This window comes from Pan paniscus, chromosome 16 (assembly GCF_029289425.2).
Source record: "Pan paniscus chromosome 16, NHGRI_mPanPan1-v2.0_pri, whole genome shotgun sequence".
NCBI classification, from domain to species: Eukaryota; Metazoa; Chordata; class Mammalia; order Primates; family Hominidae; genus Pan; species Pan paniscus.
The window spans coordinates 10,903,463-10,965,822 of record NC_073265.2 but is presented as its reverse complement, the minus strand read 5'-3'; the positions used below and the strand labels follow the sequence as shown (position 1 = coordinate 10,965,822).

Genomic DNA, 62,360 nt, shown 5'->3' with positions numbered 1-62,360 from the left:
TTTTAGATAAACTTTGTGAATTTAGAGAAAGGAAATGTCACATGGGATTTTGATAGAGGTTGCATTAAATCTATAGAACCATTTGGAAAATATTGCCAGCCTAACAACAATAACCATTATAAGCAATGAATAGTCAAAGTTTTTTTTCCATTTATTTTTTATGAAAATATTTTCTATAGTTTTGTGTATATATCTTATACTTAATTTGATAAACTTATTTTTGATGTCATCTTAAATGGAACATTGAGTTTTTATTTTAGATTGTTAATTGCTAGCATATAGAAATTCAGAGAATTTTATATATTGACCTTATATACTGCAAGTGTGTTGAACTCATTTCTAAATTCTAAACATACTTGATTAGAGCCCTTTGGAAATTTTATACATAAGATCAGGTCATATGCCAACAGACATAGTTTGACTTCCTTTCCATACTGGAAGCCTTATATTTATTTTTCTAGACTAATTGCCATGTCTATATCCTCCAGTACAATGTTGAAAACAAGTGTCAAGAGTGGAAATCCTTGTCTTGTTTCTAATCTTGGAGAAGTTAGTGAACCTTTCAGATAACCTATGATGACATGTTAGTTTTTCATGGATCCTCTTTAAAAGGAAGAGAGTTCCCTTATCTGCCTCATTTGCTGCATATTTTTCTCATAGAGAATTTGAGAATTTTCAAGTGCCTATGCAACTTCTGAGATGATTATATGGTTTTTTTCTTTATTATATGAATATAGTGCATAGCACTAATTGTATTGTATGTTGAACCAAATTTTGCTTTTCTGAGGTAAATACCCTTGACAGAGTGTATAATACTTTTTACATGTTTCTGGTTTGTTTTACTAATATTTCCTTGATGATTTTTGCCCCTGTATTCATAAGGTATATTGCTCTTCATTTTCCATATTTGAAATGTCTTTGTCTAGTTGTGGTATCAGAGTAAACTAAATCAGTATACAATGGGAAATCATGCCTTCTCCACATTATGGGAATAATTTGTAATAAATTAGTATTAATTGTTTAAGTGATTCCAATAATTCACTAATGAATTCTTCTTGATGAGGTCAGAGAGGTTAATCCTAAGAACAGTTACATAAGCTTGGAAGGAGACCTTTCCCCAGCTGGGCCTTAGCCTGGGCCATCACCTACATCTGGACTGAAGAACCAGAGAAACTGTGAGTAATATGTGTGTGGTTTTGAACCACTACGATGTATAGTAATTTGTTATGCACCAAGTCTTAAGTAATATACCTGACAGTAATTGCAATGTGGTATTCTAGATTAGTCTTGGAACAGATGAATATATCATTATTAGAAATTCTGGTAAAATATGAAGGAAGTCTGTAGATCAATTAATAGTTTTGAAACATAGTGAAATTCTTAGTTTTCATGAATATACTATGGTTATAATAGTAACATTTTAGTTAGCTGAAGGGTATATGAAACTGTCTGTTCTACCTGTGTATCTTTTTGTAAATCTGCAATTATTTCAAAATAAATTTGTTTGCTAAAAGTATTATATTTTTTAAAAGAAAACAAAGACATAAAAAAACTGGCTTCCAGAGATGAATGGGCACATAGGGAGAGAATAGCAAAGTAGCACTCTTTTTATGTAGTCACCTTTCCAAACCCAGGTGCACCTGCTTCAAGAGGGCTCCATCAAGCTCCAGGGACTGTCATCCTTTTTCTCCTTCTCCGTTACCCAGTCAGCAGCTGGAGTGTCAGCAACCACTTATTCAGAAAAAGCTGCCTTTCCTTCACATATCCCAGAAAGCCCCATGTGTAGACATCATTTAGCAGTGTATATTCAGGATCCCACTGAAGCATTTTTGGGAGATATGACTCTCAGATATTAGAAGCCAGGAATAAGAAATTTCAGTGACAGGGAACAAAAATCATATTTCTGCATTCAGGATAATGTTTTCTTGGTACAGGGATTTCTTCTTCAAGTAATCAAAAGACAACTGTACCTTCAAACCATTCAGAAAAATATGTTCTAATTTAGTTCTTTTCATTCTACAGACTCCATCAGGAATCGTTTGGGACCGTGGGTTCTGTTGACACTCACATTGTGTAATTATGTTGCCCACTGCCAACCCTAAAGCCACCAAGGTAGCAGGTAAGCAGAGTACAACAAATGTTTCTAATAAATTGGTTTAGGCCAGTCTCTACTTACAGAGACCTGGATATGAATCTTTTACACAACAGAATTTTTGCAGTTGGATGCTAGTGTGTGGAGAAAGCAGCTGATGAAGTGCTGAGCAATGAGTCCTCAGACAAACTCTAACTGCATAGAAGATGTGATTTCCCCCAATATCTTAAACCAGCAGTTCCTTAGAGGCTGGCCTGGACACCACAATTCTAAAAGAGATGCCATTTAAAAGAAACCAAATTCTAGACCAGATCATGAGGCAGACACCCAACACTTTGTCTCCATACTCTAACCTGATTAGAAGTTGGAGTTCAATGGAAGAATGTCTTGGATATTTGAGAGCATGACTTTATCTTTATTTAATTTAGCCTTGCTGGAATTTAAAACTGTAGGGCAAAATTCAGTCAACCTCCTAAATTATGTGAGTTTTTGTTTTTGTATGTGAGTTTCTGCATACACATAAAGAAACTCCCATAGTTTAGGAGGTTGACTGAATTTTGGGTGTACAGAAACTCATACTTTATGTGTTTCTCCTTCAATCAGTATATTCCTGAGGGAAAACCAATACCAATCCTCAAATCCAAGTACCCAAATTAGGGTTGAGCAGAGTAGCAAGGGGGCAGATTAAAACATTTTATAAAGACCATTATGCATCTACTTCTGCAGTGACTAATTATCAAGTGATTTCTATGATCACCAACCATATGGTTAAAACAGCAAATGGGAATGAAGAAAAAAGAGTTACATAAATGTTATAGCTGAAAGCATGCAATTTATAATGAAGCTTACAAGGGTCATTGGTCAAATTCCTAAGATTGCAGTGGGAAGTTTCAAGTTACAGCTTTTTCTAGGTCTTCAGAAAGCTATCACTCGAGTGAATTTTTCAAGTAACTCTTTATAATTTCTATCTTCTTCCTCAATGGATTTCTTAAACCATAGTTCATAAAACTACATTTCCATGCATAACAGAATAATTATAGTATTCCATTAATAACTGTAATGTCTCTAATAGCTATGTAGAATGTAAATGCACTTGGTAAACTTACATGATAATATTTAAGCATGTTTCTTCAATAACAGATAAGAATACAGTTGATGAGCCACCATAATCTAACACTGAGAAATGGGCAGTCACAGACGACAGTGTATTCCATTCATCATAGAGGGCACATTTTCACTTTTATGAACCACAGATGCACCTTAAATTTGATAATGTTAAAACATTATTGACGAGAAGGCAACCATAATGTGATTGTCCTCATTTACATATACATGAGCTTGGTCTATAAACCTTCCATTGACATCTTCAGGTCATATCATCAACATCATGTCTTGCATAGGGGGTTTCAGACGGTTGGAAAGATAAACTCACAGGAGCACCATAGGAATCTCGCAAGAAGTGCAGCATCACCAAAGCGTCAGATTAGCACAGGTGATAATAATATGGGGAAAATCATGAGCAGATGAGTTGAAGAGTGATTCAGGAGAGTTACATCTCAATGAGAAAAAATTTAGGAAAACCTTTGTCAATGTATTTTTCTTGTATGTTCCATCCCATGTGGGAATGACACAAGACAAATATCCACATGTATGCACATTGAAAATATTTTTTCCAGTAATTATAATGTATTTATGTTATTACTATGTGATTTATTTATAAGTGATAAAAGTACTAGTTTATTCATTTGTTAGTGGTTTTGTTCTTCCATTCTGGTGCATGAAATAATGACATGTTACAATTGACGGAAATGATATATCTCGCAATTTATTAGAAAATTAATTTTTAGGGGTTAGTATTGGGTTGATAATATACTACAAGCTTTATATGTTACCATTTCATACAATCCACACTGACATCTCAAGAAGTAAGCACGATTTTCACGTCTGTGGTCCATTTCGGAGTCTGAGCTGACTTTCTACAGGACAGGTATAAAGGAACCTTGAGTTTGATACTGTCTGCCCCAGAGTCTTTGCTCACTTTGACTATGTAGAATGTGTCTTCTTTTACATGGTAAATAATTTTCAGGTCTAGTTAGACAGCTCAACTTACCCTCTGTCATGAAGCTATTTTCCTAAATTGTTTTCTGAATACTCTATTATTTTTATATTTAAGCCTATGAACCAACTAGAATTGATTTTGTGTGTATGTGAGGTCAAAGGTCAGATCTTGGTTGTTCCCTATGGATATTCAATTTCCTGGAACACTTTAATAAAAATTGATCTTTCCCAAATGCATCAACGTATAAATTAATTTTTATATATGTATATGTCTGCATTCTAGCTCTGTTTTTATTTTTTAAGTTACTGGTTGTTTCTTCTATCTTTGTGCAAATTCCACACTGTCTTATCATTATTATTATCTTTTTTTTTTTTTTTGATACAGAGTCACTCTGTTGCCCAGGCTGGGGTGCTATGGCACAATCCTGGCTCACTGCAACCTCCTCCTCCCAGGTTCAAGCGATTCTTGTGCCTAAGCCTCCTGAGTAATGGATTATAGGTGTTTGCCAGCACACCCGACTAATTGTTTTGTATTTTCAGTAGAGATGGAGTTTCACCACATTGAGTAGGCTGGTCTGGAACTCCTGACCTCAGGTGATCTGCCCGCCTCGGCCTCCCAACATACTGGGATTACAAGTGTGAGTCACTGCACCTAGCCCACATTGTCTTATTATTAAGAGAGTCTATTTAGCACAATAATTTTTTCTCCAGAGATTGTTTTGTATTTTTTCTTTTTTAAGAGAGAGAGAAGATTTCATCCTGTTGTCCAGCTAGGGTATAGTGGCTCAATCCTACAGCAGATTCTGTGTTCGATCTACTGGAATCAAATGATGCTCCCCTCAGCCTCCTGAATAGCTAGGACTACAGGCACAAGCCACCATGCCTGGTTAATTAATTTTTGTTTGTTTGTTTTGGTAGAGACCAGGTCTTCCTGTGTTTCCCATGCTGGTGTAGAACTCTTAGCCACAGCAGTCCTCCCTGCTTTGTCTCCCAGGGTGCTAAGATTACAGGTGTAAGCCACTGTGCCTGGCCCAGAGCCTCTTCTTTTAGCCATGGTACTTCTCTATAATGAAGTAAAAAATGTAACAACCTGCATGTCTTGCACCTACACCAATACTTTCAGCTGTACCTTGAGTAAAGCTGTAGGTTTAGAACTTTTTTAAAAAATAAATTTTAATTGTTTTTTGAGACAGGATCTCGCTCTTACACCTGGGCTGGAGTGCAGTGGCAAGATCTTGGCTCACTGGAGCCTCGACTTCTGGACTCAAGCAATCCTCCCACCTCACTTTCCCAAGTAGCTAGGATCACAGGTGCACAACTCCATGCCCAGTTAAATTTTTTTTTTTTTGTATTTTTTGTAGAGATGGGGTTTCACCTTGTTGCCCAGGCTGATCTCGAATTCCCGAGTTCAAGCAATCCACCCACCTCAGCCTCCTGAAGTGCTGGGATTACAGGTGTGAGCCACTGCACCCGGCTGGTTTAGAACTTAGAACATTGCTGTAGACTCTTAAATCCCTTAATATCCTTGTGAATCTTAGACAATCCCCCAACACCACTCCCCACTTTATGTATAAATACTTTCAGCAACAGCCAGTAGTACTGAAAACCTTGAGATGCACCCATAGTAACCTCCTGCACTGGTGTAGATGCCCCTGTGACAGGTTGTTTCTCCTCCAGACCATGCCCACCAAAGTAAAAGCCACATGGGCGCCTCTGAGCTCAGAGCCACTGTTTGGGGTCTCCATGCACAAGGGCAGCAGCTCCCTGTCCTTTCTGTTGGTGAGGTGGGGAATTCAGTTCTTTTGAATAAGGCTGAGTTTATTCAATACTGATTCTGCTGGCTGACCAGTGATACCTTAAGACTTTATTTCTTGCATTGTAATATTTATCCTGGTTTTGATATGATTTGTTGTGCAAATGTGTTTAACTCTTGGGTATATTTTTTTTCTTTTTTTGTTCTCATAAACATCATCTAAAACCAAATTTTAATTTTTGTGTTGTGTGTTTAAGGTCTTTAGTCCTCTGTTTTAAAAATGCATTCACAATTATTTTTCAATGAACACTTTTAATTATTTTAATCTTTTCTCATATTTCTCTCTCCTAAATTGAATGTGAATATCACTTTTATTAGAAAAGACAGACATTACATATTCTGTGTTTTATGTTTTTGTGCAAATTTTCTCTGAAATATCTCTGGTTGAAAAGGAGAAGGACAGAAACTGTTCTGGAAGCCACAAGGCAAAATTGGCTCAGATCCTTATGCTTAAAAAGATGTGTGAAACTTTCCTGTATATGACTTAGTTTGCTGTACAAGTGGAAGGTTAACAAGGCATTGATTTGTGTAGCAGTCCCGTCTGAATAGAAGGAGCAATCACTTCGTAACTGTGCAGGTGTGAACTTCATGATGTTGCTTTATCTTCTCCTTATACAAATATTTAAACAATGCCTGGACTCCATAATTCCTTCCACCTCACTTCCATAAATGTCTACATGACATTTCGTTGTACAGATCACCTATTCTATTAGATATTAATTTTTCTTATTTTTGATGAGTGATTATTAAATTTGGTTTTAGTTCTCAGAGATATAAAAAATACCAATTAGAAAACGTGTACATTGAGTACTGTAATCAGAAAATACTTTTGTATTTTTATTATTTTTCATTTATGTATATTTATTTATACCACTATGGCCAAGGTACTTAGAATCAAAAGTCTTATATCCAATTATATCCAATTCCAGTCTGTAGGCCAGACTGGAATGAATGCGGCAGGCAGTCATTAATCCTTAAAACCCCTTTTAAGCAATGTAAGAGTGAAAAACTAAAAGTCAAAAGGTAAGGTTGTATAACTGAATTGTCTCTGAATTTTATGCATTGAGCTGTTGTAATCTTGGCTTATAGGAACTATAGCTATACAAAACATAAGTATTTTATTTAGCTGTTTAGGCATCTGTGTTCCCATCCTTTATTTGGGGGATCTGAATTAATTTTATTCCACAAGAACCGGCCCTTACAATCTCATGCATTTGTATCTTCCATGATAGTCCCTGGGTCTGGAGAAACTGAACAGTTTTAAATTCTGGATATATTAATAAAACAAAATATTCACCATTAAGAACATTTTAAGCAAAAATGCCATAAGCCTTGTCTTGTCCTAAGAGTGACAGGACTGAGACAGGCAGATCACAAGGTCAGGAGATCGAGACCATCCTGGCCAACATGGTAAAACCCCGTCTCTACTAAAATGCAAAAAAAAATAGCTGGGTGTGATGGTGTGTGCCTGTAGTCCTAGCTACTTGGGAGGCTGAGGCAGGGGAATTGCTTGAACCCGGGAGGCAGAGATTGCAGTGAGCCAAGATCGCGCCAGTGCACTCCAGCTTGGGCAACAGAGCTAGACTCCATCTCAAAAAAAAAGAATGAGTGACAGGAAAGGAAGCCTATAGGTAGATAAACATTTCAGTTATTTAATATTAAGGCACAGAATAAATTATATTCCATATATTTCTATTTCAGATAGAAGCAAAATTATTAAATAAAGTATAATACAGGCCTGTCCCTGTGTTGCATGAAATCAGTGTACTTTGAATATTGCCTTTGCTTGAGTCTAAAGATGAGGCTTTGGTTAAGTTGAGTTTGATCTTAGATGCTGGCAGGAGTCTGTTTCTCCTTTAGGGGAGCTACATGTATCCAGGAGTCAATTCCTTGAACCTTAACACCACAAAGATTACTTAATAGCACCTGATAAGAACTTTTTCAGGGTGTTGGAGGTGGTGATACACTTCACAGTGATTAATGTTTTTTAGCTTTGAGAAGCCCCAGCAATAAGGCAGAGACTTAATTTAGGATTCAATTTGGGAGATGTCTGTGAAAGATGTGAGAAAGCTTAAAATATTTGATCAAAACTGAACCACAGGTCCTTGTAAATCAATAGTTATTCATTTAACCAAAGTGATCATTGAAAGACTTTAAAGGCAATAGAAAAAGTTACACGGGTTTAAAATCCTTACCCCTTTCAAATTTCAGGAGATTTTAAAAAGCAATTAAACACTTAATAAAGGCAGCATAGGAACTATCTTGATAAAATGTAAAATCTTGTTTCTTAAGCCAGTTACCAAAAAGTCAAAGGAAAACCTTTTTTAGTGTGACTGCCTCTCCTTAGAAGAAAGCCCATTTAGATAATCTGGAAGTACAACTTAAGATAAAAAGTGCTTGAATTTAATCAAACATGGGAAGAGTGTGTACCAGGTTTTGAATAGAACTGGGGAATACATGACTCTTAGTAGCTGCATGATAAATTTCCTGATTACAGTGAAAATTTAGACACACCAAAAACAACAACAACAAAAAAACCCAAGAGCATAGAATCAGGTTATCCTGGAGGAAAACATTTCTTTTATAGACCTCTAAGATAAAATATTTCAGCATCAGCCACAACAACATTTAGAAGTAAGGAGAAAAGTTACAGGAGCTGACAAGAAGCTGAAGGATAGAGTTATCATCCCAGGCCACATCAAAGGGAGAAAAAGCTGATACCAGCAAGACAACAATTAAACGTTTGAGATATGAATCTCAGAAGTTTTCAAAAAAAGTATATTATAGAATAGAACATTAAAATATATTGTAATTTTATTAAGAGTAAATTGATGAGCAAGACTGTTTCAACAACAACAAAAAAGCACCATTAATTTAATTATATTTTCATAAGCATAAGATATATATATAGATATGTGTATATATATATACACATATAAGTAAAATGAAAGTTAGGAAAGAGGGACAAAAGGAAAAATACAGGAAAAAGGAAGAAATAGAACTATTCTTTTATAAGATGGTTACACTACTTCTGAGGCAGTATACTTTTATGTGAAAGGAGCTTAGATTAGTTGTAAATATAAATTGCCACCTCTAGGGCAGGATACTGGACGAGGAGCCTCAGTTTTTTGCTGTCTGTGGCCAGAAGCTGCATTCAGTTATTTCCCATGTTGGCTTCTCTCCCATGGCACAATGTGTCGTCAAAGCCACCATGACAGAGAGCTTGCAGCAAGACAGGTTTCATAATCTTAGGTAACATGATGACCCAAGTGACATCCTATCACGTTGTAGTCTTCTGATGTATCATAGCAAGTTTCAGGTTCTCCCCAAAGTCACAAGGAAAGGATTAGATATTCTAATTAAGCTGTGAGGATCATTCTGCACCATCTGAGAGTTCACCTGCCAACATCAGGTCTTGCTTAATCTGGGACAGGTTCTCAGTCCTCACTTTGTGAGAAAGCAGGTAACATATTTTGTAAAATGTATCAAAATCTTGATTTCTCTGAATGTTTCTCATAATTTTACTGAGCAATATAAATAGAGACATGTAATTATCTATTTGTGAAGACAAGAAACAGCAAACAGGACATTATTTACAAATACAAATTTAGAGACCAAAACTAAGAAAGAAAAATTTGAGAGCAGACAACCAGTCTGTCCAAAATTTATTAGGCGGGAATTTCCTCATCCTAATAAGCCTAGGAGCGCTATGGGAGACTAGGGCTTATTTCATCCCTATATCTTTGACCATAAAAGATGGCTGCCCCCAAAGCGGCCATTTTAGAGGCCTACACTCAGGATCGCATTCTCTTTCTCAGGGATGTTCCTTGCTGAGAAAAAGAATTCAGTGATATTTCTCCTATTTGCTTTTGAAAGAAGAGAAATATGGCTCTGTTCCGCCCGGCTCACTGGCGGTCAGAGTTTAATGTTATCTCTCTTGTTCCCTGAACATTGCTGTTATCCTGTTCTTTTTTCAAGGTGCCCAGATTTCATATTGTTCAAACACACATGCTCTACAAACACTTTGTGCAGTTAATGCAATCATCACAGGGTCCTGAGGCGACACACATCCTCCTCAGCTTACGAAGATGATGGGATTCAGAGATTAAAGTAGAGACAGGCATAGGAAATCACAAGGGCATTGATTGGGGAAGTGATAAGTGTCCATGAAATCTTCACTATTGATGTTCAGAGATTGCAGTAAAGACAGGAGTAAGAAATTATAAAAGTCTGAATTTGGGGAACTAGTAAATGTCCATGAAATCTTCACAATCCATGTTCTTCTGCCATGGCTTCAGCCAGTCCCTCGGTTCCAGGTCTCTGACTTCCCACAACATCTCTCCTTCTCACGTAGTAGATATACACACACACGGTACATGATATGTTTTGGTACAGGCATGTAATGTGAAATAAGCACACATCATGGAGAATTGGACAACTATCTCTATGAGCATTTATCCTTTGAGTTACAAACAATTCAATTATACTTTTTAAGTTTTGTAAAAATATACAATTATTATTGACTTTCATAGTTACCCTGTTATGCTATCAAACACTTTGTTTTATTCATTCTTTCTATTTGTTTTGTAACCATTAAACATCCCTACCTTCCCCCAGCCCCCTGCTACCATTTCCAGCCTCTGTTAACCATCCTTCTACTCTCTATGTCCATGAGTTCAACTGTATTGATTTTTAGAACCCACAAATAAGTGACAACATGTGATATTTGTCTTTCTGTGCCTGGTTTATTTCACTGAAGATAGTGATCTCCAGTTTTATCCCTGTTGTTGCAAATGACTGGGTCTCTTTATTTTTTATGGCTTAATAGTACTCCACTGTTTATATGCACCATATGTTCTTTATCCAGTCATCTGTTGATGGACACTTAGATTGCTTCCAAATCTTAGCTGTTGTAAACAGTGCTGCAACAAGCATAAGAGTGCAGATATCTCATTGATATACTGATTTCCTTTCTTTGGGGTATATATCCAGCAGCCTACTGCTGGGTATATTTGGTAGCTCAATTTTAGTTTTCTGAGGAACCTCCAAACTGTTCTCCATAGTGGTTGTGCTAATTTAGATTCCCACCAACTGTGTACAAGGGTTGCTTTTCTCCACATCCTCACCAGCATTTGTTATTACCTGTCTTTTGGATAAAAGCTATTTTACCTGGGGTGAGATGATATCTCATTGTAGTTTTGATTTGCATTTCTCTGATGATTAATGATTTTGAGCACCTTTTCATATGCTTGTTTGCCATTTGTATGTCTTTTGAGAAATACTTATTCCAATATTTTGTCCTTTTTTGGTTGGATTATTTGACTTTTTTCCTATAGTGTTGTTTGAGCTGCCTATATATTCTAGTTATTAATCCATCAGATGGGTAGTTTGCAAATATTTTTTCCCATTCTGTGGATTGTCACTTCACTTTGTTGATTATATCCTATGCTGTGCGGGAGCTTTTAACTTGATATGATCTCATTTGCCCATTTTTGCATTGGTTGCGTATGCTTGTAGGATATTGCTCAAGAAATTTTCTCCTAGACCAACATACTGGAAAGTTTCCTTAATATTTTCTTGTAGTAGTTTCATAGTTGGAGGTCTTCAATTTAAGTCTTTAATCCATTTTGATTTGATTTTTTGCATACAGTGAGAGACAGAGTTCTAGTTTCATTCTTCTGCATATGGATAACCAGTTTTCCCAGCACCATTTATTTAAGAGACTGGCTTTTTCCCCAGTGTACCTTCTTGGCAACTTTGTCGAAAATGACATGACTGTAGGGTTGTGGATTTGTTCCTTGGTTTTCTATTCTGTTCCATAGGTCTATATGGGTATTTTTATTCGAATACCTTGCTGTTTCATTTACTGTAGCTCTGTAGTATAATTGGAAGTCAGGTAATGTAATTCCTCTAGTTTTGTTCTTTCTGCTTAGGATAGCTATGGCTATTCTGGGTCTTTTGTTGTTCCATATCCTTAACACAATTTTGATTACTATTGCTTTTGTGGTATGTTTTGAAATGAGAAAGTAGCATTTTACTACACAAACTTTGTTCTTTTTCAAAATTATTTTGTCTGTTCTGGAATTCTGTTGCATTATATATGACTTTTAGAGTAAAATTGTCAATTAGGGGAGAAAGTGTCAGCTAGGATTTAGCTAGGGATTGCATTAGATATGTTTGGAAAGTACCAGCAAGCTAATGATACTAAGCTTTCTAATCAGTGAAAGCTCAATGTATTTAATTTATAATAGTATTAATTTGTTTGATATGTTTTGTAGTCCTCAGTATATGTATCTTATACTTATTTTATTAAACTAATTCATAGGTATTTAACTTTTATGCCGTTTTACATGAAGTGGTTTTTGAAATTTTGTTTTTAGATTGTTAATTGCTAATAAATAAAAATACAGTTGATTTTGTATACTGACCTGTACTAAGCTGTACTACAAGCTTGCTTATCCCTTTTTTCATATTTTGTTATGTTTTATTAGAGATTTTATGATGTCTATAGGCAGGATCATGTCATTTGGAGACATAATTTGACTTTCTTCCAATCTGACTGCATTATGTTTATTTTCTACACCAATTACCTTGGCCACATCCTCCAGTACAGTGGTGACTAATACTGTGAAAGTGATATCCTTCTCTTGTTTCTAATTTTACAAGAAAGTTCTTGAGCTTCTCAGAAGATTTAGGATGTCATGTGAGGTTTTCTGTGCTTTCATGATAAGGAAACTTTTCTTATTTGCCTAACTTGTTGCATGGTTTTATAAGGAATGAAATTTCAATTTAGCAGGTGCTTATTGCTCATCTTTTAAGATGACCATGTGTATTGTGTCCCTTATCTGTTAATATAGTTTATGGCACTAATTCTTTTTGTATGTTGAACTAAATTTGCATTCGTAAGATGTATACCTTCGTCAAAATTTATAAATTTTTACATGTCTGTTATTTGCTTTGATAGTATTCCCTTCAATTTTTGTGTTTATGTTCTTAAGTCATATTGATCATAGTTTTTCTTCAGTAACTTTGTCTAGCTGTGGTATAAGGCTGATAACTCAGATTGGAAAGTGATCTATTCTTCATGTTGCTCTTACTGTTTTTTATGTGAAAGGTCTAAATTGATTTAGCACAAATAGAATTGAACACATGAAAAGGAGAAAAAATGTACATTTTTTCAAGATAATTTTCAGACTTTGCAAACAATTATATTGTATAAGTGAATAAAACCAAATCAGAGTAGTAAAAAGATGTAATTGGGCTACATAGATGGAGATTTAGAAAACACTAGAAAGGGAGAGAGAAAGGTGGGTGATAAATTACTCTTTTTAATATGATTTACATTGTTTTGCATATTTCTTTCTTTACACTACCTACAAGTATAGACAAAGATGAAAATATGGGTTGACAAACAGGTCCTCATTATTTAAAAGAAATATCAGATTTAAATTCTGGTATTTCATTAAGGTCAATTTAGTTTGTATGCTCAGGAGACCTAACATGTAGACATTTGAAGTGACACATTTTGTGAGCCTTCATAAATATCTATAAAAAATGGAATATCACAGTTTTTAGAAACTTAAAAGTTGAACAAAACAAGGATTTAAATATTATTATTAAAGTTGTTACCTATTCCCAGATGAGGACTTAGAAAAACAAACAGTTGGCAAACAAGTGCAGCAGGTGACTTCCGTGAAGCCGGAGGCACACCCTGGGGACTGCGGTGTTGCTGGAGCTGACACTGCTGTGCTGCACATGTGGCTGCCACCAGTTTCCTCCCTCTCTGGGAAGTGGAATTTGAATTGCAGGTGCTGATGGCTGATGGACGGAGGGACAAGACCACATTATCTCAAAATGCTTGGCTGGGTTGCTTGCTCCTCATTTCACTGCTAGGTGCCACAGGCTTGGGGTTTACTGTTTATTTTTTGAAAAATATATGATAAATTGGTATTAATTATTTGAAGATGTAAAATCATTCAATGGTGATGTCTTCTTGACCAAGTCAGGAAATTTTTTTTTTTTTCACAGACATGGTCTCACTCTGCATCCAGGCTGGAGCACAGTGGCATGAATGTAGCTCACTGCAGACTTGAACTCTTAGGGTCAAGCAATCCTTTTGCCTCAGCCACTTGAGTAGCTGGGGACACAGGCATATGCCACCATGTCTGGGTAATCTTTTTTCTTCTTTTCTTCCTTCCTTTTTTTTGTGTGGTAGAGACAGGTTCTAAGTATGTTGCCCAAGCTGGTCCTGAACCCCTAGCCTCAAGTAATCCTCCTGCCTCAACCTACCAAAGCATTGGGATTACAAGTTTGACCCACCGTGATCAATCCAGGGTAGGAAATGGAATCTTAGCAACTATCACATGAGCTTTGAGGGGATCCTTCTCCAGATGAGCCTTCAGTTGAGACCTCAGCCTTGGACATCATCTACATCTGGATTCCTGACCCAGAGCAACTGTAAGTAATGTGTGTGTGATTTTGAGCCATCACACTATGTGGCAATTTGTTGTGCAGCAACTGATAACTAATACAAAAGATAGCACATTTAATTTATAATACTACCCTGGATTAGATTCTGGAACAGAAAAATGGCATTACTAGAAAACCTGGTAAACTCAGAAGAAAGTCTGTAGTTCAGTTAATAGTTTTAAGCCACTGTAAGTTTATTAGTTTTCATAAATACATTATGGGTATATAAATAAGATGTAACATTCTAGTAAACTCCTGGGTATGTAAAACTAGCTATACTATGTTTGCATCTTTATGTGTATCTAAAATTATTTTTAAATGAAATCTTTGATTTTTTATTTTTAATTAAAAAATACAGGCATGCATATATTATCCCAGCTTCTGGGGAGGCTGACTTGGGAGGATTGCTTGAGCCCAGGAGTTCCAAACTGAAGTGAGCCATGATTGTGTCACTGCACTCCAGCTTGGGAAAGAGAGGGAGATCAAGACTCAAAAAAAAAATTGGCCTCAGAAGATGAATGGACATACAGAAAAAAAATAGCCAAGCAGATTTCCGCATACATTTACCCTTCCATACATACATCCATCTACTTCAGGAAGCCACTATCAAACTCAAGGAACTCTTGTCCATATTTGACCTCCCCATCACACTCTTTATTACCAAGTAACTCGTTTGCGTGTCAGTAACCTCTCTGTTTTCAGAGATATTTGCCTATGCCTCACATACCCCAGAAAGGCCCATTTTCAGATATCATTTAGGAACATATCTGCAGGATCCCACTGAACATATTTTGGCAGACAAAGTTTCTGGATGCCAAAGACCAAGATTGAGGAATGTTAGTGACAAGAAATATAAATTATATTTTCATATTTTTTTTTATTAATACAGGCTTGGTTTTCTAAAGATAATTCTGCCTTCAAGCCTTGTTGGAATTCTGTGATAATTTCTTTTCACTCCACGTTCTTCGTCAGGAATTTCATGGAACCTTGTGTTCTGTTGAATACCAGAATTATATCAGCAATCCCCAAGCCCCAAAGTCACCAAATGGGCATCATCATGACAGCAGGTGAGTGGAATACAAAGATATATATATATATATGTATATATATATATATATATATGGTGGTTGGTGGTTTTGGCAGTTTCTACTTATCTGGACCTGGACAAAAAAATCTTTTCACACCAGATTTTTGGCAGCTGAGATTCAAAATAGCTTTTGCACAGGCATGGAAAACCTGATAGACACAAAACAACAGACCAGGTGTGGTGGCTCATGCCTGTAATGCCAGCGCATTGGAAGGCCAAAGTGGGTGGATGGCTTGAGTCCAGGAGTTCAAGACCAGCCTGGGCAACATGGAAAAACTGTTTCTCTACAAAAAAATAGTAAAATTAGCTGAGTATAATGGCACACCCTGGTGGTCCCAGTTACTCAGGAGGCTGAGGCAGGTGGATGGATTGAGCCCAAGAGGTCAAGGCTGCAGTGAGCCATGATTGTGTGACTGCACTGCAGCCTGAGCAATAAAGTCAGACCCAAGAAAGAAAGAGAGAGAGAGAGAGAGAGGAAAGAGAGAAAGAAGGAAAGAGGGAAAAAAGGGTAGGAAGGATAGGAAGGAAGAAAATACAACATATCCTCAACCCTCCAGCAGTGATCTAAGAGATAGACAGAGGCTGAGTGGTGATTCTGCATATGTGCTGGTGAAACAGAGAATCCCACAGCAGGAAGGACTCTCCACTCACCCCACACACAACTTCCTGTTCAACACGCTGCTGGACAACACCAGGGTTGTTTCCAGGGACCATGCCTAAAAACCCACAAAGACATCAGACTTCATTCTGCACACCCATGGCCATATATAATTTTGACTTGTTTTTTGGTTTATAAACATGGGGTCTATTTTCTACACCATGTTAATAGTGACAGTGAGAAAATGAGCTCCTGTGACCTAGAAACTTGGAAGAGACATTCAGCTTCATGGAAGTCATTCCTCATTCTGAGATGAGGATTCTTAGTATTCCTGAAATGGCACTTCCTTGCTTAATTGTGTACCCTGTCAAGCACTGGAGGGAGAGGCCATCTCTGTTCTCTCATTATACTGAGGAGGCAGAGTAGCTCCCTCTTATTGGTCTGATGCCTCACTTGGTAGCATGAAGGCAATTTGGGCCAATGCAGAGGCCAGTGCTAAGGGCCCCGTATGGCAGTACCACAGTGGGAGCTGTTGGGGTGGAGCAGAGGCCAGGTGCGTTCTGGCTGTGGTGGTTGGAGCTGCTAAAACAGCTTGGGTGTAGGACATTTAAAAGTCCTAATTCTTCTTCATTGCTTTCTGCCTGAGTTTGGCTCTCTGGCTTGTGAAGAGCCTTTTTCCATTCTGTCCTTTGGTACAGCTGGCAGCTGGCGTCTTCCCTCATGGTATGAATCCTGATTTTCAAAAAGCATGAAGGCTTGGACATATGGTATTTTTTCTGATTTTCCAGACCTCTGACAAAATGAGTCTAACTGCATTAAAGACTAGCATTGGTTACGTCCAGTCAGAGGTCAAAATTTATAACCTAACTTGTCCACAGTCCAAACAGCACTGCAATAATAGACCGTTTTTCTCTTAGTCAAGGGCTCATAGGTATAGGATCTACACTTAGCTAGGGTATGCCCCAGGGGCTCCCAGAGGGGATAGAGACCTTGTTTCCCCTCCTGACTTGGTTTCTATATCCATACTGCTCTTCCCAGTTGAAAGAGTGATGACCACTTTTATTTGTTGTCTCTCTTCTGTTCTGCACTGCTCGTGTCCTTCAACCAGACCTCTGTGGGTTGGAAAGACTTTTCTAGCTTCATATAAGTAGTGCAGTAATACCACTCATGGTCCTAAAGGAACACTTGTGCAAATCTCACCACACAGCTGGGACGGCCAAAGAGATCAGAGAATAAACTCCTTGGGCAGCTACTGATTAGCACCAGCTAGCACAGCACTCCCCCACCACCACCCCCCCCCCGCCCCCCGCCCGGCCCCAACAGCACATCAACTTCATCCCAGGTCCATGTTCTGCTGTCCTTAGTACCCTAGTAGAGGGTAACCGAATGGCAACAAATTAAATGGTAAATTAGGCAGATAAAAAGGGCAGAGGGGTTGGAGTCAGGACTGCCTAAACACTTATCCCATATGCTGTTAAGCTTTTTTTCACATAAACAACATTAAGCACCGTAAGCATGGTGGCAAGCCCTTTAGATAACCTATGGAATAGTTCACATCCTTCCTTTCCCCATAAAAACTGGCACAGTTGTGAGAAGTACTCCGGGGCCCCAAAAAGAGTGACCCTGCTAGGGCAGTGGAGGCTGTTTCCCTCCAGGGCTGGATCCTGGATGGAGTGGGGCTTATGCAGATCACCCTGCAGAGGAAAGAAGGAGGAGGAGAGAGAGACAGAGATGAGGGCCTAAATGTAGATATTGTACCTTTTATAGTTGCAGGTTCAGACTGCACAGTCCCAGACAGATCCCCACTAAAGGGCTGGGTAAACGTCCTGAAACCTCCTCTCAATTTCAGATGCCCTCCTGCCAATCAGCTGACTCCAAGTGGAGCAAAGCCCAGGTCTTGACATAGATACAGATACCATACATGCCCAGATGATGTCACAAGCAGCTATATGTAAACAGAGCAGAGGTCAGGTGACATCACAGAACAGGCAGAGGCAGTTTAGGGGGTATTCTGGTTGCCTTACCCAGCTCTGAAGTCTGTCAGCCTCTTCAGATGTCACTTGGCCTGTGGTAAGGAAGTGTAGTCGACAGCTGGTGCAGTGGCAAGAAGAGAAAGGAAGTTCCCCAAGACAAAAACATCTCAGCAGGTAAAGAGAAATTCCCTAGAGCCCCAATCATGGGACCAGCTTGTTGGAAGCAGGTGGCATTCCTGGGTAGTTTCTTTCCCTTCCAGTGGCCAGAATGGTTAGGCCTTGGTGTGCTTGTGTGTCTGATTGCCCCATTCATCAGAATCCAGACCGATGGTTTCAGGAACTCTGAGTGTGTTGTTCCCCTCTATGTGTCCACGTGTTCTCATCATTTAGCTCCCACTGATAAAAAGAACATGGAGGTATTTGGTTTTCTGTTCCTGTGTTAGCTTGCTAAGAATAATGGACTGCAGCTCCATTCCTGTCCCTGCAAAGGACATCATCTGGTTCTTCTTTATAGCTGCGTTGTATTCCATGGTGTATATGTGCCACATTTTCTTTATACAGTCTATTGTTGATGGACAATTACTTTGTTATTAGCTTTGTCCAGGAAAGAATTTAAGGGCAAGTGGGTGATGTTAGACTGCAATATTTTATTGAATGGTACTGCTCCTAGCGGAGCAGGGCTAACTCTTAAGCGGTGTATTCAGAGTTGGCAACATATAGGCCTCTTGGCAACTGTATTTATATGCAATGAAACCCACTTTTAATTATATGCAAATTGAGGGGCAGTCAATGCAAATTGAGGCAGGAAAGGGGCAGTGACTTCTAGGTTGTCTCCATGGAAAGGGCAGTAACTTCTGAGTTGTGGCCATGGAATTTGTAAACAGTTATGTGGTTGGTAGGATTGTCTTATGTGAGTGACAAATGAAGACTGCCAGGGTGACATTTGCCACAATGTACAGGCTTCTGCCAGTTTTTTCACTTTATCCTGTCTGGAGCAGATCTTATTTTGGTCATCAAGGTTGTGAAACCAGAAAACAAGTCCTTCCAGTCTCTTACCTCATAGTGACAAAAGACATTGAGCATATTTTCATGTGATTTTGGATACGACTATGGCTTTTTGAGAATTGGCTATTTAAGATTTTGCCATTTTTGATTGGGATATTTGCCTTTTTAATTTTGAGTTGTAAGACATTGCGTATTCTGGATAATAGACCATTACCACCTATAAAATTTGCAATTTTCAAATATTTTCTGCCATTCTTTGGGTGCCTCTTTATATTTGATGGTGGACTTTAAATTGCAAAAGGTTTTAATTCTAATGAAGTTTAATATTTCTATATTTTCTACTTTTCTTTGTGATTTTTCAGTGTCATATCTTAAAACATTGTTTAACCAAAGACCACAAAGATGTATTCCTGTGTTCCGTTTTATGGGTTGTCTCTGTTTAGCTCTTATGTTTAGATGGATTCTCATTTTGAGTCAATTATGTTTCTGGTATGAGGCAAGAGTCTAACTTGCATGTGGATATCCACTTGACCCAGAAACATTTGACAAGAAAATATTGCTTCATACCTAATTTATTTGGCCACATTATAAAAGCATTTCACCATAAATGTAAGGATTCATTTTTGAGTATTATATTCTACTCCATTGATGAATACATATATCCCTATATTAGTACCACAAATCTTGATTACTATTACTTTGTAGTAAGTTTTGAAATCAGGAAGCATATGTCTACTATGCAAACCCTTTTTGTCCTTCTCAAGAGTGTTTCGGCTGCTCAGTATCTATATTATATATAATTTTAGGATAAGCTTCTGAATTTAGGGGAAGGTAATGCCACCTGGGGTTTTGAGAGAAGTTGCATTAATTCTATAGATCCATTTGGAAAATATTGCCTACCTTACAATATTAACCCTTCTAAACAATGAGCATTCAAATATTTTCTATTAATTTTGTTCAATATGCGTTCTATCGTTTTTAGTGTACATATCTCATACTTAATTTGATAAGCTTATTCCTAAGTATTTTTGATGCGATCTCAATTGCAACGGTTTTCTGAGTTTTGTTTTTAGATTGTTAATTGCTAGTATAGAGAAATTTAAAATATTTTATATATTTTATATACTGCAAACTTCTTTGAACTCATCTTTAAATTCTAAACATGTTTGATTAGAGTCCTTTGGACTTTTTATACATTAGATCATGTCATTTGCAAACAGTGAGAGTTTGACTTCCTTTCCTTATTAGAAACATTATATTTTTCTAAATGAATTGCCCTGTCTACATTCTCCAGTACAATGTTGCAAACAAGTGTGAACAGTGGAAATAGATGACTTGTTTCTAATATCAGAGAAATTAGTGAACCTTTCAGATTACTTATGAGGATATGTGAGCTTTTCATAGATGCCCTTTGAAATGAAGAAAGTTGTCTTATCTGCCTAATTTGCTGCATGTTTTTCTAATACTGAATCTGGGAATTTTCAAGTGCTTGTTGCACACCTTCTGAGACGATTGTGTAGTTATTATTCTTTATTAATATAGTGTATGACATTAATTGTATCATATGTTGAACCAAATTTGCATTCCTGAGGTAAATACCTTTTGCCGTAGTTTATAATACTTTCTACATGTTGCTGATTTCATTTGATAATATCTCCCTGGTGATTTTTGTCTCTGTATTTATAAGGCATATTGGTCTTCATTTTCCTTATTTGAAATATCTTTGTGTAGTTGTTCAATCAGGGTAAACGAATTCATAGTATACAATGGGAAGTGATCTATTTTCTACTTCTTTATTATTATTGTATTGTTTTGAAATATTTTTGATAAATTAGTATTAATTTTCTGTGATTTTAATAACACATCAATGAGTTCCTGATGAGGGCAGGGAAGTGAATCCTAAGAACAATCATGTGAGTTTGGAAGGAGACCCTTCCCCAGCTGAGCCTCAGCCTGAGCCATCACCTACATCTACACCGAAGACCCAGAGAAACCGTGAGTAATGTGTGTGTGGTCCTGAGCCACTAAGGTACGTACTAATTTGTTATGCACCAAGTAGTAAGTAATATACCTGACAGTAATTGTAAGGTGGTATTCTGGATTAGGTCCTGGAATAGATAAGTATATGATTATTAGAAAACCTGGTAAAATATGAAGGAAGTTTGTAGATCAGTTAATAATCTTGAAAAACAGTTAAATTCTTAGTTTGCATGAATATGCTATGGTTATAATATATATTAACATTCTAGTTAGCTGAATGGTATATGAAACTGTCTGTACTTACCTATGTGCATTTATGTAAATCTGCAGTTATTTCAAAATAAATTTGTTTTTTAATATTATTATTATTTTTTTAAGAAAAGTAAGCAAGTAAAGACATCAGCAAAAATCTTTTGCCTCCAGATACAAGTGGGCATGTAGGGAGAGAATAGTAAACTGGCTTTTCTTTTCTAGGCAACATTCGAAACCCAGGTGCCACTCCTTCAGGAAGGTACCTTCAAGCTCCAAGGACTCTTATACTCTTTCTCCTTCCCCACTACCTAGTCATTAGAGCGTCAGCATCCACTTCTTGAAAGGAAGATGCCTGTTTTTCACATATCCCAGAAAGCCCCATTTTAGGACAGCATTTAGCAGAGTATATTCAGGACCCCACTAACCTTTTTGGAAGACATGACTTCCAGATGATATAAGGCAAGAATAAGAAATTTCAGTGACAGGGAACAGAAATCATATTTCTGCATTCAGGATCATGTTTTCTTGGTACGGGGATTTCTTCTTCAAGTAACCCAAGGTCAACTTTACCTTCAAACCTTTCAGAAAACCTGTTCTAATTTAGTTCTCTTCATTCCACAGGCTCCACCAGGAACTGTGCAGGACTGTGCACTCTGTTGATACTCACATGGTGGAATTATATTGCCCTTGGCCAACCCTAAAGCCATCAAGATAGCAGGTAAGCAGAGTACAAAAAATATTTCTAATAAGTTGGTTTAGGGCAGTCCCTGCTTCCAGAGGCCTGGGAATAAAACTTTACAACAGAGTTTTTGCAGGTGAATGCTACTGAGTGATACATACATGTTGTGCACAAGAAGAGAAATCTCAGTAGACAAAAAAACAAACAAACAAACAAAAAAACCAGTATACAGCATATCTCCAACCCTCCATGCAGTGATCTGAGAGACAGAAACAGGCTGACTGATAACTCTGCATGTGTACTCGCTGCCCACTAATTCTCCACACAGCTTCCTATTAAGAGGCCATTGCACTCTTCTTAGTAGCAGCAGAGTTGTTTTCAGGAACCATGCCTAAAAGGCCTACAAAGCCATGGAGGTGCATATTGAACTCCCATTGACATCCATAAATCTTGAATAGCATGATGTCACAGGCACAGATGACAAAGTGCTGAGCACTGAGTCCCAAGACAAACTTTCACTGCATGGAAGATATGATTTTGCACAGTATCCTAAATCAACAGTTGTATAGAGGCTGGTCTGGACACCACAAGTCTACAGAAGATGCTATTGCAAACAAACCACATTTTTAGACGACATCATGAGGCAAACCCAGTGCTCTGTCTCCACACTCTAACCTGATAAGAAGATTGAGTTCAAGGAAGGAATGTCTCATATATGTAATGGCATGGCTTTGTGTTTACTTAATTCAACCTTCCCGGAGTCTAAAACTCTAGGTGAAATTTCAGTCAGCCCCCTTAACTCTGACTGTATGAGTTTTTTCATCACTCAGTGTACTCATGAGGGGACATCGAAACCGATTCCAATATCCAGGTACCCAAAGTAGAGTTGACCAGAGAAGCAAGGGGGCAGATCAAAATATCTTATAAAGACCATTACGCATTCACTTCTGCAGTGACTAATCATAAGGTGATTTCTACTATCACCAGCCATGTGATTAAAAGGACAAATGTGAATGAAGAAAAAGATATACAAATGTTACACCTGAAAGAATGGAATCTGTAATGAAGTTTACAGGAAGCGTTGCTCATATTTCTAAGATTACAGTTTAAAGTTTCAAAATACAGGATTTTCCCATGTCTTTAGAGAGCTAGCACTCCAGTAAATTTTTCAAGTAACTCTTTACAATTTTCATCTTTGTCTTCAATGGATTTCTTAAACCATGGTTCATAGAACTATATTTCCATATGTGACATAAGAATTCTAGCACTCCACTAATAACTCTAATGTGTCTAAAATTATACATGCAGTTTATAACACCTCTCTGGACACTCACTTTAATGAAAAGTGGACAAACTGGACTTCCCTAATGGAGGGCAGTGGTGAAGCTCCCAGGTAGAATATAAATGCAGTTTATAAATTTATGTGGTAAGATTTAAGCATATTTCCTCAATAACAAACAAGAATATAGCCAATGAGCCACCATAATTTAACACTGAGAAACAAGCAGTCACAGAGAGAACAGTGTATTCCATTCATCGTAGAGTGCACATTTCCACATCTATCAAATGCAGATGCATCTTAAATTTGAAAGCGTTAAAACACTGTTGACGGGAAGGAGGGCATAATGTGATTGTCCTCATTTACCTGTATATGAGCTTGGTCTGCAAACCTCCTGTCGACGTTTTTGGGTGATTTCATCAACATCAGCATCAAATCTTGCACAGGAGGTTTCAGAAGGTTGAAAATAGAAACTCGCAGGAGCAAGGTAGGAATCTCACAGGAAATGCAGCATCACCAAATCCTCAGATTAGCACAAATGATGATAACATGGGGAACACCATGAGCAAGATGAATTGAAGAGTGATTTAGGAGAGTTGGATCTGAATGGGAGGAAATTTAGGAAAACCTTTGTTGGTGTATTTTCCTTATATGTTCCATCCCATGTAATCATAGGAGTGACAAAAGACAAGACAAATATCCACAGATATATGTCTTGAAAACAGCTTTTTTTCCAATAATTATAATATAATGATGTTATTATTATACAATGTATTTCCACATGATAAAAGTATTAGTTTCATTGTTAGTGATTTTGTTCTTTCATTCTGATATAGGAAATAATGACACATTACAATTGATGCAATTGATGCATCTCGCAACTTATTAGAATATTTGTTTTTTGGGGTTAGTGTAGGCTTAGTAAGATACTACGTGGTTTATATGTTATCATTTCATACAATCCACCTGCCATCTCAGGAAGTAAGCACTATTCCCGCTCCTCTGGTCCATTTCCAAGTCTGAGCTAACTCTAGACAGGAGAGGCCTAAAGGAACCTTGAGTTTGATTCTATATGCCCCAGATTTTTTCTTCACATGAAGTACATAGAATATGTTTTTTCTTACATGGTAAATGCTTTTCAGGTCTAGTTTCAGACAGCTTAGCCTACTTCGTGGTCTTGAAATTATTTTCCTGAATTGTGTTGTGTATACTCTACTAAATATTTTTATATTTATGTCTATGAACCAAGTATAATTAATTTTGTGTATAATGTCAGGTCATAGGTCAGATTTTAATTTCTCCCTGTGGATATTCAATACCCTGGAACATTTTAATAAAAATCCAAGTTTCCCCCATGCAGCAACTTAAATATATGCTTATATATGCATATGTCTGATTTTTAAGTTACTGGTTGTTTATTCTATCTCTGTGCAAATACCACACTCTTATTATTAAGAGAGTCTATTCAAGAATTTTCTCTCTAGAGATTGTTCTTTTTCTTCTTTTTTAAGAGATAATTTTGTTCTGTCACGCCAACTGGGGTACAGTGGCACAAACACAGAACACATTCTGTGTGTGAACTGCTGGACTCAAGTGATGCTCCCCGCTCAGCCTCCTGAGTAGCCGGGACTACAGGTGCAAGCCACCATGCCCGGCTAATTTTTAATTCTTTTTAGTGGAGAGGAGGTCTCTCTTTGTTGCCCAGGCTTATCTAGAACTCCTGGCCTGAAGCAATCCACCCTCCTTAGTCTCCCAAAGCGTAGGAATTGCAAGCGTGATCCCTTGTGCCTGGCCCAGGGCCTGTTCTTTTAATCACTGAGCTGCTCTATAATGAGGTGAAAGAAGTTCAGACCTGCATGCCTTGCACCTACAGCAATCCTTTCAGCTGTACCTTGAATGAGGCTGTGGATATACAACTTTAGGACGTTGCTATTGACTCTGAAATCTCTATGTCCTTGTGAATCTTAGGCAGTCTCCCAACACCACTACCCACTTTATGTATTTAGTATCTTAGACAACAGCCAATGTTGTTGAAAACCTGGAGAGGCAGCCCTGGCTGCCTCCTGCCCTGCTGTAGATGATTCTGTGAACAGGGTCCCCCTCCAGACCATGCCCAACAAAGGCAGGTTCACAGGGGAGCCTCTGAGCTCAGAGCCTCTCTGAGGGCTCTGCATGCACAAGGACAGCAGCTCCCTGCCTTGGTTGTGGGGTGAGGTAGGGAATTCAAGTCTTTTAAAAAAGGCTGAGTTTGTTCAAAAATGATTCTGCTTCCTGACCAATGACACCTTAAGACTTTAGATTTTACATCGTGATATTTCTCCTTGATTTTGATTTAATTTGTTGTGCAAATGTCTTAAATGCTTGTGTATAAATATTCTCTTTTGTTGGTCATATAAATATCATCTAAAACCAAATGTTTTTTTTGTATCATAGATTTAAGGCCTTTATTTGTCTATTTTAAAAATGCATTCATAATTATTTTTCAATGAACCATATCAATTATTTTCATCTTACTCCTATTTCTCTTTCATAAATTGAACGTTAATATCACTTTTATTAGAAGCGACAGACGTTACACATTCTGTTTTATGATTTTCCAGAAATTTCCTCTTAAATAGCTCTGGTTAAATAGAAGGACAGAAACTATTCTGTAAGCCACAAGGCAAAATTGTCCCACATTAAAAAGATCTTCTTATGCTTAAAAAGATCTGTCAAACTTTCTATTCTATGGCTTAGTTTGCTGTACATGTGAAAGGTTAACAAGGTATTGATTTGTGTGGCAGGAAAGTTAGACTTCACATCTGAATGCAAGGAGCAACCTCTTCTTAACCGTGCAGGTGTGAACTTCATGATGTTGTTTCATTTTTTCCTTGTACAAAAGATGTAGACATTGACTGGACTCCATAATTCCTTCCCCCTCACCTCCGTGTACGTGTACATGACAGTTCTCTGTATGGATCACCCATTCTATGAGATATGAATTATTTTCTTATTTTTGATGACTGATGATTAAACTCGATTTTAGTTCTCAGTGATATAAAAAATACCAGTTAGAAAATGTGTACATCATGTGCTGTGATCAGAAAATATTTTTGTGCCATTAGCTTACAAAAATGAATTTCAATATTTTATTTATTGTCATTTTCATCCGGTTTAATAGTCTCAAAAGGTTTTCATACTTGTGAATTTTTTAGATTTTACTTTTGTTTTCTTAGTCAAAACTTAGGCAAGTTTGGAGACATTTGTTCAAGATGTGTGAGACATAAGCAATCAACACAGCAAAACACTGGTATTTTATGGGAATATGTAATAATAGATGGGCACTTGCCCTGCTAGGTGTGGCAGCAGTCAGGGTCTGTGGGCTTCAGTGCTGTACACAGAATTGACAGATCCTGCTTTAAGGAAAAAAGTGCCCCTCATCTGTCGTATTACAGCCTGGCACCATTTTGTTACCAAACCCAGGTTTGGCCATGGCCACTTGCAAACTCAAATAACAGAAGGGTAGTAAAAAGAAAGTCACTGGCCGGGCGTGGTGGCTCACATCTGTAATCCCAGCACTTTGGGAGGCCGAGGCAGGATGATCACCTGAGGTCAGGAGTTCAAGACCAGCCTGGCCAATATGGCAAAACCCTGTCTCTACTAAAAATACAAAAATTAGCCGAGCACAGTGGCGTGTACCTGTAATCCCAGCTACTGGGGTACAGAGCGAGACTCCGTCTTGAAAAAAAAAAAGAAAGTCACTTTATTTCCAGAGCTTAGCAATGTGGAAGGGCTGGATTCGTATCTAAAGGAACCATATAAGTTTTCTGGGCAGAAAACAGAGTTTTAAGAAGAAAAATTGGCATGCAGGCCACGCAGAAGGGGTGGGGAGGTGTAGGATCTGCATGACTCGATGGATGACTTATCTCTAGTCATGGGTCATTCGTTAGCCTGCCCAGCATCACTGGGGACAGAGTCAGGTTGTGGATTAACTGATGTCTTGAGACAATCTCTCTGTGGAGGAGAATTCTGGTGGATGCTTATTTTCGTTCAAGATTTGGTAATTTCTAAACAAACGTATACTTAGATAAGCTGACAGTGCTTGCTGGTGGTTTGGGTGGTGGAAAGGAAGGAGGGAAAAGTTTGAATTTGCATTTCTAAGGAGCTAAGTAAGACATGAACACACAGGAAAAAGAAAAAGTAAATATTTTTTAAGGAAAATGAAGTACTTGTTTACAACACCCCACTGTCAAATTCCACTTTATTTTTATTCAATTGGAGCATCATATTCATTTGGTCTGCTTCCTACTGAAAGTGGTCTAGTTATAGAGCATTAGAATGGAATCTGTGTACCAGGAGTTGGAAATATTCTTGAGTTTTCAGCAGGAACTTACTATGCATGTATGATGTGTGGATCCAAGAATTTCTGAGAATGATTTCCTGCATCTCCATGCAGAGTGTACAGCAGCAATAAAATTCATAGCAGCTGAAGAGGGCATTTAGCGGTATTAATAATATATATAAAAGTATTTTATGCACCAGGAAGCTGACTAAATCATGATGCCATAGAGTCCGGAAAGAGGGCATCTATAGCAGAAATATGGGTATCTACATGCATAGCTTGGGTTATATTTTGAGAATAATCGTGTGTGTGTGTGTGTGTGTGTGTATGTGTGTAAAATGGTCAGCCTTAATGAATGCAGAAGTGCCACCCTGGGCTGCGGTGAAGATATCTAAAGCCATATGATTTAAAGACATCATGAGATTAGACATAGCATTAGTTTGCTTGTGCATGTCTTTTAGGGCTGAGGATATGTTTCTGGAGTTACCCAGGAAGTACACACAGCATTTAGTCTTAATTATAGTGCAAATCCCCAAATGTCAGTTGTACCCAGAGCTCCTGTGGAGATACGAAGACAAGTTGGTTAACTATACATACTTAACAGGCTACAGGAGGAGTTGTAAATGTTCATGAAGGTGGTGCTGACCTATGTATTAACAAATATCCATGAAACATATGACTCATTGATTTTGGGGCAGAGACTTAACTTTTAAATGTATTATAATTATGCCCTATATTTCAAAAGTTCTTTTTAGACAAAGGCATGCAAGTGTGCATTTACTGTAAACCGGCCAAAACTAGTTTATGGTGAGTGATCTTTTATCAGGAGAAAATTACCGAAATTGGTCCCTTGTCTACTTCAATCTGTAGTTATGGCTGGTGGAACAGTGTCTGGGGTCAGTCAGTCAGCTTATCTTGAGGCTAGTGCTTGCTTGGCTGCTAGAGAAACACAGAAACCTTGTGGCAGTTGTAAACATAGTCTGCTTTTTTTAAAGTGTAGGAATGTGAGACTTAACTCTTGCCTGGCATGTTCTTAAGTCCTGTTCATAGTTTGGTATTTTATTGTTATAAAGAGTCTGTTTTACAGTTTTTATTGTAACGTTAATGCTGACCAGTTGTGCCTAAATTCCCATAATGGGAGGAAGGTATAGTGAAGCTTGTTCAACACCCCTCTTGTTGTCATGGCCTAAATTAGTTTTTCAGGTTGCTTTGGGTAACATGGGTGTAGGGAGTGTCCATTAAGTTGGTGGGGGCTTAGGACTTTATTTTATAGTTTATATTCTCGTTTTTTGTCAAGGTATGCCAGAGACAGTATTGGTAGCCACACTTTTATTTTCTCTCATGTCAATGGCAGAGCAGCATGCTACCTGACCTGGGTCCATCATGTTTCTTGGTGCTACCACTATGGCCAAGGGACTTGGAATCATAAGTCTTATATCCAATTATATCCAATTCCAGTCTGTAGGCCAGACTGGAATGAATGCAGCAGGCAGTCATTAATCCTTAAAACCCCTTTTAAGCAATGTAAGAGCCAAAAACTAAAAGTCAAAAGGTAAGGTTATGTAACTGAATTGTCTCTGAACTTTATGCATTGAGCTGTTGTAATCTTGGCTTATAGGAACCATAGCTATAGAAAACATAAGTATTTTATTTAGCTGTTTAGGCATCTGTATGCCCATCCTTTATTTGGGGGGTCTGAATTAATTTTATTCCACAAGAACTGGCCCTTACAATCTCATGCATTCATATCTTCCGTGATAGTCCCTGGGTCTGGAGAAATTGAACCGTTTTAAATTCTGGATATATTAATGAAACAAAATATTCACTATTAACAACATTTTAGCAAAAAATGCCATAAGCCTTGTCTTGTTCCAAGAGTGACAGGACTGAGACGGGCATACGAGGTCAGGAGAGCGAGACCATCCTGGCCAACATGGTAAAACCCCGTTTCTACTAAAAGACAAAAAAATAGCTTGGCGTGGTGGTGCACGCCTGTAGTCCCAGCTACTCAGGAGGCTGAGGCAGGGAAATTGCTTGAACCCGGGAGGCAGAGATTGCAGTGAGCCAAGATCACGCCACTGCACTCTAGCCTGGGCAACACAGCAAGACTCCATCTCAAAGAAAAAAATGAGTGACAGAAAAGGAAGCCTATAGGTAGATAAACATTTAAATTATTTAGTATTAAGGCACGGAATAAATTATATTTCTTATATTTCTATTTCAGATACAAGGTAAATTATTAAATAAAGTTTAATACATGCCTGTCCCTGTGTTGCAGGAAAGCAGTGTACTTTGATTATTGCCTTTGCTTGAGTCTAAAGATGAGGTTTTGGTTAAGTTGAGTTTGATCTTAGATGCTGGCAGGAGTCTGTTTCTCCTTTAGGGGAGCTACATGTATCCAGGAGTCAGTTCCTTGTACCTTAACACCACAAAGATTACTTAATAGCACCTGATAAGAACTTTTTCAGGGTATTGGAGGTGGTGATACACTGCATAGTCATTAATGTTTTTTAGCTTTGATAAGTGACAGCAATAAGTCAGAGACTTAATTTAGGATTCAGTTTTGGAGATGTCTGTGAAAGATGTGAGAAAGCTTAAAATATTTGATCAAAACTGAACCACAGTTCCTTGTAAATGAATAGTTATTCATTTAACCAAAGTGATCATTGAAAGACTTTAAAGGCAATAGAAAAAGTTACACGGGTATAAAATCCTTACTCCTCTCAAATTTCAGGGTTTTTTTTAAAAGCAATTAAACACTTAATAAAGGCAACATAGGAACTATCTTGATAAAATGTAAAATCTTGTTTCTTAAGCCAGTTACCAAGAAGTCAAAGGAAAACCTTTTTTAGTGTGACTGCCTCTCCTTAGAAGAAAGCCCATTTAGATAATCTGAAAGTACAACTTAAGATAACAAGTGCTTGAATTTAATCAAACATGGAAAGAGTGTGTACAAGGTTTTGAGTAGAACTGGGGAATACATGACTCTTAGTAGCTGCATGATAAGTTTCCTGATTACAGTGAAAATTTAGACATACCAAAAACAACAACAAGAAAAAAATCAAGAGTATAGAATCAGGTTATCCTGGAGGAAAACATTTCTTTTATAGACCTCTAAGATAAAATATTTCAGCATCAGCCACAACAACATTTAGAAGTAAGGAGAAAAGTTACAGGAGCTGACAAGAAGCTGAAGGTTAGAGTTATCATCCCAGGCCACATCAAAGGGAGAAAAAGCTGATAGTAGCAAGACAACAATTGAACATTTGAGATATGAATCTCAGAAGTTTTCAAAAGAAGTAGATTATAGAACAGAAAATCAAAATTTACTGTAATTTTATTAAGAGTAAATTGATACCTTAAAAAAAATCTTGATTTAACATAGGGGACCATTCTTTAGAAAGACTGTTATTAACAATTCCTTTTTAATTATGGCTTAGTTAATTGCATACAAAATTTCTTCTATACTGGCTCAGTTGTGAGAATTGAGTGAGGTTCTGTGAGTCTCTGGTTCTTAGGATTTGAGGCAGAATCTTGTTCATTTGATCTAAAGATTTTCTGCTTTTTCAAATCCAGTAAGCATTTAGTAGGCTACCTGTGTACTTGAATTCCAAGGACACTATTATAAACTAGCCAGCAACATAAATCTGTAGGAATCAGATGAACCTGATTGTTGCTTTGCCTTTGCTGGCCATTGAGATAACTATGCCAACCTTGTCTTTGAAGACTGAGTGTTGCTACTTGCTCCCAGGTTTCCCTGTAACCCAGTTATTCCCATTGCATTTTGATTTTCCAATTGGTGTACTCTGGTTTCTATATTAAGGTCTGGTCTACCGAGAAGAGAGATCAAAGGGCTCTTCAGTTGTTCCCAGCTCCCCACACAAATCTACCTAACAAAGTCCCAATAAACAGTCTGTTTTCTGGAGTCTATCAATACCGGTGAGTTGCATTTATTTATTTATTTATTTAGAGACAGAGTCTCACCTTTTTTGCCCAGGCTGGAGCGCAATGGCATGATCTCAGCTCACTGCAACCTCTGCCTCCTGGATTGAAACCATCCTCCTGCCTCAGCCTCCTGAGTAGCTGGGGCAACAGGTGTGTGCCTCATGTCTGGCTAATTTTTGTAGTTTTATTGTAGAGATGGGGTTTCACCATGTTGGCAAGGCTGGTCTTAAACTCCTGACCTCAACTGATGCACCTGTCTCGGCTTCCAAAAGTGCTGGGATTACAGGCATGAGCCACCATGCCCTGCTGTAAGTTGCTTTTAAGTGGCAAATCCATTCTAGCATTCCTATCTCCCCAGGCCTATGAATTCCTTCATCCAACATAATGCAGGGAAGATGGGGGAATCACTGACTTGCTCATGGTCATACATCTGTTGAACTATATTTCAGCCAACCAATTATAAAACTGATAATACCATCCTTAAACACCCAAGCTGCAACCTTAAACCAGAATATCTGCTTAATGGCCCCATATCATTAAATTTGGACTGATTCAAGTTTATATTCCTTCTGTTATCAACACTTTTTTTTTCTTGTTTTGGTTTCTTACAGATGAGGTCTTGTTCTTTTGGCCAGGCTGAAGTGCAGTGGTACAGTCATAACTCACTGCATCTTCAAACACCTGGGTTCCAGCATTCATCCCACTTCAGCCTCCCGTGTAGCCGGGACTACAGGTACAAGCCACCACACCCAGCTATCCACAGCCATAATCTTTATTTCCACATAGGGTCTTCAGATTTCTGTTTGCATTAGTTAGGAAACTCAGGTAGCTTTTTTGACATAGATCACACCTCCTCATGGGAAATACTATCCATCAGCTTTAGGGGCCTGTTGTAACTTTAGTCTCACCATGAGTCTAGAAGAAACACAGCTGTCAGGGGTGGGTCTTGAAGATAATCAGCAATGTATTGCTTGACAGCTGCTTCAGGGGAAGCCATTACCATTTCCTTAGGCATTGTAGATGTAAGCTACTCAGACGTATATGGAAAGGCCTATATCACTTAGTGTGGGAAGGCCATTGCCAAGGGGGTGGCTGTAAGGAGGCCACTTCTGCTGGCAATAAAAACTCATTAGAATTTAGGAGATCAATGTCCCCAGCCACATCAGTCTTCCCATACATCGTCATCCCAAGTTACAGGATGCTATTCCTTATCAACTTCCACTTCAACAGTAGACACCCTGCCAGACTCAGTTCAATGTTTCTTGTAATTCAGCCAGTGGCATGATAAGGGCTTGTGTTTGACCTTTAGCAAATACTTCCCTGTGGCTACAAGAGAGTTTTCTGGCTCAGAGCACAGGTAGAAACTCTTAGGCTGTTTATGTGGAGCTGGTTCTGCAAAATTGAATCCCTAAGCTCATTATTGTCTTTCATCAAATTTCCCAGTGAAATTAGAAGCAACAAACCCGTCATCATTATGTTCCATGGTTTTACACAAATGTCTGTATCACATACAGAGTAAACAAGTACCTTGCCTCTTATCAGTGTTTAATTAAGAGTATCAAATGCAGATATTTTGGGGATCTCTAAAAACAGTTCATGTCATTGACGGTCATTGCTCTTTCTACTGTTAGAAGTACAGTTCTTAGAATTTAGGTCCAATCAGATTAGAAAGCCTATTCTGGAAACCCCAAAAGACACTCATGCTTAAAATTCTCTTCGTATAGAACTGTTCATACTACCAAAGTCTATACTAGTCAGGGTTATCTAGAGCAACGGAACCAATAGGATAGACACGTAGGAGCTAGCGATAGATAGATAGATAGATAGATAGATAGATAGATAGATAGATAGATAGAGATTTTTAGGGGAACTGAATCACATGATTATGGAGGCTGACCGTTTCTACCACATGCCATGTAAAGCTGGAGCTCCTAGGATGCTTGTTGGGTACCATAGTCTAAGTCTAAAATGCTCAAACCAGAGAAAACCTTGGTTAAACCCTCAGTATGAGGCTGAATGCCATCAGAAAGTCTTTCAATTGAGTCTCCTGTCATTTTGAAATACCACCATATTTAAGATTTAACATTGTTATGTGGCTGATTCATTGGTTGCATTGTTTTTGAGCATTTTGTTGTTTGATCACCACTAGATACTCCAGGCTAATTGTATTTAGTCCCTGTTCAAGTCTATTATTGACCTTTTTCTCACAGATCCCTACCTTTTTTGTTGGAGAATGAAATTAAAAAAGATTTGGGCACTCATTGGTTGTACACGTTGTTACTGGGGAATGTGTTGATTGGAGGCCTTGTTAGCTAACAGAGCAAAGAGTAAATATAGACATATGTTTACAAATTTCTACAAGTCTCCATATGTATCTGCATTAAATTAAACATGAATTCCTACAGCCTCCTCCGTCCCACACAGTCTTATTCAGCACCATGTGAATTTGTCTACCCATCTCACTAATCTGTATGTAGCCTACCACTGTAATATTTAACCACCTGAAAATGCAGGCATAGTGGTTTCAGAATAAGAAACATACAACCCCATGAGAAACACCCTTACCACCTGTTTATGTATACCAACTGCTTATGTATAAATCCTTTAGCTTTTAGACAGAATCTGCACTTATTATGTCAGTTGCTTAGGTCAGCTTCTTTTTCCCCTTCCTTCAGTGGATTATTTCATAGATTTGTATAAAGTATTTTCTCTGCATTTCTTCCTGGGCTGTTCCTATCTACTAAATAAGTTTTTTTTGTTAATTTACATACTTTCAGGTTCACTCTTTGTGTTACAAAGTTTTGTGGGAGTTGAAAAACTGTATCTTTTATCCACATTACAGTAGCATACATAATAATATACAAAAGGAAATTTTCTATCTTTACAGATTTGTCTTTCCTTTTGGCTGAGACCGTGGTAACCAATAAACTCTTTACTTTCTCTATCCTTGTGCCTTTTCTAGAGTGTCATATATTATGTTAAAAAAAAAGTATTTTGCTTTTTCCAAATTGCTTTTTGGACTTACTAATATGCCTTTAGGATTAGTAAAGGATATCTTATGGTTGGGATTTGCATTTCCCTAATGACAGAGGCATTGAGCATCTTTCCATATGCTTATTAAACATTACTATAGCTTCTTTGGAGACATGACTGTTCAAATTTTCTATTTTTGATTGGAGCATTTGCCTTTGGATTTTTGCATTTTAAGATGTTGTAATATATTCTGGATTATAAATTCTTATTGGCTATTTGACATACAAAGACTTTTCTCCCATTTTTAAATTGTTTTGTTACGTACTTTACATTATGATGTATGTTATTAGTGATGTTTCAATATATCTATTTTCTCCTTCCTTTTGTGCATTAGTTGTCATATCTTAGAAATCATTGTTTAACCTTTGTTAAACAATTTGTTTTTGTTTTTAGTTTTGGCTTCTTAGGTGTATGATTGTATTAGTCTGTTCCCACACTGCTATAAAGAACTACCTGAGACTGGGTAAGTAATAAAGAACAGTGGTTTACTATATCCACAATTCTACAGACTGTACAGGAGGCATGACTGGGGAGACTTACAATCATGGTGGAAGGAAAAGGGGAAGCAAGCACATCTTACATGGCTGGAGAAAGAGGAATAGATAGAAGAAGGAAGTGTCACACAGTTTTAAGCAACCACAGTTTGTGATAACTCACTATCATAAGAACAGAAAGGGGGAATCTACCCCCATGAGTTAGTCGCCTCGCACCAGGCCCCTCCTCCAACATTGGAGATTACTATTTGCCATGAGATTGGGAGGTGACACAAATCTAAACCATATCATCCTGCCCCTGGCCCCTCCTAAATATCATGTTTTTTTCTCATATTGCAAAATACAATCATTCCTTCTCAATAGTCACCCAACTCTTAACTCATTTCAGCATTAACTCAAAAGTCCACAGTCCAAAGTTTCATCAGAGATAAGGCAAGTCCCTTCTACCCATGAGCCTGTAAAATCAAAAGCAAAGTCATTACATTCAATATACAATGGGGGTACAGGCATTGGGTAAATACACTCATTCCAAAAGTTATGAATCAGCTGGAAAGGAGGGACAACAGGCCCCATGCAAGTTTGAAACCCAGCAGGGCAGTCATTAAATCTTAAAGCTCCAAAATGATCTCCTTTGAGTCTGCATCTCACATCCAGGCCTCACTGATGCAAGGTATGGGCTTTCAAGGCCTTGGGCAGCTCTGCCTCTCTGGCTTGGCAGAGCTCATCTATCATGGCTGCTCTCAAGGGCTGGCATTGAGTGCCTGTGGCTTTTCCAGGCACATAGTGCAAGCTGTTGGTGGATATACCACTCTGGGTTCTGGAGGACAGTGGCCCTCTTCTCACAGTTCCACTAGGCCCCCAGTGGAGACTGTTTCTCGACGCTCCAACTCTATACTTCTCTGTGCTGTCCTAATACAGGTTTTCCCTAAGGGCTCCATCACTGCAGCAGACTTCTGCCTGGGCATCAAGGCATTTCCATACATTCTCTGAAACCTAGGCAGAGGCTCCCAAGCCTCAGCTCTTTCCCTCTGTGTACCTTCAGGCTTAACACCACGTGGAAACTGCCAAGGATTATGGCTTGCACCTCCTGGAGCAGTGGAGTGATAAGTATCTGGGGACCTTTTAATCATACCTGGAGCTGGAGCAGCTGGGGCACAGGGAGCAGTGGCTCAAGGTTGCACAGGGCACCAAGGCCTTGAGCTTGGTCCTTGAAACCATTATTTTCTCCAAGGCTTTTGTGCCTATGATGGGAGGGGCTGATGGGAAGGTTTCTGAAGTGGCTTTGAGGCATTTTCCTTATTGTCTTGGGTATTAAAATTCAGTTTCTCTTTTTTTTTTTGTTTTGTTTTGTGTTTTTTTTAGATGGACAAGTCTCGCTCTGTCACCCAGGCTGGAGTGCAGTAGTGCGATCTCAGCTCACTGCAAGCTCCATCCTCCCAGGTTTACACCATTCTCCTGCCTCTGCCTCCCGAGCAGCTGGGACTACAGGCACCCACCACCATGCCCGGGTAATTTTTTGTATTTTATAATAGAGTTGGAATTTCACCTTGTTAGGCAGGATGGTCTCAATCTCCTGACCTCGTGATCCACCCATCTCAGCCTCCCAAAGTGCTGGGATTACAGGCGTGAGCCACCATGCCTGGCTAATTTGGCTCCTCTTATGCGAATTTCTACAGCTGGCTTGAATTCCTCCCCAGAAAATGGATTCGTCTTTTATTGTTTTACTTTTTTTTTTTTTTTTGAGACAAGTCTTACTCTGTTGCCCAGGCTGGAGTGCAGTGGTGCAATCTCAGCTCACTGCAACCTCCACCTCCCGGGTTCAAGTAATTCTTCTGCCTCAGCCTCCTGAGTAGCTGGGACTACAGGCATGTGCCACCACGCCCAGCTAATTTTTGTATTTTTAGTAGAGACGAGGTTTCACCATATTGGCCAGGCTGGTCTTGAACTCCGGACCTTGTGATCCACCCACCTCAGCTTCCTAAGGTGCTGGGATTATAGGCATGAGCCACAGTACCTGGTCAGGTTTTTCTTTTTTACAAAATGGTTGGACTGCAAATTTTCTAAACTTTTATGCTCTGCCTGTTTTTTAAATATAAGTTTTAGTTTCATAGCATCCCTTTGCTCACACTATGACAATACACTGTTAGAAGAAGCCAGGCCACATCTTGAACACTTTGCTGCTTAGCAATTTCTTCCACAAGATACCCTAAATCATGAGTCTCCAATTCAAAGTTCCACAGATCCCTAGAGCAGGGGCACAATGCCACCAGTCTCTGTGCTAACATAACAAGAGTGACCCTTACTCTAGTTCCCAATAAGTTCCTCATCTCCATCTGAGACCACCTCAGCCTGGACTTCATAGCCCATGTCACTATCAGCATTGTGGTCACAACAATTTAACCAGTCTCTGGAAAGTTCCAAACTTCTCCTCATATTCCTGTCTTTTTCTGACCCCCTCCAGACTGTTCCAACCTCTGCTCATTACCCGGTTTCAAAGTCACTTCCACGTTTTCAAGTATCTTTATAGCAATGCCCCACTCCCAGTAGCAATTTTCTGTATTAGCCTTCTTCCATTGCTATAAAGAACTATCTGAAACTGGGTAATTTATAAAGCAAAGAGGTTTAATTGACTCATATAGTTCTGCAGGCTGTAGAGGAAACATGGCTGGGGAGGCCTCAGGAACTTACAATCATGACAGAAGGAGAAGGGAAAGCAGGCCTGAGAAGGAAGAAGAGAAAGAAGGGTGAGGTCCTACACACTTAAATAATGATATCTCATGAAAATTCACATACTGTCATGAGAACAGCAAGGGGAAATCTTCCCCCATTATCCAATCACCTCCCACCAGGCCCCTCCTGTAACATTGGGGATTACTATGTGGCATGAGATTTGGGCAGGGACACAAGTCCAAACCATATTAGTGACTTATTTGAACTATTTATGCATATACTGTGAGGGAGGAGTTTAACTTGCCTGTTGATGTTGATGATGTTGACTTGTCCCAGAATCCGTTGATGAAAAAAATACTTTTCCATATTGAATTTACTTGGAGCCCTTGTAAAATTATTTGACCATAAATGTAAAGGTTAACTTTTTGATATTCAATTTTATTCTATTTATCTGTATGTCTACACCACACATGTTAATTAGTATGGCTTTGTCTTTAATTTTAAAATCAGGAAGTATGAGTCTATTTTACAAATTCCATTTTTTTTTTCAAAATTATTTTAACAATTCTCTATTGCATTATATATACAATTTAAAATCTGTTTGACAAGTTAGTGAAAAAAGGTCACCTGGGATTTTCATGGAAATTGCATTAAATCTATACAGTCATAGAAAAAGTATTGTCAACTTAATAATATCAAGCCTTTTAATCAATGATCATTCAACATTTGTCCATTTTTATAGAATTTTATTAATTACATTTAATATATTTTACAGTTTTAATATACATGTCATATGCGTATTTTGTTAAATTTATTGTTATGTGTTTTTCCTTTTTGGTGCTATTTTAAATAGCAAGGGTTTCTGAGATTTTTGTTTAGTTTGTTAATTTCTAGTATATAGAAGTACATATTTCTATATACTAACCTTGTGTACTGGAACTGTATTGAACTTATATTTTAATTTGCATTCTATTTTATTAGAGTCATTTTGATGTTCTGTACACAAATCATGTCAATTGCCAACAGAGTTTTATTTTCTTTTATGCCAGATGTCTTATATTCATTTTTCTCTACTAATTGTCCTTGCTACATACATCCTCTAGCACAATGTGGGGAAGAATTGTGGCCAGAATGAAATTCCTTGTCTTATTTCTAATCTTGGAGAAAGTATTGAGCCTTTCAGAAAACTTTTATATCATGTGAGGGTTTTTATTTTTTTTGGATGCTTTAAAGTGAAGACAGTTTCTTTACAGTCCTAATTTGCTGCATATCTTTATCATGAATGTGTTTTTGATTTGTCAAGTGCTTATTCTTTGTCTTTGAGATGATCGTGTAGGTTCCGTGCTTTATTCCATTAATACAGTGCATGAATTGTATATTGAACAAAATTTGCATTCCTGAGGAAATACCCTTAGCAATAATGTATAATATTTTTGCATGTTGCTGATTTGTTTTGCTATTATTTCCTTAAGGATTTTTGCCTCTTTATTCATAAGGCATATTGGTCTTAATTTTCCTTTCTTGAAATGTTTTGGTCTAATTGTGGTATGAGGATAAAATACCTCATAGTGTGCATAGGGAGTGATCTCTTCACCGCTGTCATTGCTGTTGTTTAATGTTTTTAGATAATTCATAATGAAGTTGTATTAATTCTTTAAAGGTATGAAATAATTTCCTATTGAAGTCATCTTAACATGGAACCAGAATTAAATCCTAACAACAATCATGTGAGCCTGGGGAGGATCCTTCCCCAGGTGAGCCTTCAGGGGAGACTTCAGCCTTGGCCATCTTCTGCATCTAGATTCCTGACCAAGAGAAACTGTGAGTAATGTGTATGTGCTTTTCAGCCACCAAGATGCGTGGGAATTTGTTATGCAACAATAACTAAGTAATACACCTGGCATTGAATGTAATGTGGTATCCTAGATTAGATACTGGAATAGAAAAGTGACATTATTGGAAACCTGAAGAAAACTATGAATAAAGTCTGTAGTTCCATTGATAGTTCTATAACACTGTCAATTTCTCAGTTTTCATGAATAGTCTATGGTTATATAACGTGTTAATATTCCTTTAAGCTGAAAGGTATATGAAACTCTCTGCACTATATATATTATATATTATATATATTATACCTCCTTCTGTAAGTCAAATATGACTTCAAAATAATTTTAAAATAATATTTTGGTGGAAAGCAAAAACCAACAAAAAGACATAAGCACATTAACTTGTTTTCAGGAGATCGGGTGGGCAAGTAGGGAAAGAACAGCAGCACAGCTTTCCTAATTTAGCCACCATTCTGAACGCAGGTGCACCTGCTTCAGTTAAACACAGTTAGCTCCAGGGACTCTCATCCATTTTTGCCTTTGACATCGTGCTACCCATTATCCAGGAACATTTTAAATGTCAGTAACCACTTCTTCAGAGAGAGGTGCCTTTTCCTCATATATCCCAGGACGCCCCATTTTCAGACATTGTCTGGAAGTTTATTCACATAATTCCACTAAAGCCTTTCTGGAAAAAATGACTGCTGGACATTAGAAGCCGATATTGCAAAATGTCAGTGACAGGGAACACAAATTGTATTTCTACAATCAGGAGAGTGTTTTATTTCCCTTGGTACAGGGATTTGTTCTTCAACTGGTTATCAGATCACTGTGATAATTTCTATTTCTCTCGTCATGAATTATTTAGGACCATATATTCTGTTGCTCTTCACATCTTGGAATTATATTGTCCAATTCCAGGGTCAAAGACCACAGAATAAATGTCATCCTGGCAGCAGGTGAGTAGGGCACACAAACAATGCTTCTAAATATGGTGGTTGATGACAGTGCTTGCTTGCTAAGACCCCGATATGAATCTGTGGACAACTGGTTTTTGGCAGGTGAAGTCATGTGAGTGATTCAGTATATGCTGTGTATGGCTGGAGAAAGCTCAGTAGATACAAGAAAAAGCAGTGTGTAACAGATCTCCCCCCACCATGCAGTGATCTAAGAGATGGACCCAGGCTAAATGGTGACTCTGCACATGTTCTGGCTAAACAAAGAATCTCACAGCAGGAAGAAATATCCAGCTATCCCCCACATAGGTCCCTGTTCATAGTTGACAGCACTCGGCGGTGTTAGCACCAGGGTTGTGTCAAAGACCCATGCCTACAAAGCCTACCAAGCCGTGAGTCTGCATGCTGCACTCACACAGACATAGACAAAGCCAAGACTATTGCCTTTATGGTGGTTCTGAGTTCTCAAGTTTAAAGGAAAACAGGCAATATACACAAAACTCTACTGCCATATTGGCATGGAAAGGACAGAGTGCTGAGCACTGAGTGCCCAAACAAGTGCTTTAACAGCATGGAAGGCATGATTTCCCACAATATACTAAGCCACTAAATTCACAAAGGCCACCACAATTCTAAAAAAAGATGACACTGCGAACAAACCCAAGTCTTAGACCACAATATGAGACAAACATTCCAACATGCTGTCTCCACACTGTAGCCTGATTAGGAGTTGTAGTTCAATGGATGAATGGCTCATATATTTAACATCATTACTTCATGTTCATGTAATTCAACCTTCCTGGAGTCTAAAACTATAGGTGAAATTTCAGTCAAAGTCCCAAATTATGAATTGTATGAGTTTCTTCTTCACTTAGTATTTTCCCAAGGATACAGGAAAACTAATTTCAATATCCAAGTGTCCAAAAGTAGAGTTTGCCAGAGTAGCAAGGGGGCAGAACAAAGCATTTTATGAAGATCACAATGCATCTACTTCTACAGTGACTGTGTATTATCACCATTTGTGTGATTAAAAGGGTGAATGAGAATGAAGAAAAACAGAGATCAAGAATGTTATAGATTAAAGAATTGAATTTGTAATATGGCTTGCAGGGATCATTGCTTATATTTCTAACTTTAGGACACAATTTTTTTAATATAGATTCTCCTTAGTCTTTAGAAAACTAACACTTCAGGAAAAATTTCAAGTGTCTCTCTACAATTTATATCTTCCTTGTCAATAGATTTCTTGAACCGTAGTTTATAAAACAATTACAGCATGTCACTAGTAAGTCTAATATTTCTAAATAACTAAGTAGATTGTAAATAGAGTTGGTAAATTAATATGAAAATATATACAAGAATGTTTACTTAATAACAGACTAAACTGATCATTTCTGAAGTGCGGGGTCCCCATTTCTGAGGGGGTCATGGCTGCATGCCCGTAAGCAAGGGGGGTGTTGGGGGTGCTTTGTTTGCCCTGTTAATTTTGGATCCCTCTGTGCTCTGTGAACTATTAAGATAATATTTGTTTGAAAAATCCAGTTGCTTTAACTTTTCCTTTGTTTTAGTCTGTTAACAACGTTATCGCTTTTCTTTTACTGACTTTAGATTTAATATATTCTTCTTTTTCTAGTTTCCAAAGGTGGAAACACAGATGACAGATTTTTGGTCTTTTCATCGTTTCCTATGTATGTGTTCAATGGTATTTATTTGCCTTTATGTTCTGCTTTCCTTTCATCCTACAAATTTTGATAAATTGTGTTTTTATTTTCATTTAGTTAATTTAAAAAATTTCTCTGGAGATATCTTCTATATATTATACGGAAGTGTGTTGTTTAATCTCAATGCATTTTGGGATATTACAGTTATCATTCCAGTCATCCTTTGATTTCTATTTTAATTCCACTGTGGTCTTAGAGCTGACATTGTATGATTTACTTTTTAAAAATTGTTGGGGTATTTTTTGTCCCAGAATGTGGCACATTTTGCTGAATATTCCATGTGAGCTTAAGAAGAATGTGTCATCTGCAGTAGTTGAGGGAAGGAGACTGTAGGTGTCAGTTATGCCTAGTTGCTTGTTGGTGCTATTGAGTTCAGTTTTTCCCTGCTGAATTACTGCCTGCTAGATCTGTCCGTATCTGTTATAGCGTGTTAATGTTTCCAACTATAATACTGAATTCATCTTTTTCCTTGTGGTTCTCTTGATTTCTGCCTCATAGTTTATGCTCTGTTATCAGGCTGATAGGCTTTAAGAATTATGACATCTTATTGGAAGAATGGCTCTTCATCTCTGTGTAATGCCCTTCTTTATTCCTGATAACTTTTCTTGCTTTGAAGTCTGCTCTGCCTGTAATTCATATAGCTCCTCTTGTTTACTTTGATTAGAGTTAGCATCGTACATTTTGTTCCATTCATGTACTTTTATTTGTCTTTATATTTGGGTTGAGCTTATAAATAACAGTTGTATCTTGTTTTTTGATTCACTTTATAAATCTTTGTCTTTTACTTGGTGCAGTTAGACCACTGACATTCAAAGTGGTAAGCGATACAGTTGGATTAATATTTATCATATTTGTCAATGTTTTTGATTTGTTGTCCTTGTTCCTTCTGCCTATTTTCATCTTCCATTCATTTTCTGCCTTTTGTGGTTCTCATTGAGCATTTTATATTTTTCCATCTCTCTCATTTCTAAAAATATGAGTTATATATAATTTTAACTTTTTGTTGGTTTAACATTTTTATATTCTTAGTTTATTATAAGAGAAAACAATTTCTTGAAAATAATAGAAAAATTATTAAATAATATATGCCTATGCATATATCTTATGTATAAGTATATATGTGTACAGATATATGCAGATGTGCATGTGTGTTTGTGTGTGTGTATATGTATATATATATACACATATATATATGTGAAGTGGATATCAGCAATAATGCAAAGGACAGGAGAAAGGAATTAGGATTATTTGTTATTATAAGATACAGTAACTGTGAAGCAATATAACTTTATTAGAAAAGTAGCTCAGTTTAGTATTTTTTATTTTTTATAGTTTTTATATGATTTTGATGTTTTTTAACGTTATATATTTAAATTTAGGTTTGTGGATACATGTATAGTTTTGTTATATAGGTAATCTTGTGTAATGGAGGTTTATTGTACAGATCATTTTATCACCCAGGTACTAAGCCTACTACCCAATATTTACTTTTGCTGCTCTTCTCCCTCCTTCTACCCTTCACTTACAAGTAGGCCCCAGTGTCCTTTGTTCCATTCTTTGTGTTCATGAGTTCTCATCATTTAGCTCCCACTTAAAAGTGAGAATATGTGGTAATTTGGTATTCTGCTCCTGTGTTAGTTTGCTAAGGATAATACCTTCTAGCTCCATTCATGTTCCTGTAGAAGACATGATTTCATTCTTTTTTTCCAGCTACATAGTATTCCATGATATATATGTACCACATTTTCTTTATCCATCCTGTCATTGATGGGCATTTAAGTTGATTCCATGTCTTTTTTCTTGTAAGTAGTGCTCCAATGAACATTCATGTGGATGTGTCTTTTTGGGAGAATGATTTCTGTTCCTCTGGGTGTATACCCTGTAATGGGATTGCAGAGTTGAATGGTAGTTCTGATTTTAGCTCTTTGAGGAATTGACACATGGCTTTCCACAATGGTTGAATGAACTTACACTCCTACCAACAGTGTGTAAGTGATCCTTTTTATCTGCAACCTCACCAGCATCTGTTATTTTGACTTTTTAATAATAGCCATTCTGACTGGTGTGAGATGGTATCTCATTGTGGTTTTGATTTGCATTTCTCTAATGATCAGTGATATTGAGCTTTAGTTCATATGCTAGTTGGCCACGTGTATATCCTGTTTTGAAAATTTTCTGTTCTTATCCTTTGCCTACTTTTTTTTTTTAAGACCATGTGTCACTCTGTTGGCCAAGCTGGAGTGCAGTGGCGCGATCTCAGCTCACTGCAACCTCCGCCTCCCGGGTTCAAGCGATTCTCCTGTCTCGCCCTCCCAAGTAGCTGGGAGTACATGAGCGTGCCATCACACCTGGCTGATTTTTTGTGTTTTCAGTAGAGACGGGTTTCACCATGTTATCCAGGATGGGCTCGATCTCCTGACCTCATCATCCGCCCGCCTCGGCCTCCCAAAGTGCTGGGATTACAGGCATGAGCAACCGCGCCCAGCGCTTTGCCTACTTATTAATGGGGTTGTTTGTTTTTCTCTTGTAAATTTGTTTAAGTTTTTTATAGATGCTGGATATTATACTTTCATCAGATGCATAGTTGCAAATATTTTCTGCCATTCTATAGTTTGTCTGTTCACTCTGATGATAGTTTCTTTTGCTGTACAAAGCTCTTAAGTTTAATTGGATCGCATTTGCCAATTTTTGCTTTTGTTGCGATTGCTTTCAGAGTTTTTATTATGAAATCTTTGCCTATTCCTATATCCAGGATGGAATTGCCTACGTTGTCTTCCAGGGTTTTTATAATTTAGGGTTTTACATTTAAGTCTTTAATCCATCTTGAGTTAATTTTTGTATATGGTGTAAGGAAGGGGTCCAGTTTCAGTCTTCTGCATATGGCTAGCCAGTCCTCCCAGCACCATTTATTGAATAGAGAGTCTTTTCCCCATTGCTTGCTTTTGTCAGCTTTGCCAAAGATCAGATGGTCATAGGTGGTGGCCTTATTTCTAGGCTCTCTATTCTGTTCAAGTGGTCTATGTGCCTGGTGTTGTAGCAGCACCATGCTGTTTGGTTACTTTATCCCTGTAGTGTAGTTTAAAGTCAGGTAACATGATGCCTCCAGCTTTGTTCTTTTTGTTTATGATTGCCTTGTCTATTGGGGCTCTTTTTTGGTTCCATATGAATTTTAACACAATTTTTTTCTAGTTCTGTGAAGAATGTCATTAGTAGTTTGGTAGGAACGACATTTAATCTGTAAACTTCTTTGGGCAGTATGGTTAGTTTTAAATATAGTATTTCCAACTGTAGAACAGTCTATTGCACAAAAAGCCTCTTATCTTCCTGGCTGTTGGCCATTGGCTAAATAAAGTGCCTTGCCAAGGGGGCTTCTCACACTTCATAAAATCCATCAAGAGAGACATTTCTAGGAAGACCAAATCATAATCATATATAAGAATCCAAGTGACACTTCTATACCTTTGCACTATTCTATTGTTTCAAAGCAAGTCTCAATTCCTGCTTAGACTCACTTGGATGGGATTACAGTAGAAGGTTGTGTATGTGAGAAGGTGGGGATAAATGGGCACCAACTTAGAGTCTACCTGACACATCAGGTCATCAGGTATTCTCGTTTATGAAACAGTTTCCTGGCCTTCACTTCTTTTTCATGACCTTGACCCTTTTGAAAAGTACCAGTCAGGTATTTAATAGGATGTCCCACGATATGGTTTTAGCTGATGTTTTCTCATGATTAAACTAGGAATATTAATGAATTAAACACCTTCACTTAAATCTGAAGACAAAATGACCTAAAGAATATAGTATTCAGAAATACTCAAAGAGGAAAAACTATTTTTAAAGTATGGAATGACAATTCACAATATAGTTAAGTTCAGTGCTTAAGGAAAACTGAGAAATTAAGGAGGTGCACAAAGGATGTATCAACAATATTGCTAATGATTTTTTTTTAAGCTTGGGAGTGACATTAACAACAACAACAACAACAACAAAAATAACAAGTTTTAAAGAATGGTTTTCCAAGGCCACGCACAGTGGCTCATGCCTGTAATCCCAGTACTTTAGGAGACTGAGGCGGGCAGACCACCTGAGGTCAGGAGTCCTAGACCAACATGGCAAAACTCTGTCTTTAGTAAAAATACAAAAAATTAGCCTGGCATGGTGGTGGATGATTGTAATCCCAGCTACTAGGGAGGCCCAGACAGGAGAATTGCTTGACTCCAGGAGGCGGAGGTTGCAGTAAGCCGAGATCACGCCACTGCACTCCAGCCTGGGCGACAGAGGGAGAGTGTCTCAAAAAAAAACCCAAAAAACAAAAACAACAACAAAAAACGGTTCTGTGGTTTTACATTTACAGAATAGTTGCAAATGTAGTAGAGAGTTTCCATATACTCCATGCAGTGTCCTTTATTATTAATCTCACAGTGTGAAACCTTTGTCAAAATTAACCAACCAATATCATGTATTGTCACTGAGTACTATACATACTTTATTCTGATTTTTTGGGTTTTGCTTAATGTTAAGATTATGTTTTAGGATCTCTTCCAGGATACGCCATCACATTTAGATATAATGGCTTTACAGGCTCCATTGAATGTGATAGTTTCTCGGAGTTTCCTTGTTTTTGATGCCGTTGACGTTTCTAATTTAGGATTACTCTGATGTTTCTCTCATGATGAGACTGGACTTCTGGGCTTAAGGGAGGAAGAATACAGATGAAAAGTACCATTCCTATCACATAATATCCAGGGCACAAGCTGTCAACAGGCTCTATCACTGTTGATGTTAATTTGATCACCTGGATAAAAATCTTTTCGTTCTAAAAATCTCTTCTGTAAAATTATTCTTTTTCTCCCTTTTCATGTTGTGTGTATAAAAAAAGTCACTATATACAACACACACTCAATACTTGGAGAATCATACACCACTGCTTTTTCTTTGAAATAAATTTATTAAAATTTCAATAGCTTTGGGATTACATGTAGTTTTTGGTTACATGCATGAATTGTATGGTGGTGAAGTCTGGGGCTTTTAGTGTACCTGTCACCCGAATAGTGTACATTTTACCTCATAGGTAATTTTTTATCCCTCACTAGCCTCCAACCCTCCTCCTTTCGGAATCTTTAATGTCCATGATCCCCCTCTGCGTGCTCCTGCATATCCATTGCTTACCACAGACTTATAAGTGAGAACATGCGGTATTTGGTTTTCTGCTCCTGAGTTACTTCAATTATGATAATGGCCAAATTGCTTTGAAAAACATAATTTTGTTATTTTCTATGGCTGAGTAGTATTCTGTAATATACATACACAAACACACACACACACACACACCACATTTTCTTTATCCACTAATTTGTTGATGGGCACTTAGATTGATTTCATATTTTTGCAATTGTGAATTGTGCTGTGATAAACCTAGAAGTGTAAGTGCCTTTTTGATAGAATGACTGTGTGTGTGTGTGTGTGTGTGAGTGAGTGTGTGTGTGTGAGAGAGAGAGAGAGTCTCACTTTGTCCTACAGGCTGGAGTGCAGTGGACCAATCTCATCTCACTGCAACCTCTGCCTCCTGGGTTCAAGGAATTCTTGTGCCTCAGTTGCTGGAGGAGCTGGGATTGCAGGCGTGACACACCTGGCTAATTTTTGTATTTTTAGTAGAGATAGGGTTTTGCCTTGTTAGCCAGGCTGGTCTAGAACTCCTGGCCTCCAGTGATCCACCTGCCTCTGCCTCCCAAAGTACTGGAATTACAGGTGTGAGCCTCTGCACCTGGCTGCCTAAATGACTCTGTCTTGCTTCTGAACTTTTAAGCAGCCCTTGTTCCTTCCTGGGCATAAGCTAAACTAACTTTTGGAGGAACTTACTCTACAGTTTATAGTTTAAAACAAAGACAATAACAGCGCTTTCTCAACACAAACCTCTTTCTTACCTGGAGACTAGACTGCCTTTGTAGGACTAACAAATTAGCCACATGATTAGAAATTATGGCTTAGGAGTCATGCAGCTGGAGGCTACAAGATTCTGATCCTCCCTAAACTGCTCCAAAGATCAGTGCTTGACATATTTTGCAGACCCTGCACTTGATGGATCAGCTGGCACAACCCTGGTGGATAAACTGCCTGATCTGATCTTGTGACCTCCACCTAGGAACTGAGTCAGCATAAGAGGGCAGCTTGGACTCCCTGTGATTCCATCTCTGATCTGACCAATCAGAACTCCCAACTCACTGGCCTTCCCCCACCCACCAAATTATCCTTAAAAACACTGATACCTGAATGTCCTGGGAGACTGATTTGAGTAATAATAAAACTCCTCCAGTGTCCTGCACAGCTGGCTCTCCGTGAATTACTCTTTTTATATTGCAATTTTCCTGTCTTGATAAATCAACTCTTTTAGGCAGCAGGCAAGGTGAACCCATTAGGTGGTTACACTGTGTGTCATTTTCAGCATAGACTGTCTTCTTGAACTTACGTTTATTTTGTCCCACCCCAACCCCCAAAGGATGTGGCTAAGAAAAAAAAATAAAAGGTCCCAACATATTTTCTTTTTCCTTCTGGATCTCCTTTCCGGAAGCAGGGCGTCAGTGACAGGAACATTTTGACTCCAGCTGTTAGTCCCTCTTAGGTCTGTGGAAGCCTCAGAAGGCGTGGCCAGGCCAGGGCATCCTGGCTGAGCACAGGGGGTTGGCACCTCCTCCCTCCTTGGCACTATGCAGACAACTCTGAGTACTGAAAGATGAAACTAACACACCTCAAGGAAGGATACATACCTCGATGCATGCCACAGAGACACACTTCCAGGATCTTTTTAAGATCTTACCCATGTTTTGCAAGGAAAAGCAACACAGAACTGAAGTGCCTTCAGTTATTTTAGGTGGGGCTATCTTGTACAGGGCAGTCAGGGAGAGAGACTGGAAGGCAAGGGAAGGGAACAGCCAGTCCTTCCAGTTAGCAAAGTTCAGGCTCACTCAGTGCTTCTAAGTCACTGCTCACTCACTGCTTCTTAGATTAGGATACCCTGGGAATCAGCTACAATAACCTCAGACAAGGAACCATAAAAACCTGAAATGCACATTGGGTGCCAGCCAACAACGAAGCTTGGCTTCCAAGACAAAAAGTTGCTCTTTCTCCTCCTGCTACCTTGGGTGTGCCAGGTTGTAATTTGCAAATGTATTGTCTGGCCCTTAGGGGTTGGCAGCTAACAATTGTTTGCAGAAGGAGCCTAGCCTAGGAGTGAGAGAGATGCCAGCACAAGAGAAACCCGCTGACTATGAGCCAGGAAGTGGGCTGTCACCAGACACCAAACCTGCTGGCGCCTTGATCTGGGACCTCCCATTCTCAGACTCCTCAGGGCCACTGTCATCTCCTGAAGCAATCACCACATGTTCCCATCACAGCTGATGGTGGCAACTAACCCATGCAGAGTACTGAAATGAGCCAGGCTCTGTCTGCCCTCTCGTGTGTAGTCACCTAGTTAATCCTGGCAGCAGTCCTGGGTTCTCTGCATTTCCAGAGTGCAAGTCCTCCAGTAACCACTGAAATGCTTTCTCAGGAGTTGTTGTCAACTCCTTAAAAACATTTCTCTCTACTTGGCGCAGAGCACAGTGACACCAGAAACAGGCTTTGCTGGACCCCAGCCCTGGCAATGGCCATGTCACTTCACTCAGGCCCAGGAAGAAGGCAGACTCGGGTCTCCCGCTGGGCAGCAACACCTAACTTAACCCGGATTTCTCACTTGGGTGAACTCTTGGATCACCATGCCCAGTCTGACGGAGTCTGCAGCAGATGCAATAAGGGCTTTGGGGCCGGGAAGTGGAGCTCACCCATGTGCCAAGCCCGAGGTCGGGCACCCCTCCTTCACACCATCCTTGGGGACTTCCTCCCTTCCCCGACGGAATGCCACCGAGAACCAACCTGACGGTGCCAAGCGGGCAAATTTCCCCAAAGTCCTCTGAAATATGTTGTCATGATTTGTAACAGGAAGCCGAGTGAGGAGCACAAAGTGCTTCCAGAGACCAGGTGATGGGCCACATCCCTGGCCAGTGTGTTGAGCCCCTGAACCAAAGTCTCTGTGACCAACACCTTTGCCTGTCTGCCCCAGTTTTCTGAGCATGTGCTCTGCAGACACTTATGCGCCAGGCCGCCAGCCGCTCTCGCCTGTACTCCCCCAGCCCCAGCAGAGCTGCCACATGGGCCTCTTGCTCACTAGGTGGAATTTGCCTTTTATCTTGTGCAGCAGGCTGCAGAACGCGCCCCTCTGCTCCCTCCATGTGGGACTGCAAGGGGTCGGGTCCACCACCGAGGCTGCATTTATGGAGAACCCTGCACTTGTCCCGAGCCTGAAACCCCCGAATTGCGGGGTCCAGGAAGACTGGAAGTGGCGCCTGATAGAATGACTTCTTTTCATTTGGGTCCGTGCCCAGTGGTGGGATTGCTAGATTGAATGGTAGCTCTGCTTTTAAAAGTTCATTGAGAAATCTCCATACTGTTTACCATACAGGTTGTACTAATTTACATTCCCACCAAGGGTGTCTAAGCATTCCCTTTTCACCTCATCCACACCAATGTCTATCATTTATTGACTTTTTCATAATGGTCCTTCTGACTAGGGTAAGATTGGTATCGCATTGTGATGTTAATTTGCATTCCCTGATGATCAGTGATGTTGAGCATTTTTTTTTCATATGTTTTCGGGCCATTTGTATGTCTTCTTTTGCCTGTTCATGTCATCTCCCCACTTTTTAATGGGGTTATTTATTTTTTTCTTGCTGATTTGTTTGTGTTTCTTGTAGATTCTGAATTAGTCCTTTGTTGGATGGACAGTTTCCAAGTATTTTCTCCCATTTTGTAGGTTGCTTCTTTATTCTGTCGATTATTTCTTTTGCTGTGCAGAAGCTTTTCAGTTTCGCTAAGTCCCATTAATTTGTTTTTGTTGATGTTGTAGTTGCTTTCGGGGTCTTACGTTTGCCTAGGCCAATGTCTTTACGGTTTCATGTCTTACATTTAAGTCTTTAATCCATCTTGAGTTAATTTTTATTTATGGTGACAGATAAGGATCCAGTTTCATTCTTCTGCATGTGGCTATCTTATTTCCCAGCACCTTTTATTGAATGGGGTGTTCATTCCTGTGTATGTTTTTGTCTGTTCTGTTGAAAATCAGTTAATCGTAAGTATTTGGCTTCATTTCTGGGGTCTCTGTTCTGTTCCTCTGGTCTGTATGTCTACATTTATACCAGTATCATGTTAGTGTGCCAGCAGATGTTGTAATGGACTGTGTTGGTTGACCATGGGCCAGAAGGTGGCACTTGCAGGAGAGAGCCAGCTGCAGTCATGGTGGTGGGATTTATGCTTAACCTTTGTTACCCAGGGGAAGCAGTCAGCTGATGGGAAGTGACACGGAGCTCTGAAAAGTCTCTGTTCCTGTTCTGCTACTAGGACAGGTAGAGGGGCAAAGCCGAGTGTGGGCTGGGTCAGGAAAGTCCATACTCTGCCTCTCCAAGTGTGGGTGTAAGCAGAAGCCTCAATGGGGGTCAGTGGACAGTTCCCTGACCACTGGGATAATGTTCCAGGAAGGAGAACACCCTCTGCCACATGAGAGTCTGCACATGGAGAGAGGGGTAGCAAGTGGCAGGTCAATTCCCACGACCTTGACACAGAAGGTCTTACACATGCAGACTTCTGCTGGCAAACACCCACGACAGTCAGCTAAGTCTCAGGCAGTCTAGGCTGAGAACACAAACCTGCCCCAGACTGCAAGACTTCCCACTGGAGACTGAAACTGAAACAGTAGCTCTGAGGCCACACCCCTTGATTTGACATGTGAAGCAGCTATACCCAGCTCCCATGACCCTGGCACAAGAAAGCTTCCTGCATGCCCCTTGGTTTGGGCCTTAAGGGGTTGATCCTCTGCTCAATATTAGATCAAATACAAATCTTAGTTGGTCAGCTTCTCCCTCAGTTGGGAGCTTCTTCCAGTGCGTGACTGCTGCCTGGGTTACTTCGCTGATTTCTGCAAGATCTTCTATGAATCAGGGTCAGGAATATCTTCCTTCTGTCCCTGCTGGGATCTGGGAGTGCACACGCAGCACACCCAGGTGCCACTCCTTCTTTCATGGTCCCCTCCTCTCTAAGTCAGCTCCAGCGCTGGGCAGGGTTAAGGCGCTTCCCTGTGACCTGGACTGCCTGGTTCCCCAGTGGGAATGTATCACAGAGAGTCTCCTCCTTTTGCACTCTGAAGGCTCAATTTCCCATCTGACACATGGTGCAAGTTGCTGCCTGCTGCTCCTTTCAAAGTATCCAAAGATTCTTTCACTTTTTCTGTTGAGTTCCTGTGATTGTTGGATACAAATTCACAGTGTGAATCTCTAGATACTGTTTTGCTCTTTCTAAGCAGGTGAGGCACACTAACAAAGTCTCGAATGTTCCATTTTGAAAAACAAAAAACAAAACAAAAAATGCTCCACTTTATGAGCAGAATGTTTACCAAAAGTTATTTGGAATTTTCATCCTGAAAGTGTCTATTCTCCTCCAATAATCGTTATATTTATGCAATCATTTTTATCAGTATGCAAACATGGATATTTCTTTTACTCTTTCCTTCTACTACTTCATTTATTTGTTTAAATTGTTGCAGTGTTGGCTATTGGAAGGTCTTTCAGTTGGATCATTTGTCATTTTGAAACACTACCATAATGAAGCTTTGCTGTTGTTATGTGGTTGGTTAGTTGTTTGCTCTGTTGTTTGGCGCTTTATTTTTTCTGGCACTACTAGGTGCTTAAGCTAATTGTGTGGATTTCCTCACAAGCCTGGTATTAACCATTTTTTCCACAGAGGCCTAGTTCTTCTTATTGGAGAATTGAATTAGAAATGGAGATCTGGGCTCTTGGCATATTCATTGCTCCTGGGGCATCTGTTGATTCGTGATCTTGTGTGCTGACAGAGCAAATACATCTATGTACACTGATTCACACACACACACACAGAAACACACACACACACACACACAAATATTTTCTCATGTATCTGTATCTTTAAGTTAAACATGAATTCCTAATAATCCTCCGGCACCCCATGATCTAATCCAGTACTACGTGAATCAGCGCACCTATTCCCGCTTACTTGTATGTAGCCTACCACGCTAACAGTGATAAAGATGGTTCTGTTATTTAATCACATAATCCAAAAGACTTGTATACGTGGTTTCAGAATTAGAAATGTATATGGCCATGAGAAAGAACTTTACCAACTAAAGTTTTTAGGGATAAATCTTTACCCTTTAGACTCAGAATATCCACTTACTTGCTACGTTCCTTGGGTCAGCTGCTTTTCCCCCACTCCATTCAGTGAGGTTATTTCACTGATGTGTTATTTAATTCCATTATGTGTATAGCCCCATGCTATCTGCTACCTACTGTAGAAAGTTTTTAATTTGTATATTTTAAGTTCACCTTTTGTATTATAAAGTTATTTAGGATTTGGAAAATATAATCATGTATTTATCATTACAGTATATGATACCAGAATAATTTCACTGCCTAGAGCAAATCTGCTGTACCTCACTAGTTTGACCTGCCTCTTTTCCAAGCTCCTAGTAAATACCAAACATTTTATTATCTCTCTACTTTTTCACATTGCAGAGTGTCACATAACTGAAATCACACAAAGTATTTTGCCTTTTTAAATTTACTTTTTTTTTGCAATATACCCTTTAGATTTGTGAAGTGTATCTCATGGTTGTTTAGACTTGCATTTTCCTAATGACAAAAGGCTTAGGCCTCATATCATGTGCTTACTAGACATGACTATAGTATCTTTGGATACATGTCTATTCAGATAGTTCACCAATTTGATTGTGATATTTGCCTTTTTATTTTGAGTTGTAAAATATTTTATATATTGTGGCTAATAGATTCTTTTCTGCTATGTGATTGTGAAGATTTTCTTCTATTCTTTGCATTATCTTTTTACCTTTAATCATGTACTTTGAATCTCAGAAGATTTTAATTCTTATAAAGTTAAATATATTCATGTTTTTTATTTCCTTTTCTTGGGCTTTAAGTATCCTGTCTTAGAAATTATAGGAGTTATTGTTTAACCTAAGACCCAAATTATGTATTTCTATATTATCTTCTAAGGGTTTGGTCTATTTAGATCTTACATTTGGGTATATGATTATTTTGAGCCAATTATGTATATGGTGTGAGTGAGAAGTTCAACTTCCTTGTGGATATTCAATTGTCCTAGCAACATTTGTTACAAATATATTTTTCCATATTGAATTGGCTTGGCAACCTTGTAAAATCATTTGACCATAAAGGTAAAGATTAATTTTTGGACATTCAATTCTACTATATTCCTTTGATCTGTATGTCCAAGTTTATACTATTATTGAGCCTTTAAATTAAATTATGATGATACTAATTTTTTCATGGATGCCCTTTAAAATAAAGAAACTTTTCTTATAGGCTTAATTTTGTTGTATACTGTTATCAAAAATGGATTTTGGATTTGTCAGGTGCCTTTCCTGCATCTTTTGAGATGATCATATGGCTTTTGTTTTTTATTTTATTGTTATAAGGCATGATACTAATTATTTTGTATGTTAAACCAAATTTGCATTCCTGAGACAAATACCCTTTTTGATGGTGTATAATTCTTTTTACATTTGCTGATTTGTATTGCTAGCATTTTATTGAAGACATTTACCCTTTATTTGTAAAACATATTGGTCTTAATTTTTCTTTCTTGAAAGGTCTTGCTTTCGTTGTAATATCAGTGTAAACTAACTAATAGTATACATCAGAAAGTGATCTCTTCTCCACTTTTACTGTTGTTTAAGTGTTTATGAAGAGTTTGTGATAGATTGTTATTAATTATTTTCAGGTTTGGAATAGTTCACCAGTGAAGTCATCTCAACCAGCCCAGGGCCTTGACTCCTAACAACAATCACACGAACTTGGAAGAAGATCCTTCCCCAGCTGAACCTTCACTTGAGACCTTCTCATTGGCCATCATCGACATCTGGATTCATGATACAGAGAAACTGTAAGAGCCACTTAGTATGTGAGAATTTATTATTCAGCAATAAATAATACACCTGACAGTCAATGCAATGTGGTATCCTGGACAGAAAAATGACATTACTTAAAAGCCGAGTAAAATATGGAAAAAGCCTATACTTCAATAAATAGTTTTGTGCCAACTATTTTTTAGGGCTCATGGATACATAATCCATTACATTGCGTGTAATTCAAAGATATCTAAGCTTTCTCTACTATCTGTGCATATTTCTGTGTATTTAAAATTATTTCAAAGAAAAAATGTTTTTGAAGAAAGCATTAAATGTGTTATGAAAATAACTCCAAAGCACAAACAGAATACCTTCGGCTCAGGAAATGAAAGGGCACGTAGAGAGAGAATAGCAAAGCATCTTTCCATATCGATTTACCAACTGGAACACAGGTACACTTGCTTCAGGAAGATCCCCCCAAGATCCAGAGACTCATCCTCTTTCATCTTCTTCATCATATTCTGCATTTTTCAGTCACCAGTTTTAGCATCTGGTGCTAACTACGTAACCAGTTTTTGAAAGACAGATGCCTATTACTTGCATGTCTCAAAAAGCCCCATTTTCAGATATTATTTATCAGGACTCCAACAAACAGACCAGAATTTATTGAGAGCTTGCAGTGAGGAGTGTCTTAATTCCAACACGACTATGTTGACAACACATCCTCTTGTGAGTGAAGCATTCATACAGAATCAGTCGCTGAAACTCAATAACACATGTCTACTGTACAAGAAAGGTAATAATCAATATAATGCTCTAAAATTATTCTGGGGACATAGGGGACATGTGTCCAAGATTTATGAGATGTGAGCAACCAAGAGAGCGTGAACACTGATATTTTACAAGTGCTCCAAATCAGTAGATGGGCATTTGATTTTCCAGTTAGGGCTGCAGTCAGGGTCTCTTGGCTTCAATACTGTACATGGAGAGTTTCAATGACAGATCTTGGTTAAAATAACAACAATAATAACAACCCCTCATCTATGATATTGCAGCCTGGCACCATTTAACTTAATTTTACTGCATATAAATAGCAACCCTATACTCCATGCAAACTAGAATGGCAGTGCAATTGATGTAGTGAAGAAAGTGACAAATTATTTTCCAAATATAAAGCAAACTTAAGGTTTTATAGGAAAACAAATGGAGGTAAAAATATTTTTAATCTTTATCTTTCTGATAATTTTGTTCTGCTCTTATAAATAGAAAGCTCCACTTTCATTATTTTATAATATAGTGAGTTTATCAGCCACGTGTATGAAAATTGTATAGTAAGAGTAGGTATGTGTCCACTTGGTTGGTTCATTCGACTTATACACATCATTTACTTTATCTCGAATGGTTATTTTTTAAGCCTTGGTTTTTGTACAACATGTAAAGGCGTCTGTCTTTGTGCAATATTAAATCTTCATTCAAGTAACTTTTCTTTGTGTCTTTGCCTTTGTTTCTGCGTTGCTCCTGTACTTCTGTGAACCATATTTCAGTGAGTAATGATGACAATAGCAGTCCAGCCTGCATGGATGCTGACATGGATGCTGTCTCCCATTCTTACCACTGGATGTGAAGAAATGCTAGATGCGATCCAGCCAGTCTGTACTCGACTCTCAGTTGCATCTTCTCAACTCACAGTGTCTTCCAAAGTCCATGCCACACCACAGCCTGGAACATCTCCCAAGGTGGTATCTTGATGCAATGGTAGAGCTCATGTCACAGTATTGTATGTCTCAGGTATCGCTGTCCTTCACTGTTTGATATAATCTCTCTTACAAACCATTGTTCCATACACTTTGCCCCTTTTGTGTTTGTTTATACATGTGGTATGGCATGTCTAAACCTCACAGTGAGGATATTAGAATAGGGTTCTGCATATCTAGAGGTGTGGATCATTGGAAAGCATCTTAGAACCTACCTGCCACATCAGGCCCTGTCTAATCTGTATCAGTTTCTGGGTCCTCACTTATTTTTTTGCCCTTGATCTTAGTGAAAAGAACTTGTCAGGTGTTCCATAGGATGTATCACAATATGGATTTGTTATATTTTTTCATAATTTGAGTAAGATTAAACATTCATTTATACACGTATTTATCTAAAGTAGAAAATAAAAAATATCTGAACAATATATTATTTAGAAATACAAATTTAGAAAATAATAATGAAGAATGAGGCTTGGCACAGTGGCTCATGCCTGTAATCCCAGCAATTTGGGAAGCTCAGGTGGGTGGATCACTTGAGGCCAGGAGTTTGAGCCCAGCCTAAGTAACATGGCGAAACCCCATCTCTACTAAAAATACAAAAATTAGCCAGGGGTGGTGGTGCATGCCTGAATGTTTCATATATTCTGGATAATAGTCTCCTAACAGTTATATGACTTGAGAATATCTTCTTCCGTTATTTCAGTTGTCTTGATGGTGTACTTTGCATCTTAAAAGGTATTGATCCACATGAAGTTCAATGTATCTATTTTTTTTTCTGTCACTTGTACTTTTGTGTCACATGTTAGAATCCATTGTTTCATGTAAGGCCATGAAAATCTATTTGTATGTTCTCTTCTGTGGGATTTTTAGTTTTAGCTCTTACATTTAGCCACATATTCTATTTTGAGTCAAATACATATATGGTGCAGGAAACAGTTTAACTTGCATGTGGATATCCCTTTCTCCCGGCAACATTTGTTGAAAAACTATTTTTTCATCTTGAATTAATTTTTCAACCTTGAAAATAAGTTTGCCCTGTATATAAAGATTGATTTTGGGGTGCTCAACTCTATTCTGTTGGCTTATATGTCTTTCTTCATGTTATGTGAGTTTTCCATGGATGCTCTTTGTAGGTTTAGAAAGTTTTCTTCTATGCCTAATTTTCTCGGAGCTTTTATCATGAATGGGTTTGGAATTTGTCAAATGCCTATTCTGTGTCTTTAGAGGTGACCATGAGTCTTTTTAAAAAATTCTATTAGTATATTTTATAACACCAGTTGTTTTTGTATGTTTAACCAGACTTACATTGCAGGGATAAATAGTTTTGCTCCTAGTGTATACTCCTTTTTATATGTTACTAGTTAATTTTGATAATACTTCCTTGATACTTTTTACCTGTTTCACATTGGTCTGTAATTTTCTTTTCTTGAAATGTCTTTGTCTAGCTGTGGTGTCAGGGAACACTGGCTTCATACATTGCATTAGGAAAGGTTCTTTACTCGTCTGTTTTTATTGATTGTTATTAATTCCCAAAAGGCTTTGAATAACTCACCAGTGAAGTCATCTTGACCTGGACAGAAATTGAATCCTCCCAAGAATCCCAGGAGCTTGGAAGGGGATCCTTCCCCAGATGAGCCTTCCCTTGAAATCTCTGCCAGGCATCTGACCCAGAGAAACTGTAAGTACTGTGTAGGGCTGGGTTGGAAAGTCTAAACTATGTAGTTATATATTATGCAACAATCGGTCAGTTATATGCCTGACAGTAAATGTAATGTGGTATCTTGGATTAGACCCTAGAACAGAAAAATGACACTAGTGGAAAAGGTGGTAAAATATGAAGAAAATCTTTTCCAGTTAATAGTTTTGTACCACTGTCAATTTCTGAGTTTTCATAAATATGCTATGGTGATATAAGGTGTTAACATTTCAGGAAGCTGTAGGATATATGAATCTCTATTATCTTTACTACTTTCTATAAAACTAAAACTATCATAAAATAAAAATATTTCTTAAAATGTAATATTCAGGTACCAAAAAATAAAACAAAAATAACAAAGACAGATTTAAACCACAATAAAACCACAGATCAGAGGACAAATGGAGATATAGGGAGACTATGGCAAAGTAGCTTGCCTTATCATCCCCTATTCCTACACAGGGCACCTGCTTCAGAAAGACACCATCAAGCTCCGGGGACACTCATCCACTTTCTTCTTTCCCATCACACTTCCCATTACCCAGTTATCAATTCTTGTGTTCATAACCACTTTTTCAAGGAAAGACACCTTTCTCACATATGTTAGAAAGCCCTGTTTTCAGGCACTTTCTGTCAATGTCTTTGTAGGATCTCACTATAAAGACATTTTAGAAGATATGACTTCCAGATATTAGAAGAGAAGATTGAGAAACACCAGTGATGGTGAACATAAATAGTTCTGAATTAAGAGTGTTTTCTTAGTACAGGGATTCCTTTTATTCCCCAAGTTTTAAAGGAAAAGGATGCCTTAAGCCTTTGAGAAAACACTGTGATAATTCAGTTTTCTTCGTCATGCACACTCCATCACGATTTTATGGGACCAGACATTCTCTTGACACTCACATCATGGATCTATATTGTCCTGTGGTATATTGCTCTGTTCTCATGATGCTAATAAAGACATATCTAAGACTGGGTAATTTATAAAAGAAAGAGGTTTAACTGGCTCACAGTTGCACATGGCTGGGGAGGCCTCACAATCATGGCAGAAGGGAAATGAGGAGCAAAGTCACATCCTGCATAGTGGCAGACAAGAGAACTTGTGCAGGGGAACTCCCATTTATAAAACCATCAAATCTTGTGAGACTTGTTTACTCCCATGAGAATAGTATGGGGGAAACTGCCCCCATGATTCAGTTTTGTCCACCTGGCCCTGCCCTTGACACATGGGGATTATTACAATTCAAGGTGAGATTTGGGTGGAGACACAGCCAAACCATTTCAAGCGACAAGCCCAAAAGCCACAGAATAGACATTATCATGGAAGAAAGTTAACTAGATATGAAGAAAGATTATAATCATGGAGTTGTAGGTTAATTCCTGCTCAAAAAGATGTGGAAATGAACCTTTAGACATCAGATGTATGAAAGTGGGGCATGTTAGTGATACAGGGTGTGTTGTGCAGAGGTGGAAATAGCCTAATAGAAAAAAGGAACGAACAGCACAGTACAACATACACCAGCCCACCATGCAGTGATCTAAGAGATGGACACAGGCCGAGTGCTGACTCTTCAAATGTGCTGGTTAAACAAAGATCCCCACAGTGGGGAGGACTGTCCCCTCTTCCCCAACACAGCTCCCTGTTCACAGGCCACACCACTTTACAGAGGAACACCAGGGATGTTCCAGGAACCATGCCCACAAAGCTTACTAAGCCATGGGACTGCATACTACACTCCCAAGGACATCCACAAAGTCAAGACTCTTGCTTTTTCAGACTGTGATCATGGGCTACATTCTCCATACCATGTTCGTATCTACAGTGAACAAACAAACTCCTGCATCCTGGAGACCTAGAATGAGAGACACAGCTGACCTTGACCATATTTCTCACTTCTGAGAAGACTGTAGCAGTAATTCAGGTGCTATTATTTGGGGCATTTATAATTCAGTAAACCTTCTTACCCCTCTAATCTTACAATTCACCCTATCAGAAAGGACGGTTTCATTTAAATTGGCAATCTTAAGTCATGGAGGTTTGCTCTATTTCTTTCATTATAACAGGAGTTTCTATAAGGTAAGTGACTTGTACAATCCCATTTTCCTCTTCATTTCAATGCATACATGTGGTCTATTATGATGTGTACTGTGAAGATCATCCATGAGTAAATTCTTCAGCAAAAAAAAAAAAAAAAAAGAAGAAAGAAATCCAGTGGCAGGCTATGAAGTAGACAGAAGTAGGTGTGTAGAAGGACAGACTCATCTCTAGGTGGCAAAGGGGGTCAATGAGCTCTGAGTGCTCAGGGTTAAGACTGGAAAAGTGATTATACATAAAACTCTGCTACCATGATGTCCCAGTCACAGAGGACACAGTGCTGAGCACTCAGCTCCCAAACATTAGCATGATAGCGTGGAAAATATGATTTGTACTGAGTCTGGATTGGCCACCAGAATTCTCAGAAAGATGCCATTGAAAACACCCCGTCATCTGACCACATCCTTAGGCAAGAACCCAACTCTGTCTCCGCCCTCTAGTCTGAATAGTGAATAAAATTTAAAGGGTGCATCACTCCGAAACTTGAGATTAGGGCTTCATGTTCACTGAATTGAGCCCTTGTAGAAGCTGAAACTCTCAGTGCAAATATGCTCAACATTCTAAATTATACATTATATGAGTTTCCTCTTCATTCAGTACACTCTTTAGGGAACACCAAAGCCTCTTTCATTTTCTAAGTATCGGCAAGTGGGGCTGACAAGAGTAACAAGAGGTCAGAGCAAGGCATTTCGTGAAAACAGCAATGCACAGGTGTCTGCAGTCCCTGCTTACAGTGAGATTCACATGACCGTCGTTCATGGGATACGAAGGATAAAAGGGGAGGGAGGAAAAAAATATGCAGTTGATCTGGATGAAGAATCGGATTTGGAAAGCAACTTAGAATAATCTCTGCTTATATTTCTAAGATTAAATCTCAAGATACAGGATTTTCTGTCTTCAGAGAGGTGCACTCTGCTGCAAACTTTGAAGTAACACTTTCCCATTTCTATCTTCCTTCTTATGGGATCTTTGAGCCATAATTTATAAAATCACCTCTACATCTCTTGTATTTTTGTTATGTCTAATAATCTCTTGAGGTCTCTCTAGGGACAGTGACTATAAATTATCACCCTGCCCAACAGGACTTCAGGAAACTGTGTCCTGGATGTTTACAGTGTGCCTTTCATGGGATACTTATTTATCCTGGTGGATACCCCAAAGCATAAGTGTACAATCTTTGACCCAGCGTCCTTCTCACAGGATATTTGTTTATACCGTCAGACACCCTTGTGGCACTTGTTCGACCTGTGTCCACTCCATTCCCACCAATGTAGCCACTGTCTAGGAGAGCTCTGAGTTCGAAAAAGTTGAGCTCACATGTGTTGCTCGTGTGAGACACGGAGGAGGCAACTCAACAAAGCACAGGTATTTCTTGCAGGTGGAGATCGTTGGGCACCATTGCAGGGTCTAACTGACACATTAGGTCTTCTCCAATCTGCAAGTTTCATAGTCTTCACTTCTTTTTCTTGACCTTGACGCTTTTGAAATGTACAGGTCAGATATTTTATAAGATGTCCCACAGTATGGATTTGTCTCATGATTTCTCATGATTAAACTA

General features: G+C 38.4%; 1 long non-coding RNA gene across 1 annotated transcript; it reads left to right on the top strand.

Moving 5' to 3' along the window:
- The first annotated feature begins 33,617 nt into the window (after positions 1-33,617).
- LOC134729131 (uncharacterized) lies at positions 33,618-61,203 on the top strand. Its single transcript, XR_010110052.1, has 5 exons — positions 33,618-36,586; positions 39,409-39,569; positions 55,131-55,292; positions 56,802-56,993; positions 58,548-61,203. It is a non-coding gene; the product is annotated as an uncharacterized LOC134729131 (long non-coding RNA).
- The last annotated feature ends 1,157 nt before the right edge of the window (positions 61,204-62,360 follow it).